This window comes from Physcomitrium patens, chromosome 11 (genome assembly GCF_059467195.1).
Source record: "Physcomitrium patens ecotype Gransden chromosome 11, ASM5946719v1, whole genome shotgun sequence".
Classification (NCBI taxonomy): domain Eukaryota; kingdom Viridiplantae; phylum Streptophyta; class Bryopsida; order Funariales; family Funariaceae; genus Physcomitrium; species Physcomitrium patens.
Genome location: NC_143420.1, coordinates 14,584,808 through 14,640,536, shown reverse-complemented (window position 1 = coordinate 14,640,536; position 55,729 = coordinate 14,584,808). Strand labels below are relative to the sequence as shown.

General features: G+C 34.9%; 5 protein-coding genes and 4 long non-coding RNA genes across 25 annotated transcripts; 4 read left to right on the top strand and 5 right to left on the bottom strand.

Moving 5' to 3' along the window:
- Positions 1–10,763: 10,763 nt before the first annotated feature.
- On the bottom strand, positions 10,764–11,783 carry LOC149988163 (uncharacterized). Its single transcript, XR_016505595.1, has one exon. It is a non-coding gene; the product is annotated as an uncharacterized LOC149988163 (long non-coding RNA).
- Positions 10,764–16,010, bottom strand: LOC112288848 (uncharacterized). Of its 4 annotated transcripts, none has more exons than XR_016505594.1 (11): positions 15,771–16,010; positions 14,722–14,800; positions 14,485–14,564; positions 14,239–14,305; positions 13,970–14,044; positions 13,376–13,663; positions 13,086–13,265; positions 12,659–12,843; positions 12,362–12,412; positions 12,060–12,203; positions 10,764–11,730 (listed from the first exon to the last, which is right to left on the bottom strand). XR_016505594.1 is itself a non-coding variant. In XM_024533498.3 (9 exons), the coding sequence occupies exons 1-8, from the start codon at positions 15,844–15,846 to the stop codon at positions 12,666–12,668; spliced, it is 1,023 nt and encodes a 340-aa protein (XP_024389266.1). In that variant the 5' UTR covers positions 15,847–16,010; the 3' UTR covers positions 10,764–12,203; positions 12,659–12,665. The 4 variants fall into 4 exon arrangements, 1 of the variants encoding a protein (XP_024389266.1); XR_016505593.1 differs by lacking the exon at positions 12,362–12,412 and having other exon boundaries at positions 10,764–11,168; positions 11,346–11,730; XR_016505592.1 differs by lacking the exon at positions 12,362–12,412.
- On the top strand, positions 14,863–15,667 carry LOC141045929 (uncharacterized). The gene is made up of 3 exons (XR_012218524.1): positions 14,863–15,004; positions 15,263–15,375; positions 15,528–15,667. It is a non-coding gene; the product is annotated as an uncharacterized LOC141045929 (long non-coding RNA).
- Positions 16,011–18,187: 2,177 nt separating the features above from the next.
- Positions 18,188–22,411, top strand: LOC112288880 (putative AC9 transposase). 3 transcript variants are annotated; one of them, XM_024533574.3, is made up of 4 exons: positions 18,188–18,314; positions 19,192–20,474; positions 20,727–21,933; positions 22,041–22,411. In XM_024533574.3, exons 2-3 carry the CDS (start codon positions 19,350–19,352, stop codon positions 21,927–21,929), a joined length of 2,328 nt encoding a protein of 775 aa, XP_024389342.1. In that variant the 5' UTR covers positions 18,188–18,314; positions 19,192–19,349; the 3' UTR covers positions 21,930–21,933; positions 22,041–22,411. The 3 variants fall into 3 exon arrangements, with proteins under 3 accessions (XP_024389342.1, XP_090110504.1, XP_090110503.1); XM_090254378.1 differs by lacking the exon at positions 18,188–18,314 and adding an exon at positions 18,341–18,463; XM_090254377.1 differs by lacking the exon at positions 18,188–18,314 and adding an exon at positions 18,384–19,044.
- A 3,682-nt stretch (positions 22,412–26,093) lies between these two features.
- LOC112288470 (uncharacterized) lies at positions 26,094–29,546 on the top strand. Of its 8 annotated transcripts, none has more exons than XM_024532667.3 (7): positions 26,094–27,536; positions 27,732–27,844; positions 27,984–28,035; positions 28,318–28,360; positions 28,478–28,620; positions 28,948–29,069; positions 29,302–29,546. In XM_024532667.3, the coding sequence occupies exons 2-7, from the start codon at positions 27,777–27,779 to the stop codon at positions 29,423–29,425; spliced, it is 552 nt and encodes a 183-aa protein (XP_024388435.1). In that variant the 5' UTR covers positions 26,094–27,536; positions 27,732–27,776; the 3' UTR covers positions 29,426–29,546. The 8 variants fall into 8 exon arrangements, with proteins under 8 accessions (XP_024388435.1, XP_024388434.1, XP_024388433.1 ...); XM_024532666.3 differs by having other exon boundaries at positions 28,472–28,620; XM_024532665.3 differs by having other exon boundaries at positions 27,975–28,035.
- A 2,652-nt stretch (positions 29,547–32,198) lies between these two features.
- On the top strand, positions 32,199–34,531 carry LOC112288448 (ubiquitin carboxyl-terminal hydrolase 6). 2 transcript variants are annotated; one of them, XM_073537248.2, is made up of 2 exons: positions 32,199–32,841; positions 34,283–34,531. In XM_073537248.2, the coding sequence occupies exons 1-2, from the start codon at positions 32,591–32,593 to the stop codon at positions 34,320–34,322; spliced, it is 291 nt and encodes a 96-aa protein (XP_073393349.1). In that variant the 5' UTR covers positions 32,199–32,590; the 3' UTR covers positions 34,323–34,531. The 2 variants fall into 2 exon arrangements, with proteins under 2 accessions (XP_073393349.1, XP_024388384.1); XM_024532616.3 differs by lacking the exon at positions 34,283–34,531 and adding an exon at positions 33,165–33,439.
- LOC149988162 (uncharacterized) lies at positions 33,464–34,617 on the bottom strand. The gene is made up of 2 exons (XR_016505591.1): positions 34,429–34,617; positions 33,464–34,094 (listed from the first exon to the last, which is right to left on the bottom strand). It is a non-coding gene; the product is annotated as an uncharacterized LOC149988162 (long non-coding RNA).
- A 2,569-nt stretch (positions 34,618–37,186) lies between these two features.
- On the bottom strand, positions 37,187–41,825 carry LOC112288615 (uncharacterized). 2 transcript variants are annotated; one of them, XM_024532990.3, is made up of 6 exons: positions 41,488–41,825; positions 40,318–41,004; positions 39,532–39,641; positions 39,170–39,247; positions 38,867–39,034; positions 37,187–38,424 (listed from the first exon to the last, which is right to left on the bottom strand). In XM_024532990.3, exons 2-6 carry the CDS (start codon positions 40,388–40,390, stop codon positions 38,023–38,025), a joined length of 831 nt encoding a protein of 276 aa, XP_024388758.1. In that variant the 5' UTR covers positions 40,391–41,004; positions 41,488–41,825; the 3' UTR covers positions 37,187–38,022. The 2 variants fall into 2 exon arrangements, with proteins under 2 accessions (XP_024388758.1, XP_024388759.1); XM_024532991.3 differs by having other exon boundaries at positions 39,170–39,241.
- A 6,954-nt stretch (positions 41,826–48,779) lies between these two features.
- On the bottom strand, positions 48,780–50,709 carry LOC141045910 (uncharacterized). Of its 3 annotated transcripts, none has more exons than XR_016505588.1 (3): positions 50,149–50,707; positions 49,769–49,982; positions 48,780–49,250 (listed from the first exon to the last, which is right to left on the bottom strand). It is a non-coding gene; the product is annotated as an uncharacterized LOC141045910 (long non-coding RNA). The 3 variants fall into 3 exon arrangements; XR_016505589.1 differs by having other exon boundaries at positions 50,509–50,707; XR_016505590.1 differs by having other exon boundaries at positions 49,769–50,709.
- Between the last annotated feature and the right edge of the window lie 5,020 nt (positions 50,710–55,729).

The window sequence follows — 55,729 nt, the reverse complement described above, 5'->3', positions numbered from 1 at the left end:
TGTTAATGATTTTCTGTAAAGCCTGGTAGGCCGTAACTGGGTTAATGGTGGCATCTCATTTTCAGCAGAGGGTGTCAGGTTCGATTCTTGTCCCTTCGACAACAGAGTTCAGTATGTCTTGTAGCGTCTCTGAAGTGGTCTGATCCAACAGACTCATCAACTCCCAACCATCCAAGTTTGTCAGTCTTCTTAAGGATTATTGCCAAGGTTACTGAACTTAAGCATCCAGGTTTCAAGTCGCTGTGGTTGCGGAATGGTGTCAGCTTTTGGATGGTTGCATCAAGGAAACTTATAGTTATGAACTTATTTCTTCTTTTGATCAGTCCCCTGCTTATCCCTCGGGCATGTGAATAGTTGGGTAAAAAGAATTAATTGAAAATTGGGTTTTTTTTTTTTTTTTTTTTTTTTTTTGACATGTAGTAACTCCATTGCTTGTATTAATGTAAATAATGTAAAATGCATTCTATCATTGTCTTGCAACTGATTCTGTAGGTAGAAAATAGAGTACTAGGATGCATTATGTTATTTACTTTATGTTGGTTACTTCATGCATTATATTGGTTACTTCACTATGGATTATGAATGTAGGTTAGGTATAGAGTGCATTATCATGCTTTTTAGAGTGAATTTATCTTGTTTAATTATATTATCTTTCTTATATTTTAGTGTATTTTTTGTCATTCATGTTCTATTTCATTTATTTAAAAAATTGGAATTAAATTCTAGTTGTTATTTCGTTTTATTTTGTATAGTTCTTTATAGAATTTTTTATATTCAATAGTATTTGTGTATATCATCTTTGTAACTTGAAACTCATTTTATATTTCATTTTGAGATATTTGTGCATTCTGTTGAATAAAGATATGTCACATACAGTCTTGTTAGAAGGGGCCAAATCAAATTGAGCTATTTAAATTGAATCAAAAGAGAAGTTGCAAAAAACAAATTAGGCTTTTAAAAAAGATTTCTATTGCTTGTAACTTCTATATTCAAAGACCATCTTACATGTAAAAGAAGTTGTCTAGTTGCAAATTCTATCAATATATCTTAATTGATAGATTTAATAAAAGAAAATTTTAATGTTATTAAAATAAGAAAATATTAAGTTATAGAATTTATTACATTTTTTTAGTATAAAGAATAATTTAGAAGGTTTTGTAAGTAACAAGACTCTTGTTAAATAAATAAATATATATATATATATATATATATATATATATTAGAACTTAGTAATTTTTTGAAGCACTTTTTATGATTGGTTTGATATATTTATATTTAGTACTTCAAAATAATATCTAAAATAGTCTTTTATTTATAAATATTATTTATTAAAAATTTACAAATAATAATTAGTAGGTAGAAGAAGCATAAAAAAGAAAACTTATTTTTTTAATAAATTATGTAAAAAATAGAATTTATATCAGATTTGAATTAAAATTTACTATAAATAATTACCATGGTGTGGTAAAGTAGTCCTAATTTTAATTTTAAAATATTATAAAATTATAAAGATTTTATTTAGAATGTATTAATAACTTTTAGAATATATCTTAAAAAATTCACAAAAACAATGAATCACTTTGAAGACCATTATGAAGAACTAGAATAAGATTTGAAATCCAAATTAGGTTTTGGGATTATTTGGATATATATAATCACCATGGTAAAGTCAAAAAATTTCAAAACATTCTTTTATTAAAAAAAAAATAGGTTAAGAGGTTAATGTTAAGAAAGTGAGTATATATGTTCAAAATGGATTGTGGCACTTTGGAATTAATTAGGAGGATAAAATTAAGGACTTGGGGCTCCTTTAGGACATTCTATACAATATTTATGAGCTTCAATGAGTTTCAAACTCTTAATCACATAATTGAATTTTCTTTGAAGTAAATCCTCATTGCTTACCTTGCCTATTTTTTACTTTCCATCTTCAATTTTATATAGTGATTCTAATTTTTTAAACATCAAAACCATAAAAAAATTAACTATCTATTTTTATTTTTACCATTTATTAAGTAAAAATCTAATAAATATATCATACTTAATTTTAGACCATATGAATTCTTTTATTATTTTTTTACTTATTTTTATTTATTTATCTTTTTTTTTATTGTGCTAATTAAATCTCATAATTAATTTAAATTAAATCTTAATTAAATCTACCTTGTAATTTATATTGAAAGATGGATTTTACCTTCATACCAATCTAATTCAATTCTAGCTTGATAATAATCTTAAAAACTATGCATTATAGATTTGGAGATTAATTGCTTATATTATAGATTTAGGAATTTATATCCTTATATTTAAATTTTCTAAAAAAAATATTGGCAATTATTTTTAATATTAAAAATAAGAAGGTTTATAAGTATATTTGAACAAATTTTATAGAGAAAAGTAGTATCAAATACAATTGTTGACTAAATGGCTAAAAGATGTAGTTATTGTGTTTTTTTAAAAAATACTCTATTATTGATTAGATGCAGTATCTCCTTCTTTTGGTACAAAATACGAACACCCTAATAAGACAATTGATCAATGTTTTTATTTTTTCACATGATATGTAATATCAAATACAAATTGTAGCAATATTATGCTCTAATAAAAATAAGCTTAGTAACATATTAAAATACAAGTTGATGCAAAATATTGAAGATTATTTTTATTAATATAAACTATAATTTGATTAATAACACCTTATAGAAAATATTGTCATTTTAAGAATAAAACTATGATACAAAGAAATTCTTTGTCATATATCTTTACAAAAGTATAATTTATCCCAATCTAAATCCCAATTACTATGAATAAATTATAATAATTTAAAAATAGAAAAAATTAGATAATTAAATTTTATTTCAAAGATAGCTTAATTAAGTGGTCAAAGGTTTGAACCTCACAAAGATTCATAAATGGTGTGTAGGATGTCTTAAAAGAGCCACAAGGCCTAATTCTTATCCTTCTACTTACATCCAAGATGCAACAACATATATGGAACATATGCATCTCTCTTCTTATAATTATTATTCTTATTATTGATCATCTTATTATCTATTAATAATATGTGTGTATATATATATATATATATATATATATATATATATATATATGTATTTTTTTAATTTTTAATTTATAATTGGTACTTGAAAAAATCCTCAATTAACTCAAGAATCTTGTGGTTCTTGAATTATAATGGCCTTCTAATGTTGTAAAATCATTTTTATCAAGATCTTTAAAATATGTTCTAAAATTTTCTAAAATATTTTGAATAAATTCTAAATAAATTCTAATAATATCCTACTAATTCTAAAATACTAACATTATTTTTTTTCTAATTTATTAAACTTTATTAATTTTTTATAGTAGTAAAATAAATTTAAATCTACTAAAAATATTATTTTAAAAAATAATTAAGCAAACAATCTGTTTTTTTTTTAATTTCTTGTATCTATTAATAAATATTTATAATTTAAAAAATATATATTATTTATGGATAGAAGACCAATTTAGACATTGATCTTAGTAACTAGACATAAATTATTAAAATTATAAGAAAACAATTAAGATAATAGACTCCAAAATTTATTAAAATTTTATTTTTATAATTTTTTTATTAAAGATATTATTGTAACTCATAAGAATTTTAAATTTCCAATGAATACTTGAATAATCAAATTAAATTTCAAATCTTAAGATTTTCTTATCTAAACATCATTAAAAAAAAATGATAATAATTAACATGAACAGGTGGAACTTACAATCTCATAGTTAATATTAGCTATTGAGAATTTTCTTTAATAAAGAGCAATAAGATGAAGCCTATTATTTGTGTCCATTCATGAGAATTTTTTTTAAAAAATATTATTTTTTTAAATAAATTAGTTCAGCAATTATTGAATGAAGATAGATTACAATATTCAGATTTTACAATGTAATTTTTTTTTGAATGAATTATTTGATTTAATAGACTTATTGAAAGAAAGATCAATAGATAGAAAGTAAAATTAATATAAACAAGAAAAATTGATTAAATAAACTCTAATCAAAAAAATTACTATTCTAATTTTAAAAATTGATATTCTAATTTTAAAAATTGATAATTATTGTGAATGTTTTAGAGAATGAGAGACAATAGTAGCTAGAAGTAATATGCACATATGTGTAAACACACACACACACACACACATACATACACACAAGAAGTGAGTTTATTGATAGGATTATCTCCTCTATATAAAGAGAAGGGAAGAAGATAAATAATGTCTCTCCACTACATTCCAAACAATGTAGCTACAGTAAATGCTATAGACTATAGTAAATAGCATGGAGAGTGCTGGCTATATTTAATGCTCTTAATACTCTTCTTCACTCGTCATAATATTTATATGTATAGAATTGTGATCTATACTTTTTTGTAATCTCGTAATATCAATAACTATTGTCTTATTAAAACCTTATCTAGAAAAACCTTATTATAATTAACAATAAAACCATAGATGAAAGAAAAAGAGTACAATATTATCTCAAGAATTCATTAACTTTCTTGCTCTGGAAAAGCAAGTCTCCACATGCCAATATTATAAGTAAGTTGGCAATGGTTGCACAAAGGGAGAGCTTTGGTGAAGAGATCAGCAATGTTATTTGCAAATTCAATTTTCTTGATCTTAAGTACTTGATCAGTAATCAAGTCATGGATATAATTAAAATACTTTGGATCAATATGCTTTGTCCTGTCCCCTTTAATGAAACCAATTTGTAATTGTACAACACAAGTGCTATTATCTTTATACAAGATAGTTGGAGAATCATCATTTGAAAATCAATATGTTGTTTGAATGAATTTATCAATTCATTGCAACCAAATACATTCTCGAGGTACTTCATATAAGGCAATAATTTTTGCATGGTTGGATGAAGTTGTAATTATATTTTGTTTCACTGATTTCTATGATATTGCAGGTCCATATCTTAAGAATATATAGCTTGTGTGAGATTTAGTTGTTGCAATATCAGATTTATATCTTATATTAGAATATCTAACTAATTTTAGATTTACAGATCATGTATAGTATAATCTCAAATCTTTAGTGTCTTTTAAATAATGTAGTAAATATTTGATGCTATTCCAATGTCATAAAGTTAGACATGCACTATGTCTTGTAAGAACACTAACTCCAAATGTAATATTTGATTTGGTAGATGTGGCTAAATATAAAAATGCTCCAATTGTTGCGAGGTATGAATATTGCTCTTCTAATATTTTTTTATCTTCCTTGTACAAACGGTATAAATCATGACCATCACGACCACATCCAATCATTGGTGTAGACAATAGATAAGCATCAATCATATTGAATCTCTATAAGTTTTGTCTAATATACGTTAGTTGGTAGAAAAAAATGCTACCATCTATGACATACATAATCTGAAGACCAATGCAGAAAGTTTTTTTTTTTTTTATATTTTAATTTCAAATTCACATATAAGTAGGTTAGTAGCTACAATGCATATAGATCTAGTATCCACTAGGTTAAGATCATTAACATATACAACGATGATCACAAAACTAATTTTATCTCGTTTGATAAATAAACAAAGAATTAGCGGATCACTTACAAACTTATTTATAATTAAATAATCTTGAAGATATTGATACCACATGTATTTAGATTTTTTTAGACTATATAAGGCCTTGTATAATTTAATACCATGATATTATCTTGGAGTAGGTATATTTGGAGTTCTTGTTTTCAAACTAGGTGGAACTTTCATGTAAATATCTACATCGAGTAAACCATACAAATACGTAGTTACTATATCTATGAGATACATCTCAAGGGTAGCATAAACTGCCATTCCAATAATATATCGGAATGTAATTGGATCCATGACTAGAAAATATATAGATTTATAATTTATGCCAAATCGTTGAGTAAATCCTTTAGCAACAAGACAAGCTTTATAGCGAAATAATTTGATCTTTAGCATCTTGCTTGCATATTAATATCATCTTATATTTCACAAGGCGAGAAGTAAGACTATCCACAATTGGACCAAAGACTTTCTTCTTATGCAAAGAAATATCACAATCACCTTATGTTATAGCTTTTTTCTTTCATAGTTGCTTATATGGTCCATGACTCCTTTCAATTGTTGATGTTTTAACTTGAAGTATATTTGTTAGTGGTATTGCAATACAAGCACGCTCATTTTGAGCCTCATTAATTGAAATTCTTGTAATCTGAGGCACATCATTGAAGTCATGTGGTGTTTCATTTGCAATCCGTTTTAAATACAAAATCTTGGTAACTTTACTTTCAACCAAAGATGTTTTAGGATCATGATTTATTGTAAATGCTTCTAGTGCTCCAAATGCAAGTATTATATTTTTTTATTGACTAAATACTCCTCTTAGAAGAGATGGAAATATGTTCTCTTCAAAATGGCAATTATGAAAATATGCATGTAATAATGTGCCAGTTAATGGGTCAATTATACGAATAATATCTAGTGAATCAAAACCAACATATATGCCTTCTCGTCGATGTGCTTCAATGGTATGCCATTGATGTTTTGGTATTGGAATCCAAGTATGGCAATCAAATATCCGTAGGTAAGATACATTTGGAACACCACCTAAAATGAGTTCTTATGGTGTAATAATTTCAAGAGAAGAAAGACAGTGGCATGTTAATGTTGCAACATGTAAAACTACATGACTCCACATAGATGCAGGTAAAATTGCATGAAGAAGGAGTGGCTAGGTAATGAATTACATATGCTTTATAAATGACTCTGCAAGTCCATTTTGAGCATATTCATATGGAATACAATATGTCAATTCAATCCCTATTATAGTACAATAGTCTTCAAAGGACTTTGATGCAAATTCTTTTGCATTATCCATATATAACATTTTGATAGGATAATCAAGATAATGTACTCAAAAATAAATAAGCATAGATATAATATTAGAAAATATCATATTTTGAGATGTTAATAATGAAACATGTGATTGTTTGCTTGATGCAAAAGATCAAAAAATAACAAAATGGTCTAAATATTGGATTAATAGGACCACAAATATTACCATGCAACCTTTTAAGCATTGGTGGTAATTCTTGTGGAAGTTTCCAAATTGAAAGCCGAACAATCATCTTGCCTTGCACACATGCATGACATAATTCTGTAGAATTTGCATTTGCATATCGTAAATTATGTTCAATTATATATGAAATTATCTTCTAAAATAATGTAGATCTTAGATGTCCTAATAGTCCATGCCAAAGAAAAATGTAACTCTCTATTATAGATGATACAAAATTAAATATAATAGGAAGTTGGATTGCAATCCGATATAAATCATTTGTCTCAGTTAAGACTTTTTTTACAACTTTATGGTTCTATTCAAGAACCAAAACCTCTTGCTTATCTAGAATTAGAGTTGAGAGGTGATAACCATTGGCATACACATCTCAATAGCTGATGAAACTTCAAGGTGCTGAGGGTGCAAAAATTACATGTTTACATTTTATGATAGAGCCTGCATGCAATTTTATCATTATTATTCCCTCTTGGAAATGAAACGCATTTGTTCCAGCCATAGTCATCAAATTTCTAGTTTGCCAAGTTGAAGATTTTTCAATTAAAAATATCTATGTCATAGGATAGTATGTGTTGTTATAGAATCAATGAGCGTATCATTTGATTCATAATTAGAGGTTTTCTCATTCATATAAGTTTCCAAATCATCAACACCAATTGAATCCATTGATGCATCTATAGTATAAACTTCACAAGCCTTAGCTTGAAGTTTCTTATTTTCTTGGAACATTTTAACAAAGCATTTTGAAGTATGACATGCATGTGTCAAATGTCCAATCATTTGAGATTTATGGCAAGAACGCATCTCCAATTTTTATTTTCTAGTATAATTAGTTGTAGAATATTTATTCTTTCTATATGGATGGAAATGGTCACGAACATGATTGACCTGGTGTTTATGAGCATTTTTTTCATGTTTATGTAATTGTTTCTTAGACTTTAGAATATTAAGTGCATGAGATTTTGGAACCACGGTTCCAATTGGATGAGCTTCTGTATTACATAAAAGTAGCTCGTTTTGTTTCTCTACAAGAAGTAGATAGGACATGAGATCAGGATGACTTTGAAATTTCATATTCCTATATTGTTGTGCAAACACATCACATACGGGAAGAAATGTAGAGAGATTTTTCTCAATCATATCTTCTTCAAAGATGCTTTATCCACATAATTGTAGTTGTGAGACAATACAATACATTTTACTATTCAAAGCATATAAATTTGGAAAATCCAAGACAAATAAATGTGTCCAATCATAACATACACGTGGAAGGAAAATAGTCTTTTGATGTTTAAATTTAGATTTAAGATTTTCCAAGAGCTTGGTTGAATCTTCTATTTCTAAATACTGATGTTGTAATGCAAGTACAAGATGTTGACAAAGGAGAAGAAGTGCTTTCCAACGGATAGCAATAGGAATTGAAGTACTTATAGTAGAAGATTCTTCAAATGAGATTCATCAAATAGTTGTTATGCAAATAAATTTGCTTTTGCCATTTTTGCCCATAATAGGTAATTGTTTCCATCAATAGCGAATCGTGGAAATAAAAGAGTTTGAAAATGTTGGGATGCAATGGTGATAGTTGAAAACATAGCAGAGATAGTTGAGGATGTTGAAGCATTCATTATAAATAAATCTGTGAACAAAAAAATATCAATTCAAGTAGAAAAAGTTTTAGTAAAATATATCTTAGAATGTAAAGCCAAATAGAATGATAAAGTTAAAACTTGAAATCAAAAATGTTAAAAAAATTAAGATTTTTTTTTTTTTTTTTTGTTTTTCACAAAAATAAAGATTTGTGGTGGATTGCAAAAAGATGCGTCAAAGCACGGCAGTTTAGTGGCAAGGTGCGGCAATTTGGCGGCAATCAATGATAGTTGGTGGCAACAACAGTGACACAAGACAACAATAGCAATAGCAGCACAATAACAACAGCAGCAACAGAGGACAGCAACAATAGTAATAGAGGACAACAACAACAGTACAAGGAGGGAAAAAAACAATTAAGAAAAAATGAAAGAAAAATGCACATAAGTTTTTAAGAACTAAGAACCAAGACTAGAGTATAAAAGCAATTGTGTTGATAAGGTATTGTGAATGTTTTAGAAAAAGAGAGACAAAAGTAGCTAGAAGTAATATATTTACATATATAAACACACACACAAGAAGTGAGTTTATTGATAGGATTATCTCCTTTATACAAAGAGAAGGAGAGAAATTAAACAATGTCTCTCCACTACATTCCAAACATTGTAGCTACAGTAAATATTATAGACTATAGTAAATAGCATGGAGAGCAACGGCTACATTTAATGCTCTCAATAGTAACAATCAATAAGCTCAAGGACTTTTACCAATATAAAAAAAATAAAAAAAATAAAAAAAAAAAATAAAAAAACAAGTATAAAGATTTTTTAATATGTATAAATTTGGCTATGGATAGATAGATGGATATATTTGTTAAGAAAAACATTTCTTTAAATGGTTAAAAGTGGAAAGAAAAATATTAACTAAAAGTCAAAAATAAGTTATAACCATATTTCTAAAGTATTATATTGTTTTCATAAGAGACTATAAATATGAAATACAAAAATTAACCAAAAAGAATCATTTTAGTTTTTTTTTTTTTAAATTATAGGAGATTCAAATTCAAATACTATGTTATAAAGTTTACAAATAATAATAAAGATTGTCTTGAAATAGAATAAAACTTCTTAATATTAGCCCAAATTATAATTCACAATACAAAAAGCATCACTAGGATACAAAACATAATGACACAAAAAGAATTAATGAGGGTGATTAAGAGAATAAACAATTCCATGATTGTAAAGTAATTTACATGGAAAGGTCTAGAAATGGCAGAAAACTAGAAATGCTTGAAAAGTGATTTGACCATTTGGTTCATTCTTTCCGACCATTCTAGTGGCTACAAGTGCACACTAGATTCATGGCACGGTTGGAGAGGACTCCGAAGTTTCCAGTGCATCCTTCCTTTTTTGAAATGGCGTCGAAGTGAAATTCAAGGATCAGGGATTGAGCACAAGAACACATGCTTACAACTTGCACGTTCACTGCAAGCTTGAGTTGAGAATGCACCAAAATACTCATGCACGCAGTTGTTACTGCTGACAAAATCTGAATACACTCACCTTGACTTCATATCCTTAGCATCAATTTCCCCCTTCTTACATGGCTTAGGTTTCTTTGTGGTAAAGGCCGAATCATGTAGTCCTGCTTATGCTGCTCGTGCAACTCCAGCTTTACATAGGCACTAGTGCACTATGAAGTTATGAGGTTAGTTAATCTAGACGAGTAGCATAGATTAACACTACATGAACACACTTAATAGGTTGATTTTGATGTTTTGTCAGTGAAGCCATTCGATAATGAAAGATAGAATAGGGCCCAGGAGAATTTTTATAGATAGACATTGCAGTGGGTTGCAGTTTGGCATTGAGATTCAACCTCACCTGACTTATTGGAGCATGAACATCAACACATAAAAAATGGAATGACTGATTGTCCTTCGATTGAAACATGATCAGTCATTGTCATTAACCATGCTAACACTTAACACTAAAACCTCCTTCAAAAAGTTCGCTACACAAATATCACACGACATCCAATTATATTGACAGAGTTGGAGGTAGAGGTATACTTAACAGCATAAATATTTATAACGCATAAGAAAATAACATCTATTTAAATTTAATCTATAAGCAAATGTGTAACCATGTAATTTACAAATTTCTCATTAGGAAGCCTAAATACATTGCTAAATCATACCAACGTAGACTAATAACTCACTCGGATGCGCACCGGACGGCAGCAACTCGCCTTCCAAGATAAGGTAAAATCGTCAGATTTTAGACTGCGCAAAGCTCTTACCATAGGATCTGATGTGGTCACTCCACACATGAATCAAAACGGTACTCTTGGCACTGCCCATGACTGCAAATGAATACCTTCCCGTTTCTTCAAGTATAATATCCAGAGATCCTCGCCCATTCCCTACTCTTACAGGTCGAAACGCCATAGCCGGCCGTTTACAAAGATAAACCTGTAACAAACAGCATTCTAAAAGCCTCTATATAGCGATTATACCAAAAAAGTTGTCTCTAGGAAGTTCCTAGATTAACACTAAAGCAATCCAGAACCAAACTGTGCAACAGCCTTGGGTAGATATTCTTTACGCAAAAGGGTTAAGCAAAGCAAACAACTAAAACAAAGTGCATACCTCCAAAAAACTGCTCCATCCCTCCATTGTTCCAGTAAGATATGATTCCCACGACAATCGGTCAGATACATTCACGTACTATACTTACTGAAACGAATCGGTAAGGCTGCACAGAACCGCTTAATGATGCCCCACTTTACTCCTGCGGCTGCGTCCCACCTAGGAGGGAAAAATAGGACGGGAACTTCCAGCGAATTGGCACAATAATAGAAGAAGCTGACCAGCATTATGAGCAAAGATCAACTTTACTGCAAATTCACCGCCCCAAGTAACTCCCAAAAAACCAGCAGCAGGCAGCGCAGCAGTCCCAAGATCAGCAGCCACCAGCCAACACAGCTCAGGTGCCACACCAGAAATATGGCGTAATCCCACGACCCCACTCGCACTACCACAGTATCGAGAGAATGTGAACAAATCAAACCTTACCGCGTCAGACATTGTATCACGGAATCTGCCGATATTCCTGACCTTGATGTCTCTTATAAATTTAGTCGCCTAAACTTTCTTTAGAATAGAAAAATAGAAGCTAGTTTCACTCTAACATCACTTCCAAGTCTTTGAAACACAAGTGAAAATGTTGCCATAATTTGATGCTGGAAATGTAAGTTTGTCTAATTTATGTCCAACAATGCCAGATTCCTATCCAAAACACTCTTTTACTATGTTCACTAGTGCATACTGAGAAAAGCATATGAACCAGGTCGACAAACTAACCAGCCAAACAAATCCACAACGGCGAAACTTAAAGTTGCTACTCCCTCTCACAGTCTGCACTCCTCAGTCAGCTGCTTGTCATGCATAGCCAACTCTAATCACTCCATCACTTCCCAAGTGCTTGACCTCTGTATACCACTGTAACTGCAGTTCAACACACGAGCAAACGTCAATACAAGTGTCATATACTTCGAATTTCCCCAAGATGAATTTCCACAGAAGTACAAGAAGACTTCAAAACCTTAATACCGGACTGAAAAAAATAGGGTTCAGTGCTAAACACGAGCATGTTCAATGCACACCTTTAAATTAAACTCAGGTAATCCGAAACCAATGCAGCAGCGCTCAACGATCTGATTAAGCAAGAGTTCCAGTTACTTACTAAATTGCTCATCCTACGTGATCTAGGACACACATATGTATGCCTAAGGGCCATAATCTACATCTCTTACGGTGGAAAAGCCTCTGCAACTCTATTCTACCGTGCATAGTATAAATCCCTCACCACAAACATTCTCTATGTATGTATGTAAGAGAACCGACAAGGAACAACACTGCAGCACACGGGGAAAAAGAAAATTAGTCCATGGACGGAGTACCTTGTCATCAAGCTCCATCAGACTGAACTGGCGAAACACTGCGAGGAACATCAGGTGAACGACTGGGGCGACGCTGCTCCGGAGACATGCTACCCTGAATTGGTGATGGTGAGCGACTTCGAACTCCTGGTGAAGCCGACACTTGGCGAGGAGGAGAAGCTTTGTGATCAGGAGATTCACTACCCCTGATTATGACACAATATAATAATGACTCTGAGATTCTTATATACGTTTTACGAAAGCAGCCTAGCTTCCGTAACACAGGATTACCGATAATAACAGAATCAGAGCCTGACCAGCAACCGCGTTACGTCTTTTGATGTAATCGTTTGAAGAAAGATAGCCAGAATTGAACAACTCTGCACTGAGATGGCGTAAAAAAGCTAAGAATATATCGGCTCGGCAATGAACTGGAGAGAAAATTCACCTGGAAGGATCCATGGAAGACATATTCTGAGTCCTTGCATCCGCTTCCTTCATAGGCTCTTCGATTTCTGACCGCTTTTGAGGGCTGCGACTCAAGCTTCGGCTGGGACTGCGACTAACAGACCTGTTCCTTTCAGGACTCCTACGCTGTATCCTTCCTGAACCACGTCCTCTGCTTGGGCTGTAGTAGAATGACTCACATCAGTTTACCCTGATCGGAATTGATGCTCAAAGACAAAACCTGTTCAATTAAGACAATTTAAAACGTAGAGTTTCGCACTTCATTCATACCTGTCACTAGCACCAGGTGAATCGTTCGGTTTATCAGATTCGCTGCGAGACGATCGCTTTACGTCCCTATCCGCGCGACCTCGACTGTGGCTACGACTGCGACTAATGCTACGAGAAGCGCTGCGACGCCTACTGTCACGACCCCTTTCTCTATCCCGCTCTTCGCCCCGGTACCTATCATCACGATCGCCACCTCTATAACTCTCCCTTTCATTACGATCTCGGCTGTGACTATGATGGTGTGTGTCCTTCATATGCCGATCATCCTGTCTGTATCTCCGATCTCGACTGCGAAAACATCGAGAGACGAGTATGTTTAATCGGAAATGAGCCCACCATAGGGAAACTTCGACAAAGCAAAATGAAACAAAAAAAATTAGACGATTAACTCTTTAAAAGATACAATGATCACGGCATGTGATCTGAGAGAAAAAATCACTAGAAAGTACAACAAACATGATAGATTAATGAACCCAAAACACAACAGTACGTAAATGGGTATAGAGTGACCGGATAAGTACAGTCGAACATGTGCAAATATGAATGAGTACCATTGGCTGGAAAGTCATTGTAAAACAAACATTGGTTGCATACCTTGAGCGTCTTGGGCTATGACTTCTGGATCTGTTACCCTTCTTCACAGTGGTGTCTGTGATCCTTCCTCGATGACTGGAACCCCACCACATCAACAACACCTCCAAATGATCACGCATACCTTTAATAAAAGCCGTTCATTGAGTAACATGAACTACATGACAAGAAGTCACGCAAAAATACGACATAATTCAATGGAATCTTCTATGTTCAAAGAGCAACTCGCCAACTAGGGTTTCATTTTCGGAACACGACCACTGGAGACTCACATTGGCTCATCATTTCGACCGTACTTGGCACTCTGCACCACAATGTTTCTTCCATCGACGGCCCGGCCTGTGTCAAAATAAATCCAACGTACAGGGAATTGGAAACCTGCTTCGGAGGTGCATTAACTGTTCCAATGCGGGAACGTGCTAGCAATAGCTCCCAAGGAAATTACCACAATATCCTTACGTTGTAGGAAAGATTCAAAACCAAGAACTAGTTCATGAGAAGTGAAACAGAAGGATAACCATCCAAACGCTCAATCGCTTTTTGTGCCTCGTCCGAATATTTGTACCGCACAAACGCAAAACCACGAGATTCTCCAGTACTACAAAAAGAAACATGTCAGTTGCCTTTACACGACTAAATACTAAAGCCAGAGATACAGATAGGCAGACCAAATTGACTCCAAACGTTGCCAAGCTAAAGCACCCAATACTTTACAACCTACAGAAGTCCTCTGAATGGTTACGTAAAGTCCTTACCGACGATCTCTGGGAATAAAAATGTCCACCACCTTGCCATAGCGGTCAAATAATGGATAGAGATCATCAGCGCTAGTTCCTGACATATAACAGAGTAACATGTCCACCATAATCAAGATTCTGTTCTACAACTTACATGAGCATGTTAAAAACCAAATTGTAATGTAACCTCATACTTTATGAATTGAAAAAGAAGCAAACTGAGAAATAAGCACGAGAAAGGACACGAGGTTGAAGACAGATTCGAACAAATTAAACATGAGTAACTTCGCATCAGAGCTGGGTAAGCCTAGTGATTAACAATATAATCTATATTGAGTCCAGTTGGAAATTGGAAACAGAAATTGATTGAAAACGACAACCTCAGAACTCGGCTATGGCTATTCAATCTATAGTGTAGAAAATTGCTTGACAAGAATTCAGGGCAACAGTAATTGAGAAATTCGCAGAATACGTAATCCAACAGCACCTTAAAACACTTGAAATTTCTCGAAAGCATTCAAGATTCAAAAAAATAACGCAACGATAGATACTATTACAGGGATTTACCGTAGAAAAACACTACCGAGGAGCCAATCGCTCTAGTTCTGAACCTAAAAAATAAGCTGGAATATGATACAAAAGCCTCACCAATGAGTGACACTGAAAATAAACGTAAGCAATGGCCTAAAACCTACACGGCTTGCATGAGAATTGTGCTTCGTACCTAACTTGAACCATGACGAAAGTAAAGACATATATATATATATATACACACACATATACACGCACCATCAAAGTTGATGATAATATAACCAACGCTGCAGAAGCAGCTCGTGCACGAGACTCGAACGAGCAACACACAGCGAGCACAAAGCTCGTTATACGGATTTTTGCGAGAGAGCATGGCAAAAACCTAGCGTGATAACGACATACGAAACTCACCTCCGACTACTGAAGAGCACACAAACCTAAACCCGCCACTTCAACTCGACAACCCCGCAAGCAACAGAGAGAAAACCACGAGATCCAACGGAATGCAACACACGCGAAAAGAAGAGACCACATACGAAATGTGATGTTGAGCACGAGCAACGAGTACGTGTCTCTAATATCGGGCGGGCCAGCTCTGCCAAAGTGAGACATGGTGACTACCCCCGGAAGCGGCTCCTCTCGCTCCGACAGCAATGCCAACTATAAGAGATGAAAAAACGAACAGTCGGTGGGGCGCCGCAGCAGCAGCACACACAGCGTCTGCGTGAAGGAGAGCACGGCGGCTGAATCGAGAGAACGGGGGAGGAGCACGCAAGGAAGAACGGGCAGGTTGAAGAGGATGAGGGGGGGCCATAGCCATTGCCACCAGGTCCGCCACAGCCCGCCTTCCTCCCACGTCCGCAAATCTCCTTGCGGAAGGTCAGGATCTGGACAAGGACCTGTGTCCATGAGCTCTGCACCCACTCCATTTCCACCCACCCCTCCCATGCCCGTTATGCCAACACGGTACAGGGAATGAGCGGTGCAGATCTCTGCATCCCTTTAATTTACAGCATCACCATCCCGTGCCCGTTATGTGAGCGCGGTACAGGAAATGAGCTGTAAAATTTACTTGTATTTTTTTCTATTTATCACTCACATACACACACAAAACATGTAAATAAAAAAAATTGTTTAGAAATTTTTATTACTTCTTTTCCTTCTCATTTCAATCTTTGTGCATTAGTTGTTTTAAAGCTTGGTAATTCTCTAGGGCTTTACGTAATTAGTCTACTGGAGATTACTTTAGAAGAGTTTATGATTTCAAAATTATGAGAGTGATTTTGGAAGTTGTCTGACTTGGTACAAGGAGAAAAGAGCAAAAGTGGGTCAATTTAAGATCTATCTAGGTTGATATAATATTCCTCACTATTTAATTTATTATTGATAATAATACAAAAATGTACTAAACAATTTGTTTATTGTATAAGGATTATCTAAAAAGTACATAAATATGTAAATATAGTATTATAACTATAAGGTAATTCTAATTTTTCCTTTTCACATCAAACATGGACAAAATTTAGATGTCTAAAATATTTAAAGTTTTAATAACTTGGTCTTAACCAAAATGTTTTACATATTATATTTCTTTTCTTTATTTTTTTTAGTTTCAAGGTTTAAAAATAAATAAATAAATAACATGAATGAGAATAATCCTTGCTTTGATTTAAAATATCTTATATATATTTTTTTATTGAAAGCAAAAGAATTAAATGATAGTAATATTTTTGTTTTTATTCAAATTCCATTTTTTTATTTCGTGATTAGGTAATTATTAACTGTAACAATGTCAAAGTTTTGGATTTGAGAAATTTATGAAAAGCATTGAAAAAAGATACACACAAGATTCAAGCTGATATAAACAATCAATTAATATTTCTTATCAAAGTAGTTTTAATTTATTTTATTTTATTGGAGAGTAAAAAGTAAAAGAACAGATTAGAAAATGCATCCATACAATAATAGTACTCTGAATAGTTGTCATTTGTTCATTATATCATGTAAAATTTCTGTTATATTGAAAATCTCAAAATGTAATTTAAAATTATAATTCTACATATGGTTGAACATGACTTTATTGTTAAGTAAACTTGAAACATGCCTTTTACATGTTTCTTAATTATTCTGAATATGGCAAACCAACAATTTTGATCACTACACTATTAGAAAAATAATTCATACAAGATAAAATCATACATGAACACACAATTGTATATACATTTTTTTGAATTTTTTCCTTAACAAATAAATAAAAGTAAATCGTTACATACATACATACATACATACATACATATGGCCATAAAACATATATTGATTAGTTCAAGAAAATAAATTTAAATACCATGTTTTTCAAATAAACATTTATGATGTATTTAAAAGCAAAGAGAGCAAGAAAACCACCACATATTGCATGATCACTAACAAGATTTATTATTATTATTATTATTATTATTATTATTTAATTTATTGAAAAAATCAAAAGCTAATATGCTCATCACATATATATATATATATATATATATACATGGAAATGTTAAATAGACCCACACATTCTATCCATCACGAAGAAAAAAAAAAAAAAAAAAAAAAAAAAAATCCTGTTAGTAAGTCTGCAAGCGTTAAAAACCAACCACAGTTAAAAACCAACCACATTCTTCATCGAAAGTGGATCTATTTTATTGTCCATGGGAGTGGTTCTCCTTAATGTCCCTGGTTTCGAACAAAGTAATGTCAAAATGCCCTTCCAGACATTCATTCCACCACAAAGCATAATGTCCCGGGGTCCGGGCCTTTCGAGAGGTATCAACCCGGGCGCAGCAAAGCCGTCAAGATGCGAGAGGGGAAAGGACGGCAGGGATAGCACGTGGGACGGGCACTTCATCTCGCAGATACCCACCAGGCCAAGGGAGGGGGCGAAGGGGGGGGAGGGGGGGAAAGGGGGGGAACAGAACAGGGGTTTGAGGGGCAGGGAGGGCAGGCAGCCAGGCATAACGTCGCCGGGCTTTGCACCGCACCACAAACCCCAGGGTCTTGCGAGCAGCGCGTCTGGACGCTCACTGGAGCCGGGCCAGTCAAGGGTATGAACATCTTCTTCGTCGTCGTCGTCGTCACTTTCTGTTTATTTATTTTTTCTTTTTTGTTTCCGAATCGAGTGAAGTTCCTATGAATTCGTTGCTTCGTCTGCGCGCGATGCGCCTGGAAGTCTCCATGAATCAAGTTCTCGGTGGTTGGTTGCTCCCATCATCCCTGCAAATTTTCGTGCAGCCTAGTCGGCCGTTTAAGTCTTTACGATCGAGTCACTGCAGGTTGCGAGGTTTATGTTTCGGCCCATTGGAAACTACATTGAAAAATCAGTGACGACATGTCCGCGCGGGTGTCTATGTGCTGATTGTTTTGAAAGCTTGGGGGTGGTGTTTAGCACGATTGTTGTGGTAGAGCAGGGTTAGGGTTAGGGCGCGATGTGTTCCGGTAGTTGGCAAGATAGGTGGTGTTACGGTAGCTCAGTCTCGTTTCAAACTTCGGTTCGTGAATCCGGTTTGAGGTGATAGAGAGTGAGTTTTGAAGAGTGCTGGAACGAGTTGTTTTTATGGACAACGTTTTTCATTGTGTGACCCGAGGGTCGTGTCCGACATCAGCTAGTTTAGCTGTAAGATGCCATAGTCGCTTCTCTCCATCTTTGGACATGGTTGAGTGCTTTGTTGAAAACGTGTCTCACTTATGAGGGACAAGTTCAGTGCAGAAGCAGCCACATTCAAGTGTAATTTGAAACTTGAGGAGTATAGCTTACATGTCGTCACTGATTTTGAGGTGGACATGTTACGGACTTATCATGTTCTTTTCTTTTTCTTTTCTTCGTTTTTTTCTTTTCCACTTCATCATTGTGCTTTCGAATACTGCACGGACTACTTTAAGCTCTCACTTTGTGAAGGGACTCGTTATTCATCCATACTACAGGTTTTGGCAGGCGCAGGTGCTTGTCCTCTCAAGTCTGAAATTCCTTCCGTGCAAGCGTCAACTGTGTCTGGGATGTTCTCGGCAGCTTTTACTGGACACGGTGCTGCACCGAGTAATTGGATTGCTGTGTACTCCTTACACTGTCTAGTTTCTGCATTATGGCCGCTCTCAATTCAAACTCCATGACTGAAGGACATGCGTTAGCGCCCGGTGATGGAAGTAATGCTGTTGTGATTTCCTCTAGGAGTGCAGAAGATTCTGAAGAGGGGATGATGGAGCAGCTTACTGCTTTGGAAAATCAGCAGGCATTCTGGAGGGTGTACCACCGAAATTCCCCCACATGGGCATTCTTCACAACGAATGATAGCTGTGCTGTAGACCTCGTCAAGCCTCAGCTTATGAGATGCATCGTTTGCCATCCTAGCAGAAGGGAAACACTGGGTCTCCGCAGTACACGTTGTCGGAAAGGCGTGGTGCTGTACAACAAAGAACATGGCACGTCCGCCATGAAAAGACATGTACATGCTGAGCACCCACAGGCTTTCAGCCGGTACAAAGCATTACGAAGTTCTTCTGAACCTTCTCAGGTTGCACCTCGTCAGCCTTCTAAGAAGAGACCTGGTCCTTTTCCAAGCCCATTAGCCTATGGATATCCAGGCACATTAGCTAATGTATATGCAGGCACCAACCCACAAAAGGAGGACGAGCAACATCAACAATTCCTTGAAGACTTGGCTTTGTACATTTTGAAAGCGTATCAACCACTCTCCAGTGTGGAGAATATTTGGCTGAGAAGGTTGTTGCTGAGTCAATGCCCTCGCCTTCTGTTTCCTTCACGCCTTGAGTTGTTGGATGCCGTGATTCCGAAGTTAGAGGCGAAGACATTGGAGAAATACGTCATTCCTGCTCTCACAGGTTGCACCACGGCTACGATGTCTTTTGATTTGTGGATGTCGTGTTCAGAGTGGAGCACCTACGCCGTAGTTGTCAACTTCCTTAACGATGCGTGGGTTCCTTGCAACGTCACTATTGGTCTCCTGGAGACATCTAGCATGGCAGAGGTGCCGTTAGAAGTGCAGCTGCAGGATATTCTGAGCCGCTTCAATCTCTCGACGCGTATAATTGCATACGTTAAAGATGAAGGCGGCAGCCTGGATATCATAACCTCAGCATTGGCTTCTGTGGCTTCTTGTGAGGTCTTGGAAATGGATGTACCTTACGCGGGCGCTTGCTTCGGCCATGCGTTTTCAAAATGTTGCGAGCATGCAACTGACAACTCTAAGGTCAGCTTAGAGCTAAACAAACCTTAACCAAGTATATACGTAATTGCTTTTTACTTCGTGCAACATGTTTTGAATAGATTAGTTTTATCGAATAACTGGTTTAAGCATTCTGCAATAGTCATGAGTTAGCTATTTTTTGATTTCCTGTTATCGTTGTAATAGTTATATTTGTACGGTCTTTTTCTGCCGAAGTTCACAAAAATGAGATTATAACACACTGCTTTAATTTGACTGGTGTGTGTTGTTTTCAAGGTTTGTGCTGGGTTTAGGGCGGTCAGTTTGAAGGATGTTCAAGGTTCTCTACAAAAATCCATTACGTGGATTCAACAAACTCGAAAAGGAAGGCAAGAATGGGAAAAGGTTTGTGCGGAGAAGCAGTTGCTACCGCGGACGTTGAAACCTCCTGTCAAGAAGAGATTTGCATCAAGGGCATTGTTTTTCCAGGAGTCCCTGCATTACGCTGAAGCCATCACCTCGTTCTTTACTAGACAAAGCCCTGAGCTGCAGTTCCCAATTCCAAGTTCACAAACATGGGCCGTTGCAAGAGCTGCTACTGAAACCCTTGTCCCTGTTGTTAAGCAGAGTGTTCTGAAGCAAAAGACAGGTTTCTGGTTCTTGTCCGAGGCTCTTGCAGCAGCTCTGTCTTTGTTTATTCACTTTCGACAAACTCGCTTTCTTGCCAGTGAAGTAGCCGCGTCCAATGGTGACGACTTTGATAGTGAGCTCTTGGATCTTAAGTCAAGAATGGAAGATGAGGTATTGGCTGTGCTTGAGCCTTTATTATCTTTTGCTTCAAACTTTTCGCGGCAGAACGCGCACAACATGCTGGCACTCATGTTGGACCCACGCTTTAAGGGGTTAGGTCTTGTGCGCGACTACGTCGGAGCAGATAAGGTTGTGGTTATCGTGTTAGAGTATGATAATATGGTCCTGCTACCCTTATTGATGCAGTGCTACAAGCGCTTACATCCAACAGCTCAAAGTCAGGAACCTGTTACCCCCATTTCTGAGAATTCCATCTTTGGAGCTCAAGCATCAGCGGAGGAAGTGATCTTAGAACAGTTGAAATCTGAGCTATCTTTGTTCAGAAGGCTGCATGTTGCTGATGGGGAGTACGACAGCCCCCTTGCCTGGTGGCGAAAGCATGAGAAAGAATTTCGAAATGTTGCCTTCTTGGCTCGACAAATCCTGGGAATCGTCGGATCTCAAGTTGAAATCGAAAACATTTTCAGCATAGCAGGTGTGATTCTTTCTCAACAGCGGCGCAGACTAGGCATAAATCATTTAGAAAAGTTGGCGTTTATTTCCAAAAACTGGCCAGATGAGCGAAATAATGCTGGGAAGTCAGAGGTTGAATCTATCGAGCATTTTCTGGAAATCGAGGACAGGATCATCGAGGACAATATCCACCTTGTTGAAGAAGCTGATCTGTTTGAGAAATCAGGCCCTCATTAGCAAGGTATGTTATTTCTGGTTCCTTTTGCTGACATTGTTCAGAATATGCCCGGGGTACTCAGCCGTGTTAATATCCTTGTTAAATTTAACACCTCTATTGTTCTGATGCAGGTTTCTTGTGCAATTACAATTACTTTTCCCGGCCAAACTTGTATTTATTTTATTCCGTTAGATTGAAGCCGTGAGTGTCGGAAATAATCACAGTACATGTTCCGAAGCGTGCGATCACTGCAAGAATGTCCGAACTGGTATAACTGCAGTAATGCCCTTTGTTGCATCCAATCATCACGTTTTTCAGGAGGTTGCTGATGATCAACCTCTTCAAGACATAAGCAGTAACGTAGAAGTTCTCTGTTCTGTATAAATTTTTGTTCTTCGCTCAATGGCATGTATTTCAAACCATCATGACCTGTAAAGATGTGCTTTCTGGTTCAGTTCAAGGACTGAAATGAGCAATACAAATCCAATTATTTCTTGTGGAATCCACTAAGTTCTTCACAAGTACCATGTAGCGAAAGTGAATATGAGCACCCCTTCAGAATATTTTGCAGTTTGTATTTGGTTCTTCTTGGTAAAACTCTCAAGCCAATGGAAGCTTGTCTAGGTGTTTAACCCCCTAAACCCTTCTCTCTAGGTTCTCAGTTTTCAGAACCAGGGTGTAGCAATTTGGCCCTCGAATCATGCATGTGTGGAAGAGGAATTATTCAGGTGCTGCAGGCAATATCAAAATCAAATTTCCTTTGCTAAGGAAGGAGAGCACCTAATAACAGGACGTTGCAGGCAGCAACACGTGAAGGCGGATTAGCGAAGGATGAGAACACCAATCTGTTCAGAAGGTCCTGCTGAGATCATTCAAGTTTGTCCGTGAAAGTTTGTTCTTAGCGTCTCTTCAGACACATTGGCCACCGACAGCGCTTTGTACTTCACCCTGGTAAGCTTCACCCTGCCTACACCCTGATTTTCTTCAGTCGAATGCCCACTCAGTCAATTTTGCAGAGAAACAACGTCGTGCTGAAGAGGTTTTGGTTGAAGTCAAGTGGCAGTCGCTGGAAAGGCCGCACTAGCACTCATTTGAGGATGATCTCATGTCCGGATCTCCAGTTTTATAGAAGAATTCTCAGGTCCTTAATAGCATCTACGATGCAGCTTCCAGGCCTGAAATGGTTAGCTTGCATGCGAAAACTCAGCAAGAGTAGCAGCAAGAAGGGTAGAGAAAAGCTTCGTGTCGTTGCGTTGTGTGCATGCTTATCTGTTGCACTGGCTTAAAACAGCTGAATCTTGTTTGTTCTGATAATACTACCGACAATGGCAATCAAATATAGTGTTGGACATGCACTGTGTCTTGTAAGAACACTAACTCCAAATGTAATATTTGATCTGGTAGATGTGGCTAAATATAAAAATGCTCCAATTGTTGCGAGGTATGAATATTGCTCTTCTAATATTTTTTTATCTTCCTTGTACAAAAGGTATAAATCATGACCATCACATCCAATCATTGGTGTAGACAATAGATAAGCATCAATCATATTGAATCTCTATAAGTTTTGTCTAATATACGTTAGTTGGTAGAAAAAAATGCTACCATCTATGACATACATAATCTGAAGACCAATGCAGAAAGTTTTTTTTTTTTATATTTTAATTTCAAATTCACATATAAGTAGGTTAGTAACTACAATGCATATAGATCTAGTATCCACTAGGTTAAGATCATTAACATATACAACGATGATCACAAAACTAATTTTATCTCGTTTGATAAATAAACAAAGAATTAGCGGATCACTTACAAACTTATTTATAATTAAATAATCTTGAAGATATTGATACCACATGTATTTAGATTTTTTTAGACTATATAAGGCCTTGTATAATTTAATACCATGATATTATCTTGGAGTAGGTATATTTGGAGTTCTTGTTTTCAAACTAGGTGGAACTTTCATGTAAATATCTACATCGAGTAAACCATACAAATACGTAGTTACTATATCTATGAGATACATCTCAAGGGTAGCATAAACTGCCATTCCAATAATATATCGGAATGTAATTGGATCCATGACTAGAAAATATATAGATTTATAATTTATGCCAAATCGTTGAGTAAATCCTTTAGCAACAAGACAAGCTTTATAGCGAAATAATTTGATCTTTAGCATCTTGCTTGCATATTAATATCATCTTATATTTCACAAGGCGAGAAGTAAGACTGTCCACAATTGGACCAAAGACTTTCTTCTTATGCAAAGAAATATCACAATCACCTTATGTTATAGCTTTTTTCTTTCATAGTTGCTTATATGGTCCATGACTCCTTTCAATTGTTGATGTTTTAACTTGAAGTATATTTGTTAGTGGTATTGCAATACAAGCACGCTCATTTTGAGCCTCATTAATTGAAATTCTTGTAATCTGAGGCACATCATTGAAGTCATGTGGTGTTTCATTTGCAATCCGTTTTAAATACAAAATCTTGGCAACTTTACTTTCAACCAAAGATGTTTTAGGATCATGATTTATTGTAAATGCTTCTAGTGCTCCAAATGCAAGTATTATATTTTTTTATTGACTAAATACTCCTCTTAGAAGAGATGGAAATATGTTCTCTTCAAAATGGCAATTATGAAAATATGCATGTAATAATGTGCCAGTTAATGGGTCAATTATACGAATAATATCTAGTGAATCAAAACCAACATATATGCCTTCTCGTCGATGTGCTTCAATGGTATGCCATTGATGTTTTGGTATTGGAATCCAAGTATGGCAATCAAATATCCGTAGGTAAGATACATTTGGAACACCACCTAAAATGAGTTCTTATGGTGTAATAATTTCAAGAGAAGAAAGACAGTGGCATGTTAATGTTGCAACATGTAAAACTACATGACTCCACATAGATGCAGGTAAAATTGCATGAAGAAGGAGTGGCTAGGTAATGAATTACATATGCTTTATAAATGACTCTGCAAGTCCATTTTGAGCATATTCATATGGAATACAATATGTCAATTCAATCCCTATTATAGTACAATAGTCTTCAAAGGACTTTGATGCAAATTCTTTTGCATTATCCATATATAACATTTTGATAGGATAATCAAGATAATGTACTCAAAAATAAATAAGCATAGATATAATATTAGAAAATATCATATTTTGAGATGTTAATAATGAAACATGTGATTGTTTGCTTGATGCAAAAGATCAAAAAATAACAAAATGGTCTAAATATTGGATTAATAGGACCACAAATATTACCATGCAACCTTTTAAGCATTGGTGGTAATTCTTGTGGAAGTTTCCAAATTGAAAGCCGAACAATCATCTTGCCTTGCACACATGCATGACATAATTCTGTAGAATTTGCATTTGCATATCGTAAATTATGTTCAATTATATATGAAATTATCTTCTAAAATAATGTAGATCTTAGATGTCCTAATCGTCCATGCCAAAGAAAAATGTAACTCTCTATTATAGATGATACAAAATTAAATATAATAGGAAGTTGGATTGCAATCCGATATAAATCATTTGTCTCAGTTAAGACTTTTTTTACAACTTTATGGTTCTATTCAAGAACCAAAACCTCTTGCTTATCTAGAATTAGAGTTGAGAGGTGATAACCATTGGCATACACATCTCAATAGCTGATGAAACTTCAAGGTGCTGAGGGTGCAAAAATTACATGTTTACATTTTATGATAGAGCCTGCATGCAATTTTATCATTATTATTCCCTCTTGGAAATGAAACGCATTTGTTCCAGCCATAGTCATCAAATTTCTAGTTTGCCAAGTTGAAGATTTTTCAATTAAAAATATCTATGTCATAGGATAGTATGTGTTGTTATAGAATCAATGAGCGTATCATTTGATTCATAATTAGAGGTTTTCTCATTCATATAAGTTTCCAAATCATCAACACCAATTGAATCCATTGATGCATCTATAGTATAAACTTCACAAGCCTTAGCTTGAAGTTTCTTATTTTCTTGGAACATTTTAACAAAGCATTTTGAAGTATGACATGCATGTGTCAAATATCCAATCATTTGAGATTTATGGCAAGAACGCATCTCCAATTTTTATTTTCTAGTATAATTAGTTGTAGAATATTTATTCTTTCTATATGGATGGAAATGGTCACGAACATGATTGACCTGGTGTTTATGAGCATTTTTTTATGTTTATGTAATTGTTTCAATATATTTCAATTCAAAGTTTTACGATTGTATATAAGATTTAATCTAATTTAATACTTTTAAAGTTTTTATTACATTTACGTTACTCGAAGGGAATTCTTTGGATTACAACATTTAAAAAGAAGATGTATCTTACAGAGGTAAAATTAAAAGGGATTAGACAACAAGTAAGACATTTAATAAGACATTTTAAAGACTTTTTATTGTTCTTTAGAATTGACTAACCATTATCAAAATTTTAATAATCAACCCTCTTGCCAACAAATTACGAAATTGACTGACTTTGTGCTCTATATCAAACATTATTGTCATTTTATACTATTACTAACCATGTGACAAAATGTTCTTTTGATAAGGAACTAATATATATTTTTTTTGTTATTTTATGAGATAAAAACATAATTAATCCTCGTCAATTTTTTTTTTTATTTATTGCTAGGTTTTTTAAAAATCTTTATATGACTTGAATAAATCATGGATGTGAAATGGTTGTAACAGTTTATGGTGTTGAATATAAAACTTTATAACCATTTTGAGAAACACAAATTTCATGGTTTAGATATAGTGTTTTGGTAAAAAAGAATAAAATGTAACATTAATAGAAGGATGAAATTAGTAATTTTAAAACATTAGGTCAATTTAACTTAATTACATTATTTGAGAGCAAAACCCAAAGTATCAAGCAATATTGTGTTTTGTATATAAAAATGCTAACCTAAGCATAATTAGCCAGCACATCAAACAGTATGCATAAACTTGACATGCTGTGTTTAACACATGTGAATTTTTTATAAGTTTTTAGTTTATAGTACATAAGTAACTTGATGTAAGTATATATGATACAAAAACAAATATTTATGAATAAAAAACACTTTAGTTTTCTGGGTATAGATGTACTGAATATAAATAAAATGTTTATTGCCAATTGGCAATTATATACAACATCACATGCCATTCAAACACTTACTATGCATTCCAACATATTCAAAATTATTTTACTGTTATAGAGAAGAATGAGGCATACAAAATTTAGTAATTTGTAAACTTTCAAAAAATTTAAAACATAATTTCGAATAACAACTTGCTTATTATTAAAAATAAATAAAATTAATTGTAACCTTTTTTCATTTAATAAGTGAAATAAATAAAAAACTAAGTATTCCATGTTCTTTTCTCATTTCATTTTAAATCCTATGTACTGATTATTAAAAAATAATAATAAATTAGAATCAAATACGAAAAACATTGAGGTTCTGTTTTCAAACAATGTAAATACAATAGTTGGTGGGCACACTTGATTTAATCAAGCTAATTTTTCTTGTCTTTCCAACATAATTTTATGTTCCATCAATAAATTCAGAAGTGAATCAATACAAATCAAATCTGCAATTTTAGGTTTGTGTTCAAAATCTCAAGTGTATTTAGGTCAACATTACAACAAATATTTGAGACTATTTTATACCAATAAATTAAGATGAAATGCATTTCATCCAATGCCATATTTCTATAATGAAAAGGAAAGTTATGAAAAAATTGTTATATCTTATTGTTACAACAATAAGACTTAATTTTGATTTGAAACATTTGTAGAGATGTATTAAAGACCAGCTTTTCTTCATTGGCAATACAATAGACATGGCTGTAATATTGTCATGCACACATGGTACACTTGAAATTGTGTTGTTTGTGAAAGATTCACCAAGGTTGGTACTTATTGTATGTCAATACATTCATATGAAAATATATAAAAATATGTAAATATATATTAGTTAATTAATAACATAATACTCATAGCCACTTTTACCAAATATCTCATTCAACTTGGATGTATAGAACATGCAGGAATTTTCTTGAATTGTGCAAGGCAGGTTATTATGATGGCACTACATTTCATGTACAAAGTCCTTTTGTGTAGCTCTGATATCTTGTACTTAAGAATAATCTGCATAATCTAATTTATTACTTAAAGAAATAGAGTTTAAAATCATGTTAAATTTCACTCTTTTATTGTATTTATATATACATACATATATATATATATATATGTTTGTGTGTGTGTGTGTGTATTGCAACAACATGTATCTATCTATTAATTTCATTTTATCAAATAAATATTTTTCTATATTTTATTTGATCCAACCACTTTTTAATTGTAAACCATGCTTTCGTAGTGTAGAAAGTTATTCCAGGCTTCATGTGTCAAGGTGGTGATCCATCAGGTGAGACATCCAAGCAATCTCAAAATAATAAATACAATTATAGATGTTTTTTAAAGTTTAGTATCCAAATGAATTTATTTTTTTCTTGAACAAAATTAGGAATCTATGTAGGTACAGGAAGAGGTGGTGAATCCATCTATGGCCCCAAATTTGCAGATGAGATGACGGCAAAGCATAGCCATGACCGAAAAGGGATTGTGTCAATGGCAAATAGTGGACGCAATACAAATACTTCACAATTCTTCATATTGTTTGAACCGGTGAGGAATATGTTGTCTACTTTGTTGTATTGGGTTCTTTGGCAAGTTACTTGGTTTCCCCTTTGGAAGTTTTAAATTATTTTGTATGCACAATGTAACAACTTGACTTTACAATTATCATCAATTAATGAATATTTTGTATTCTTTAGGTTTTTTGCAATTTGGTAATCAACTCCAACACAATTATCATTCTTCACTGTTTTGCTTTGTTTTGTCACATTCAGTTGACTGTGCTTTGCTTCATGTTCATGCCAAAATGGTTACCATTGATAACATGATCATTGTGAGTATTTAAGAATAAATGTTGCAATGATTTTTTGATGTTAGAGTCCCCATCTTGATGGAAAACACACTATATTTGGCCAAGTGAAGGAGTATGGTTTTCCAGTGTTGAATGCAATGCAAAATGTGAAAGTGAAGGCATTTAAACCTAATATTCCTATCAAGTTGTAAGATTTCTCTTTTAACTACAATTCAATAATTCATTTTTCAATCAAATCCAATATTAGTTTTTCAAGTGATTTCAGAACAAGTAATTGTGATAGCAAATACAAAATGAAATTTTTATGACTTATATTCAACATAAAATACATTGGAAACCGTCATGATATGCATATTAAATTTTTATACAATATCCACACTTGCACAAAGTGTAAAATTTTGAAACAAGTTTTATCATAGATTTGTGGCAGAAGTCATAGAAGATCCATGGGAAGGCCAAGAATTGCCTCTAGGAACAAGAATCCCCACCAAACCATTGGTTGGAGTTGATCAATTCTCCTTGTCAAGATGTTCGATTATGTAAAAAACCAACAAAAATGTACATTTTTTGTTTTTTGAATAAAAAATGAAAATTCATTGAATTTCAAAAGTTATTAAAAAAATAAAGTGGTTCAAAGTTTTTGAAGTTTTAAATCAATCAAGAATTAATTTCATTTGTACAATTAGTCATATACAAGAAATGTTAAGAAAGTATACAAAAATTAACAACAATATACTTCAGCTTCTTGTGAATGAATATGTTCTCATCCTTACTTTCGAATTTTTATTGATTATAAATCATTTGAATAAAATGAGATCCATGTTAATTGATTTGATGGAGGTATAGTTGTACACAAACGATCTTATGCCTTAAATCTCTTGTATGCTATGAATAGGAAAAAAGAAAAAAGAAAGACAAAAAATGAAAAAAACTTCATGTGCTCATAACTTTGTTTTGTTAATTTATTTTCAAGTATGAAGTTTTATAAACATGATTTCATTGCCACAGTAAAACATTGCATTCAAATAATAACACTTGATTGTATATTTTTATGTCCATGAGCTATGAAAAGTTTTGTTGAAAATATTTTGTAAAACTTTAAGCACAATATAAACTATTCCCATTGAAACATATAAAGATTACAAATGTCAATATTGATAAATAATATTTATGTTTTTGTAAAGTTGTAGTTTAAATCAAGTAAATTATCTTGGATAAATCTTTTTCGTTGAGAGATAATATTAATAGATATAAAGCTCCAAATTTTTTTAAAAATATTTAAAAAACGTTTAATTTAATTAAAACCATGATGTTTAAAATTTTGATTTCTAGTGAATGATTTTAATTCATTACTTGAATTATTTCAATATGTAAAACGAATAGGATATTTACAATTATACTTATAACCACGTAACAACCAGTGGTAAACTCTATCATAGTTTATAGTAATATGAACATTACAAATATAGGCAAAACGAGTAATCAATACAATTATTAACTTATTTTATTTTTAGAGTGTATATAATTGTTTTTTAGGTAAAGTGCAGCATAATTTTGACTCATTAAGATATTTCTTTAAAATAATTAACTCAAATTCCATTTACAATGTGTGAACTAGAAAAAATTCATTCAAAATAGAGCTTAATGCAAAGATATTTAAGGAAATTTCGAGTTCAATAGTAGAGATTTTAAAAATACAGACATACATTTCTTTTAAATTTTTTAAATTTGTTAAATGTTAAAGTATCCTATGAAGCTTAAGTGAAGTTCAGGTGTTCTTATTTTGGATTACTTTTATGAATTCAACATAACAACAATTTTTGTTATATATTTATATTTTATAATAAATTTACAATTTATATATAGGCCAATGTCACCATAATTTTTGCTATTGCAACAACTTATTCTTATTAATTTTTAATTGTTTTTTATTGAAATTAGATTGAGTTTTTTTATTAATTTCAAAAAAACCTGATTGGATCTAATAATAGTTTTTTATTGGAACAAAAAAGACAAATAATATGTCAAGTGGGTGGCAGGTTGTGGTGGCAAAAAAAGAAAACCCTATATATATATATATATATATATATATCCTCATGCAATATAATTTCAAGTCATAGTGGTTTTATACTTTTTAATTAAATTATATATTTTTATTGAAATTTATAATTTTTTATTAGGATGTGATGTGCAAAATTTAGGCTTTTTTTGTAAAGATTTTATTAACAATGCTTAATACTGTCTAAAACAAAGTAAAAAATAGCTCTTGTGTTTAAATTTTGTTTAAGAATAATTCTTCATGTTAATAATAAATTCATTATAAATAGTTGATTAAAGTTACTTTCACACTTGATTCTATAAATTTTGTATTGTATTTTTTTTAATAATATGTTTAAAAAGTGAATAAAATTTTTAAATTTTAATCTACAAGTGTTGTAAAAAATTAAAATTTTAAATAACATATATAATTAGAATTATATAATTCTAATTATATAATATATAATTCTAATTATATACAATCCAATATATGCATGTATTTATATATATTTATATTGATATAATAAGTACACTTACGTCTATACATTCAATCAACTATTAACTTACAAAATCCTAAAAAATACATTAATCATCTTCTATCATATGTATACCAACAATTGTGATATTTATGTTAATGTTTTTATGTTACAATGCACCCCTTTATTTGCTAAAACACTATTGTTGATAATTGCGTCTCTATCTTACTTCCACTTTTATCAATGTTTTTCATGCACAAACCATGATTTATCAATTGTCACATTCATATTTTCACCATATATAATATTCATCACAAATATCTACATCCATTTTTCCAAATTAAACCTCAACATGTTGCCACTCTTATCACAAATTATTTTTGTTGTGTATACATGAAGAGTTGCATAAAAGACACAAATACATACATACATATACACATATTACTTGTTCCTTTACTAAATATTAAATAATGGCTACAAGTCTACACCAACCGAAAACTAAGGTGTGAACGCAAATTGTGATTCGATCACCACTATCGGAGGAGGATACCAGCCGGGCATACATGACTTCATTTACCCGTCAATACACCGGAATCTTTATAACCGGGAACGCAATAGAAATCGATCCTATGAGGGTATAAGGCGGGCATAAATGAACTCAAGTACCCGCTTTTCCACTGGTACTGGAATTTCAGGGGACGTTAGAAACCAGCCTCCGATATACCCTGGATGGCGGGTATGTTCAGCCGTTCCCTCAAGAAGAATGGAGACTCTCCGAGCGTCATGAGCTTCCATATTTTTGGGGTTAGGTCATGTGTGATGTGGCCTTTGCTCGTGATCGGTGTTGTTGTTATTGTTGTTGAAGGAATTGGTGTTTGGAAGGAGTGGTAAGGCTATGCTTACGGTGAGCGCCAAATGGCAGAAAGAGATTTTTTTTTCCTGCTGTGGAAATTGACCTCGACCAGCCAGGGTACTTGTTTTAAGTGTCCCGTTGTATGCTCTGACGGGCGTGCACCCGGAGCGGCAGAAGGTCATGGTTAGAACTCGGATTGCTGAGAAATGATGCGGACCTGCACAAGCTAGGGTTGAAGGAGGGCCAGCGGTTGATGCTGATGGGCACTGCCGATGAGATTTTTCCAATGCACCTGTGGAGGTGCCTATCCTCGCTGAGGATTTGCCAGAGAAGCAGCAGGGCATGGCTAAGCTTGGCCACACCGCAGGGCTTGTTAATTTGGGGAATACTTGCTATATGAACTCCACGGTGCAGTGCTTGCACTCAGTGCCGGAGCTCAGGGATGCATTGCGGGGCTATACCGCCGTGGGTGCCAGTGTTTTTGATTCCTTGTCGCATACCCTAACCGTGGCGACACATGATTTGTTTAATGAGCTTGATAACAGCGCTCGACCGGTGGCATCATACCGTTTCCTTTCGGTGCTGCGAGACAAGTGCGATCCTCCGTCCTTCTCTTGATTGGATTCGCAGTTTGCTGTTGTGGGCTTTCTGAATCGATTCTCATTCTCGAGTGACTTCTTTCGATTGATCACAATCCTAAGGGTTAGACAAACGATATGACACAGTATCAATTGATGGCTATATTGTTTTTTTTTTTTTTTTTTTTTTTTTCTTCTTATTGTTCTCAATCCGTATCTTCAAGTGATGCCTTTTTTTTTTTCTTTTTTTTTTCTTTTTTCTTTTTTCCCGAACCTAGCTGAATCTCTGTTTTAATCATCGATTACACTATAATTTGTTTCGCTCCCTGTGTTGACAGTTGCAGGCCCCTCAAGGCCTGTGTTTTATGGGAGGTATGGTGGATTTGGGACTTTTCGAAAAGTAGATCATCGGGAGCGTGTTCTCTTAGAGTATCGTAAATCTTAGCTCCCACAACAATTGTGATCACTACTTGTGCTTCAGGTCCCGATCAAGCACCGCTTTTTTCGATGAGAGTGCTTGAATTGGTTGGATACTGGCCCCCAATTCCTCGTTGAAAATCAATAATTGCAATGATCTATCCCCATCACTATGAAATTTCAAAAGATTACCCAAACCTACCAAACCTATCGGTCCAGGTTATAAACTCGTTGAATTCATTAGTGTAGCGTGCGGCCCATAACATCTAAGGGCATCACAGACCTGTTATTGCCTCAAACTTCCATCGGCTAGACGCCGATAGTCCCTGTAAGCAGTTGGCCGCAAAGGAAAAAATCCTTTGCTTAACTGGTTAGCAGCTCTGCCTCGTTCGTTAACTGAATTAACCAGACAAATCACTCCACCAACTAAGAACGGCCATGCACCACCCACAGAATCAAGAAAGAGCTCTCAATCTGTCAATCCGTACTATGTCTGGACCTGGTAAGTTTCCCAGTGTTGAGTCAGATCAGTTGTCATTTTCTTGCTTAACCCAAGAAACATAGTGACCTGAATCAGCCCTTCGCCATTTGTGTGTCAAAACCGCAACAAGATTATAAATTCAGGTGATATCCGATGCAACTTCGATGCGAGTCTTCTTCGCAGTTGAAGACCCAGTTGCAGACCTGGTAACATCAATGTCCATTACATCATTTTCTGTTCGTTCGCCGACAGTTGAAACCTGCAGCGCCTTCACCCTTCCTGCCCGTTTCAGCTCTCTTAAGCCCAGCTTTGACTTCTTCCACAGCGAATAGCTTTTTCCGAGGTTCCACGAGTTTCTCTTTAAGCTCCTCTGTGCAGAAATCCAAAACATCCAGAAAATAGGATGAGTTGAGTGAAACAGGCCATCTGAATATATTTTATAAGATTGGGTTGGCTGAAATAGAGGCGAAAATTCGACCGGCTAGGTAACACAGTCCGCTATCAAGTGATCCAAGCTTGCCTTGGAATTATTTTGAGTGTGTGATTTGTGTCCCCTAGGTTTGGATCCCAAAGAAGGTCCTTCTCTTCTCTTGTTTGAAAAGACTAGAGGAAGAGGAAGAAAAACGTCCCACATCAGACCTCTGATCAAGAAAGACTACCCGCTGAGTTTAAGCATAGAATGAAGCGGAGGAGAAGAAACTAACCAGGATTTTCCGAGTAACTGCGAGCGAACCGGGAAGAGCCTAGCTTAAAAATTGAGGACCTTCGCACCCCGAATTGTAGTCTGGAGAAGCGTCCTCTGCAGCATACGGGCACCAAGTTCCCTAGAATGGGATGCCCAAGTGGGTGACAGCCCCGTCAAGGCCGATTTTTGTTGCTTCACAAGGTGTGATCTGCGAGTTGGGCGAGTCAGGTGAGTTGGGCTATTTGAAAATGCAGCCCTAAGTGGGAGGTAAATTCCTTCTAAGGCTAAATATTGGCAAGATATCGATCGCAAACAAGTACCACAAGGAAAAGATGAAAGGGACTTTGAAAGAAAGAGTTAAACAATGCTTGAAATTGCTGGGAGAGAAGCGAATGGAAGCTGCGGGTGTGCCTTGGTGGGATGTGGAACGGCTTCGGTTGGTCTGTCGCTCAACGCGAGGCATTGGTCAGCATGGGCTACTTAGGCGAGACAAGAGCATGATGTAGTTTCTTGCCTATGCCGCTGAGATGGCCAAAGAACGAAGCATACGACACTCGAGTCGTGTGACTTTTCTCAACTGCATGCTTCGGACGCTAGCGTATTGAACTCTTCATCCGACCCATCTTAAAACACGGATCAAGGAGTATATGTATGTAAGTAGGTGAGTAGCAAACCCATTGACGCGCAAGTAAACTGGCAGGTGGGACCTCTCTCAAAAGGGTGCACTATCGATCGACCGTGATCTTCTGTAAAAGATTCGAGTGTGAGCATAGAATAGCCTTACTGCTAGGATCTACTGAGATTTTGCCTCACCATCCCAATGATTTGTTACCTCCTTTCTAACTTCCAGCTCTCGAGTGAACTCTAAAAATCCAGCCTATGTGTCTCTAACACTTAGTCAAATTGGACCGATCCTACTATTGGGTGACTTCTGCAACCTTCCATCCCACTTCACTTCGGGGTGGCTTTTTCAACCTTCCTGTGACACAGCCTCTAGTCCAGAGTGACTTTCTTTGCGTTTTTGCAGCTCTTCTGTCCTACTGTCTTCATGTTTGTTTTGTTTTGTTTTTTCTTTTTTGCAATTGTGCTAGTTCTAGGTGGTTGATGGGAGCTTGTTGGCATTGGGATTAGCATATTGAAATGCAAGGTGGCAACTTTGGGTATGAAGTTAGGAGTTCAGACTTTAGTCATGAAACTTAGGATTCAAGACTTAGGATACAAAACACAAGGTTTAGGATTTGATGTTGAGTTTTTAGAATTCAAATGTAAATACATTTTTTTGTATTGCATTGTGATAATAAACAAAAAATAATAATCAAATAAGAGCGTGGCAGAGTCCATGTGGCACAATCTATTTGGCATAAGTTTAGGACCTAGGATTGAAACAAAGAGTTCAAACATAAACACAAACCTAAACAAGCAAGCATGAAAATGTGAAGAACAATGGATTTCAGATTTGTAAAGGAAAAATAAATGCAAGAACCATTCATCCATCTAACAAGCAATTACGAGAACATGGGAAGGAATAAAGAGATAACAATAAAGGGCTATTGATGTGATGTGGTCATACCAAGGCTATTTCACCAAATCCTATCAAAACTTTGAAGTTTAGCACCTTGGGCCGGAATAGTATTAGGATGGGTGACCTTCAGGGAAGTCCCGGTGCTGCATCCATTTTGCATTCACCTGAACCTTTCTCCGACATGGCATCTTCTTCTCCGACTTAGGAGTCCACTTAGCATTGTCATATGACGTGGCAGGCATCTTGTTAACATTGCGTAGTCCACGTGGTATTTCAAAAATAAAAATAAATCAGGAATGTTTGAAATATATAAAGATTATAGATTAAATTCTAATATTATTTTTTTTTCTTATTTTTTTTCTTTTTCCACTTAGGCGGAAGACTGGGCGGCCAGCGAGGAGTCGGGACTTGGGCGGGGGATCGGGACAAGAGGTCGGGACTCGCGACGGGACTGGGATTCGCGCCGCGACTAGGGATTCGGGGAGGAAGTCCAGGACTCGCGCTGGGACGAGGAGTCGCAGCGGGACTGTCAACCTCTTCTGCAGAGAGAGAACATTACAAATTTATCAGGGGGGGTGTTGATTGGCATATGGCATATGTTTGTACGAAGCTCGGGCTGTCACCTCGCTTTTAGATACTCAATTCACAAAGCACATTAGCTGAATCTCTGCACACGGGGATCAGTACGATACGATAAAAGTATAGGAATGTAGATGCAGTACATACCATTAGCATACAGTGAATGAAGGAAGAAACATTATCGCAACAAACATTTACTTTCTTCCGCCTTTGTTTCCTGGTCTAATTATTGATCAGTGAAAAGTTCATGTTCTATGTCGGCTGTTTATGAAATTGGAAAGTCGCAAGGCCTGTTCCAAAAGAAACTCTTCACAGTTCGCAACGAATATCTTTGGTGCGGAATGAAACAATCGCCATTCCATTTCTTCTGGGCGACTGTTGTCACAACAACTGCACTGTGATAACATTCTACAGTCTGCAAGTTTGCTCCAACTTTTCTACATTCTTGTTAATAGATCTTAGTTGCGTTCAGTGGTTAGAACTGATTAGTACACTCCTATGGCCCTTCAGAGGTCCATTCAATGAAAGGGCTTATAAAGGATATCATGTGGGGATTGTACAACCTCATATCATTTGCATTAGTCTAAAAGAATTACCTTCCGGTGCTAATTGTAACCAAATAAGAAATTGAAAATCACTCAGGATTCAACTTGGAGGCGAGACTCATGGACGTTGCTGACTTAAACTGGAAACAGGTGCATGCAGAAAATCTGCAAACCAAATTTGCATGCCAAAACACAGCGATTACACTTCAAAAAAAAATGACGACTGGATAAGTGCTCCATGCGACCTTCGAAGTCCATACCTATGCACATAACCAGTTTCACTGACCAGATAGGATTTCAGAGAATTGCTAGTGTACGATGGCCGTGAAAGGCACCTGCAACAGGTTGAATAAAAGCAGCCAGCTGCAATCAAGAAGAAGCAATATACACATCCTATTGAACTCTAAGTTTCTATCTAAAACATAACACACGCATATCACTCAGTTATGATGAAAAAATCCAATCAACCAGAAGACCTCACTATTGACGACCCGGAAGACTAAGAGTTGAAAATATCGTCCCACCACCCTAGTGCTTTAGAATTCTAAAATCCATTCTTCAAAGGCCTGGCTGGAAATTGCACTGGTATCAATACTCCGTTGTCCAATCAGCAGACCTTGCATGTGCGGGAGTGATGAAGCTTGAGATATCATCATCGCTCTTCTGCTGCACCAACTACTTCGGTCAACTTACGTAGCTCAGGGTCCGCCGAGGTCTTGGAGGCGAGACTCATGGACGGAGTGCTTGGTTATAAAAGGCTACGTCTCCGTCCTAGCCAGGAATTTCACACAGGTCCACAAACCAAAATTCCTGAATCCTTGCCACAGGCTGGCGAAAAAAACTTCGACTTCCAAAAGTCACTTGTCTCAGCGTTCTTCGTCGACAATCGAGTAAGCACACAAATATCTTCATCCAAATTGTAAGTTTGAAGGCCCAATAGTCGAGCAATCCCAACTGCAACTCGACGTCAGGTGGCAACTGCAGTATGTTCAGACCCACTGACCACTAAGTTGTTGCCATTCGAACCACCATCTTCAGATTCACTTCCACCAGGCAGTGTGTGAAATGCAGACGAGTGAAAAGATTGTGGCGGATGAAGATTAAGATAAGCATTGTTCTGACCATGTTGCATCATGGATGTGTGATAATTTACATTGTCTCCTTGTCCACCTAGCATGCCCATTCCTGAATGTGATGCTCGAGTGCTAGAAACATTTGCCGCTTGTGAAGACTGCCCCTCATGAGATCCATGGCTTCCATCAGAATTTGCTTTCGATTCTCCATCTTTTGTTTTGGTATTTAAAAATCGACCTCCGTTACCCCTTGCTCTTCGCAAAGCGTGCTGATGCCGGGATTCATGTAGATACGGCTGAAGATAGCAGATAATCAAGACACAAATTAAGAACTCCGAGCTTTCAGTTAAAAATATCAGAGGGCTAACCAAGTGACATTCGAAACCTAACTATATCACCAAGTCAAAGGAGTCATGTGGTGACTTCTTAGAAACCGATTTTTAGAAGTGCCTACAGAACTAAACAGGTGATTGATAGATCATGGCAGAGATGCACAGTGGAGCCTGTAACTTCTTTTGTTCCATGAATGTGTCTATCTAATCCTCACAAAGGAAAAATAATTTGAAGTGAAGAAGGAGAAGAATCCCGGAAAACCAAGGGATGACTACAAGAAAAGAATGACTACATCTAACAACGCAAATCGCTAAAAACTGAGAATACATAATCGAATTCAGAAAAAAATAATGCAATCAAGGGATCAACAAGAGAGTCTGCACTCATCAAAAACTGAGAGTGTACCTTACGAGACTTTATAAGTTTATTTTCCGATTCTGCTTTAGCTCGCGACTGCCTACGTCGCAAGATCCCGTGATATTGCTTGGCATTTACATACACAGGCTCTTCCTCCATCATCTCTGACGGGAGAGGCATTCGTGCTTGTTGAACTCCCAGCATATGGGGATGAATCTGTATCCGCCCACGATAGAAACAACCTTAAAACTCGGACGCCAAACACTCATACCGGTAAGAGAAGAAATATGTAAGATAACTGGAATTTTGCCAAGGAAATTGGTGTAAAATGAAAAAGTGAAAGTTGCTCACCACTGCTTGAGCGCCATAGGCGGCAACAATACCTCCAAAATATGGGTCTGCAAATGGATATGCCGCACGTGCCTGCGCCTAACATGACAGTCGTTGGTAACACTATTTCCACCGAAAAGCGAATAGTATACTGATCGCAACATGTTGACTATCGAACCTAGTCAGCGTCTATTAAAATCAGACCAAACGGCAATAAGGTAACAATTGATCTGCCCAGTTATTCGACAGCATTCGAAACTGTATATACAAACCGCCTTTCTTAAATCGACTACACTTGTTAACAAGTAAAATGGAAGCCTTGCACCGCGCAAGTTCCAACGAACTTGCAACCACTATACAGAACTACAGGTCCGGGTGCTCACCATGGAGTGACCAAGCTCAAGCTGCGTGTGCGGTAGAAGATAGTCCCCCGTTGCAGGTACGCCAGTAGGAGGACGCGGCGGCTGGTCATCCGCTCCAGAAGTTGCGTAACCTATAAATCAACACGACCGTACACAACTTCGAGTTAACACCAATTGTGTGTCCGCAATGAAAAATTTGCTCTTTGGCATGAAAAACTGGACTTTTATACGCAAGAGAACCTTGTGAAAAGGCAGTTTGACAATTTCTATGTGCCTATTACCTATTGGTAGACTGGGTAGTTAAGATAAGTAATTTACCCTAACTATCTTGGATGACAGAATAATCCGACAAGGAGTAGCCTACCATGACACTCTCGGATTTGCCCACACCACCATATCCACACCAGCACATCCACAAAGCGTGATCACAGACCCTGATACTAGATGGCTGACGATCAAGTCACGTACATTTTAGTTCCCTATCTTCTGGAAAGCATACGCCAATTGAATGGCCGATGACTACCTCACAGGAAAAGCTCATAGACAAGCGAAAGAGACGACGGAAACTCGGTTCAGAACGAGGGACAACGTGCACATAAAATAGATACTAGATTCAAACAAAAAAAAATCAAAACGAACAACAAACAACAAAGACTAGAAGCTAAACATATTCGACATGTTAAAGGCAGCCACAAATCAAATCTACCGACCAAGCGCAGATTATTCATAACGCCGTAACCCATATATTACTGGCCGAATCGTTTGATGGGTTCACACCGTTGGGTTCTGCAAGGCAAAGGAACGCACCAGGTTGAGGCAAGGCCTGCATCGTTGGAAGCGCAGACTCAGTGACAGCTGGGGCTGACGAGGGCGCCTGCATAAAGATTATAACAAAGCTACTTTAGAGCTGGTCGCTCGATCCAAAGCCCCACTCTCACACCGTAGCTCCGTTTTCCTGCGGTGTGCTCGTCGGCGAATCTGATTCGCAAATTACATTCAGAAAACCCTACATTGATTTCCTTCTCTGACCACTGCAAGCTGGTTCAGAATGTTCAAACACAAGAAAAACTGGTGTTTCTTAGCGCGAAAACAGCCTGGCCTCGCAGATTCGGCAAACCTCCGACAGTGCACAATCATCCAGCTTCGCAGCAGCTGATGACCGCCTCCACGACATTGTAAACCCCTATCTTTTCTCCACTACACCAGGTCGGCCAGTGCCACCGACTCAGAAACGGTATCTTCTTGTCAGAGAACGCACTCCAAATCCTCCCACTGATATATTCTAAGTACAATGCATGATTGTGGCCGACACAGCACCATCAACGCGATTCCACAATCTAAACGACGTGTCCAGCCTCAATACAACATCCCACTTCGTGAGTCCGCAACCGCACAGCCGTCCTCGGCCAACTTCAAAATCACAACCGCACCACCACCTTTCAAGGTCATCGATCGAACTCCAAGACAGGAGCGGACGTCGCCCGCCCGGCCGACCTAAAGTACAAACACAACCCAAACACAATCAATCGTCACAAACCGTGTGCACGAAGACACGCACTAAAACCAACACAACTCACTGCAGTCGAGCCATCCTCCTCCACCACCACAACCGGCCAACCTAACACGACTAATCTCGCAGAATTCAACCCCAAGCACGCGGGAGTCACTGGACAGGAATATCATCCCAACCCTGGCACGGGCACGAGAAAGGATAGTGGCCCTCGCTCTCCCTGACGCCCTCCCCTCCTGTTCCCACACGGAAAAGGTGCATGCCGGACTTCGAAGAGGCACCACGGGCTTCGAAGCGGAAACTAGGAACGTCATGAAACCTCCAACTAACACGCGATGCAGAGACCAAAGGCCACAAGCAACAGAGCATCTCTTCTTCTTCTTCCCTATCCCCTTCCCCTTCCCCTTCCCCTCCCCGTCCCATCACCTCTCCCCTAAAGAAAGACAACAAACAAACGAAGCGCTCACCTCAACGCAGCGACTGGTTCGCAGAGATGCCTACGACAAGATATGCTCTCTTGTCGAGAAATAGTGAGGTAGAGACAGATAGGCAGACAGACAGTTAGATAAATAGATAGATGCTGGATGATGATACCAAAGAGGATGGTGATGCAAAGAAAGACGATGAAGAGATAGCCGCAGAAGAAGTAGTAGTAGTAGTAGTAGTAGAAGAACAACAACAACAAGCGGGACAGGCTTCTGCTTCTGCTTCAGCAACACCAGGCGGCAGAAAAGCAGACAGTGCAGTGCAGTGCGGAACCAGGGCAGGGCCAGGGGCAGGGCGACGAGGGCAAGCGCCCAACAACAACAACAACAACAGAGGAAGGAAGGAAGGAAGAAAGGGCTACTCACTCTCACTGACACACATCCACGGCAGGAAACACACAGAAGCTCTACAACGGGTTAACGCGGACCGGCACGGGCGGGGTGGCTGGGGGGGGGGGGGGGGGGGGGGAGAGAAGAGAACGGGTCGGGCACGGGCCGGGCCGGGAGGGGGTGGGGGTGGGGGTGGGTGCCTCGTAGGATTGGCTAAACAGATAAGACCTTACGCACCCGGCCCTGCCCTACTTTATTGGCCCGCTGCAGCTACTCGACCCCACCCAGCCTACCCCGCTGGACTGTATAGGGGGCATCTGTCGAAAATCCAGCCAATTGATTGAGCCCATCCCCGGCCCATATTCCCATCGTCCTCGTCCTACTTTCGTCTTTCTTCCGTCCGTTCGATCGCCCATTCGTTCGTTCGTCCCCATTTTTTCGTTCGGCTTCTTCGTCCCATTCGGTTAGCCATCTTGCCATGCCTTGGGCTCCGAACCTCCCGCGCCGAGCCTGGGCCATGGGCTTAGCTGTGGGAGCTCTTTCACAACCCTAAGGGGGGCCTCTATCGTTCTATATTTATACTAATAAAAGGTATAAGTTAGTATAGATAGATAAATAGATTTTTATATATTAATGTGTGTGTGTGTGTGTGTGTGTGGATATATCTATTTCTTTTTTTACTTTCTTTCTTTTTTTCCCTTCTTTTTGGAGTTTCAAATAATGCATTACAACTGAGTGTACTGGAGAATGCATTGATTTAAATATAATTTCATGCAAATTTTTGGAGAGAAAATTTTAAGAAATTAAAATGTATTATATCCATCATAATATATAATTTAGTATTTTGGTTTTTTTTTTTTTTTTAATCTGCTTTTCATTGGTTGCCGCTCTTGTTGACTAGTTCAAGTTTATTGAAAATTATTTCAATGCAATGATTGTTTGTTTACTCACATGAAAAAACTCCATTTGGAGGCTATTCATGAACCAGAATTTTTATTTTCTTTTTTTCATGCACAATAATCTTTTTATCTATGTTTTTTTTTTTTTTATTGTGATTTGTGAATTTTCTTTGACGATTAGTTCTATTGGTTTTTGCTAATGCTGCTTCGGATGATTATAAGTTTATATTTGTGTGTTTTGGAAAGGCCATGCACACACTTAGTTAGCATCCAATAAAATTATAGATTCTATTAATGTAAATTTATAAATACCTTTTTTATTTTTTTATTTTAACAATGTTAGCTAAGTAACATAAGATGGAGTACAAAATTGTACAATCGTATTTTGCAATCTAACCACGTATGGTGGTGTAACATCTCTAGTATATACCATCCTAGAAAACACAGCCTATTTATAGCACATACTAATATATGTATAGTCTTTAATGTACCTTACTAATGATTGAGCCACATGGCATTCTAATTTATATATAATCATTTCATAAACTTACTTCTATATAATAATAATTGGCACCGAAATTCCAATACTACATATTTATTTGTAATGTCTACATGTGGTGCCTTACAAGACTACAAAAAAGTAAAATAAATAATAAATCATTGTCTAATCATTCTTAAATTTGTTAATTGACTTCCAAACTACAAAAAAACAAAAAAAAAAATTAATAAATAACTGTGTGTTTTTTAAAAAATGCCTCATTTGAATATGATGCACTATCTGTACAATTTTTTGAGGTCATACCCAAAAATATTCATTTTGATATTGTTATGTTATACTAGTTTGTGTATGCCATGTTGATGCTAACAATTTTTTGGGATTTATATTATTTTCTAACCTCATGATACCAAACTTACCTCAAAATACTTGGCTAATCAAAGTATAAGAACGGACGTCATACTTCAGTTTTTAAAATTCAACAATCCAGAAAAAAAGATGATTACAAAGTCATGTTTAGATTAGATTTTCTTATGTAACATGAAAATTAAGGGCGTTGTCAAAAGGTCTTTAAAAATTAGATCTTAAATTGAATGGTAACTCCTATTCTATGATGCCATTATAAAGTAGCAATATATATATATATATATATATATATATATCAACTTAGCATCATCATCATTATTATTATTATTATACTCCAGTAGCTTAGCTACCATTAAGTGTGACGACCAATAATAATAATAGTAATGCATAAAGATGGTAAATTAAAATAGTACAAACTCTTATGGCACAGTACAAGCCATGGGTATTAGTATACTATCCAAATTCGTGAATATAAAGGAATATTGTAACAAGCTTGTAAAAAAAATGTTTGTCTCTGTGTTGAAAATTTTAATTAATGTGGTACAAAAATTAAGTAAAATTCGGAAAGAAGAATAAAAAAATGGATGGATGTATGAGCAAAGCTATGAACTTGCATTTATTGCTATTTGGTATAAATGCAAGTTGCCAGTATTATAATGGCACTAATGTTGTCCAAATCGAGAAAAGAAAATAAATAAAAGAATAAATCTACAAAAGTAGTTGACAAAGTCTTTGCAACTTGGAGAGCTCAATATTAATAGGGTCTACAAAAATAGTTACTTTGTGCTCCATGAAACTTGAAGGCCATACAATCTTTAAACTTTGCTTTGGAGTATTTGCATTTTCTATGTTACAATTTAAAAACAAGGAGGGGGTATTATGTGTAGGAGAAGAGGTTTTATTAAGCTATTATTGGATCTTTTCCAAAAATAATATAAACTAGGAACTAAGAAAGAAATGTTGAAATATAGATGTTAAACTAACTATGTGTGTGTGTGTGTATATATATATATACATACATATACAACTATACAGCTTCTTTGAAACTGTTTAATTGTCTTTTTACAAGTTCCAAAACGCAAAATAAATTTTTATGTGAATACCATCAAGTTGTTTAAATACAAATATGTAATTTGTCTTACTATTCATGTCGGTATTTATTAAACTAAAGGTTATAATGGAACGCATGGATGCAATGCAGTGACACTATTTTAGTTTATAAAAACATGAAATAAGATAGATTATTTTTAAAACGTTTCAAACTGTTTTCAAATGCTATTCTGTGAACATTTCACTCAAATAGAATACAACTTTTCTATAAAGAATGGATGTAGTGTTGAAAAACCATCTATACATAGAAATGCACACTATATACAGGTTAACATCCTTAGCAACCTTTGTGGAGTCTACATTTTATTTCCAACACACACATATATATATATATATATATATATATATAATCAACAAAGCCATTAACAAGTTCAAGTGTATGAAAGTTTTTCTTTAACATATTAAAACAATGATCAAAATTATGTTTTTGGAACTTTATATATATATATATATATATATATTTGAAGTAGCTTATGTTGAAGTCAACTATATTACCAGTTCTCATTGAAAATTTGTCTTGCACATTATCCATATAAACTGCTCAAATTTCAAGACATGTCTTTCATCATGTACATGATTTATAACATGCAATTATTTTTCTTTTAATCCAATTGTCTTTAATGTTGCAACTGTAACTTCATGTGGCACTATTAAATTGGCTTTCTAGGCAAGCAGATCATGTAAAGTCATTATGGAACCCTCATTACACTTGATTTTGTTTTCACAACTCATAAAATTGCACACTTATTTATTGAAACTCAATATTTTTTAAATAAGCATGAGAACTTTTCTATGCAGAAGTCTGGTGTTGGCATTTGGGAAACAATTCAGCACTACTACAAACTCATAACCATACTTAAAAAGTAGTTCATGCTACTAGACATATTCATTCTTTTTTCATTTTAGTATTTGCATGATTTTAAGTTTGTATCGGAGGATAATATATTATAATTATAGTATATATCTCTCTCTCTCTCTCTCTCTCTCTCTCTCTCTATATATATATATATATATATATATGTGCTTTGTTTGCCACCATGGTACCCAAGGAATTTCATAAATATTTGGTGAACTAATACAAATATCACGCATATGCAAACAACATTCATTTTCACAGATAAATTATTTAATCATGGTTGTGTACCATTCAACCACTTATATGATAAAATGATAAAATCAACTAGGATACAAACAACATACTGGGAAAATAAAATTATATGCTATATATATATATATATATATATATATATATATATTTGTATATAAAACCTTGTATGATTATAATACCCAAATTTTAATACACATAGTGATGTTTGTAAGACTATTTCTATAAATAAGAAAACATAATTAAAAAAAATCTTTAATTGTAAAATCCTAATCTGTGAAATATGCAGTAACTGAAGCTTCTCATAATACTTGTAAAAAGTTAAAGTTTTAATCTTTTTCATAATAAATCTGTATTTTTTCTCTAGAATTTAAAATTGGTTTTGGTAATATTCAAAAAGAGACGTATCAATGGATGTTTTACACAATCTTATCAAATTATGTAACAATAATATAATTATTCCATTTGAATAGATTAATTTTTCTAATAAATATCTATTTTTTCTACTATTGTGGATAAAATTCAAATTATATTAAATTGAAGAATGCAAAATCAAGCTCAACAATAGTTTTAGGATCACTGTTAAACTTTCAAAAAGGTACAACAATTCCATGTTGTTCAAATGTAGAGGATTAAAATTTGTTCCCAAAATAAATCAAATTTGATCACATAATCATTTACTAATAAAAGCATAGTAGTTATCAATTATAAGTAACATGTTTTTTTTGTTTTAACAACAACACGTGTGTAAGTGCTAATTTCAATTTTTTTTCTTAATATGACTTTTATTGTGCAATGAGGTACAATTTAATACTATGTAGACATCTCCACTCTTGTAATTTTACAACAGTCATTGGTACTAACAATCTGTTACATTCCATTGCCCCATGATTATCTCAAATCCATGTAGTAACTTTTAAAATTAAGTAACAAAAGTGAGAATGATTATATATATAGATATATAATCATTATTCATTTACATACATACATACATACATACATACACATTTAAAAAGATTTGACCTAAATATTTAAATATAATCTTTTAATAAATTTTCATTTCAAAAGCCACAAGTTTCTAATTGAATATGAAATATACTACCTGAAAAGGTTATTTAAGTGGAAAAATTAAAAAGTTTTAATCTAGTTGCAACAGTTTGAATTAGTTTGAGGTAGTGCATACAAAACTATATATATTTTCATAGATTTGTTGACAGTACCCAGAAGATAAACATCTTCATAGTGCAAATAAAATCCCAAGTAAAAGACCCAATCAGAAAGTTCAGGCAGTTCAAGAGAATTAGAGAACCGAGATTTGACATGATGGTCATTGCGTCAGTCAGGTTGTTGATATGAAGAAAAATAAATTAAAAAAAATTAAAAAAATAAATTGAGTCATGAATCCAGCTACACAAAGACCTGGCGACACAAAGTACAATTTGTCAAACATCAAATAATAGGTGTGATTGAGAACAGCGTCAGATCTCTCACTTCACGTTATCCAATATTGAAGGACCGAGTCTGGTCGGATGCAGCAGGTTGGATGAGGATTATTAACATAATAAATACTGCATTGTTTATCCACTTCTTCTAATTTCATACTGTTTAGATAATCCCATCATTCCGTAGACGAGTTAAGGATATGTGTGTAGTATGTGTGTATAAATGGAGGTGCAGAAATAGTTGTCAACCTCCACCTGTATACAGTGATCCACATGCTGCATGTCTTTCTATTGCCCAGCAGCAGCACCCACCTGCGAACTGTGGAAGACGTTCTCTGTAGTGGGCAAGACAAGTTTCCACTTGCATGACCTTGCACATTAATGAAGATGCTAATTCGTTGCAAACTTCCTGTGAAATGATCAGGAAAGCAAACCTTCCACCAAGATATGTTCACTGCAACAATGTTCCAAGGGGAATGGCATCCCATCGTTATCTACAGCAGCTAGCAATCTTGACAATATTATCATGAGCTACAGTAAGAGAGAATGCTTTCCTTATCATCATACGTTGATGGTATTCGTGCAGCTTTGGAATTGGATGGTAGGAGATAAACGATAACTATACAACTTCATGGTTTCCAGGCATTACATGTCAACGGTTGATAGTAAAATGACAGCAAATTGCAATGGGATATAGCCCACATACGTTCACGACGTTCGTTACAACGTCATTACAAGGTCGTTCATTAAGAAATTCCTTCCATGTTTCTATCACACTCACTCCTCTGCATATACGTCTGAGTTTGTGAAGTTTAACATACTACCTCCTAAGATCACTACGCCGAAAATTAGCAGTGATTTCATCACAAGCAAAAGTGTAGACGTAACAATATTGACAAGAAGAATACAGAACCTACAAGGATTACGTGATCGCAAATAAGTGAACAAAACAACAGAATTCCAACGACTCAAACAGAACATTCAAACACGGCTATCAGTCAAAATTCCGTTACGAAAGCAGGAACACTAAGATCACGGAAGAGAAGAGATTTACATACCTCGGGGGTGGGGATCCTTTGATGGGTTTATGACCGTACTTGCGCCATAAGTGATCATCGGCAATAGTTGTCAGGAGGTTAGCTGCTGGTTGCTGAGAAGCGAATAGTCATCTCTACCTACGATTCCCTATGTTTCCAAAGAACATGTAATAGTATTCAGTGCATAGCCAGTCCCATGTATAAATGCACCGGACTTCTTGTATGCCTCAAGGATCATTCAAGTTAGAATCACCAAGATGTCATACAGAACTCTGGAGAAGACGGTTGCGTCACCAAGGATTGTTCATCTCTTCCACAAGTTCCATGTTCAGAGACTTTTATTCATACTATCCGTCATTTTCACATCCAGCACTAGGGAATAGTCAGATTTTAGCCTCGCTTTCGAAATCATGTTTTCCAGATGAAAGAAAATCACTGGAATTAATACAGAATTGACGCACCACACTCAGATAGTCGCACGAAAGCAAGTTGAAGTGCACTAGAGACGGACGCTCAAAACTGGAGATAAATTTTGTTACTGGACTCGTACATGCATGTTACCCACGCTCGTGAGTGTGTAGTTTTTTTCTACCATAGCAGGTTATGTTGAGGACACATGAACAAATTGACTAAACTACTTTTCGAGCAATGGCATCGGCCAGCTTATCTGAAGCCACACTATCGGTAGTCCAAGCCGACGGAGGTAAACGATTCAATAATCGTAGTTTCAGAGCTCTTCTCTAATAATCGGCCCAAATCTGACCTCCCGAGCAAGGTGTCCGGAAACATTGTATGATACTCTTGCTGGTTGCCCTGCGGCAAAGATGACCAGAGCTGTAGTTGCAAATTAAAATATTGGAGCTGGTGGTGATTCCGCTGAAGATGATTGATACGTGATGCTCCAGAGCTTAAGCTAGCGCCTGATAAGGCTGAGACTTGTAGAGGAAGAAGTTGCCTCGCCTGTTCACAACATCCACCGATAGCAGAGAAAGCATTCGAATTCAGAAAATAGTATAAACGCAGCTCACAAGGGGCATTTTTATTTAGTGAATGAATGCGAACTGCCGATTTCAGAGGTTGACAAGAAAGTAGAGGAGCTATACCGAGCCAGGCATGATTCTGCTAGACACTGAGAACATCGGTAGAGATTGAAAATATAGTGTGAAGCATGAAGCAATCAAAGCATGTGTCACCCAGGAGGACCCACAATTTTGGATCCTCTGAAATCTGACGGAAAATCTCAAGGCCACGAAGAATTACACCTATGCTTACAAGTGTCAATGCTGATGGTCACGATGTTGTAGCAACACAAAAATTTCAAACGAAACGTCGGGGTGTTCAGATAGGGTGATTCTGGGAAGCGATAAAGGTCACTTTCGTTTCGAAATCTCTTGTTTTCAAAAAACAAACAAATTGCTAAGAGAATCCGGACCTAGAGGGAAGAAGGCGTGACGAGTCTTTGAGAGCAAGCTTACAACCTTCTGAAATCTGATTATTGCAGCTCCAGCGGCCATGCTGGCCTGCATGTCTAATGTAGTTTGACTCCTCCTCTGGGAACCGCTTTGCGCGAGCGACTGCAGGAGCTTCTTCACGTTTTTCTAACCCCATGCACGTCGATTGCTCCACGTCGTGATCGCGCTCTTCAATCATGCAACTGGCGTTTTCCATTAGCACCACCATCATGAATATCCCCTGCTAAAATTAAAAAAAAAAACAATTACTAGTCTAAACCAAAACCAAAACTACACTCGTCCTTGCGTCCCACTCCTTCCCTCGCCCTACAAAAGGACCCACTTCTTTGATAAATAAACCCTCGGTCTCCTTGAACATAGTCTCTTCTTCAACACTTTGCGAGTACCTCTCTTCCATGACCCACATCACTTGTTCACCGTTAAAATGAACCCCGTCATTCTCGATCCTGATCCATCACACCCCCAAAGGTTTCTCTGCTGTAACCATCACCGCAATTCGGTGCCAGACATCGAAAAAACCTTCCACGGATCGCACACCCTCCTCCAGCGACCTCTTTCCCTTTCTCACAGACCACTACACCACTCACGATCCCCGCATACTCGTGAACAGCCAGCACTCAAAAAACAACGCCATGGTGGTCGTGAATTGTAACTTTGAGTGCCACAATACAGTGTTGGTTATCAACTCCCGCGAGCTGCAACCCTACCGCAGATGGGGCGAAGTGAATTGAGATGTTTGGACCCACCTACTGACATCGCAAAGCTCTCGACTTCTCATGAAAATAAATACTCTCTGTCTGTCAAGCTCGTTGACAGATTCAGAGCCCCGAGTGAGCGAGCTAGGGCAGGTGCCATGTAAAACCAATTTCGCTGATTCCATGAACCCCATATCCGTTTCGCAACTTGAGAATAAACATGGTGCGAAGAATCATCGAATATGGCCTGGATTAGGGTTTTGAAAGAGAGAGAAAGCTCTTGTGGGTTGTCATAGAGCATTGACTAGAGGTTGAGCCCACTAAAAGTGGTTGAGTGGTTTTTGTTTTGTTTTGTTTTGTTTTTTTTTTTAAATTTTTTATAACTGTTTGTCCAACATTTTCTTATATAGCACAAAGAATATATATATATATATATATATATATATATTTGGAAAATGTTAAATAGACCTAAGTTTTTACAAAATTGGCCCACCCATCCTAACCATCATAAAAAAAAATAAAATAATGATATCTAGATTCATTTCCATACTATTGGATTTGTAACCAATAAAAACCAACTATATTCATCATGATTACCATATATATATATATATATATATATATATTTATCAAAATGGGTCCATTTTGTAAAAGCATAAGTCTATTTAATATTTCTATATATATATATATATATATATCTAGTGAGCGAAAGAATAAATATAAAATCATCTGTGTATGAGTGCAGCAAATGAATATCTATTAATTGAATTGAAGATTTGTGATATTAAATTTAATATAATTATGTATTTTAAGCTTCATATACATATAAAGAATATTATATTATTTTTAAAATATATAAAATATACACCAAATAATATAATATCATCAAATATAGTGTAAATAAAACATATGATGTAATTATTTTTTAGAAATAGTATCAAATAATATAATGAAAGTAAAAACAATCTAATATTGTAAAATCTAATATGAGAAGTTTGTAAAATGTATTTAAAAAAACCATCAATGAAATACAAATAGAATAAATTTTTATTCCAATAGTAAAAAAAACAAATAATATATTATAATAAAAACAAAAAGTTACATTTGTATAATTATATGTGTATATATATATATAAAAATAAATTACGTGATTATTCCATTGCATTAAAGATGTTAAGTTATATATATATATATATATATATACATATATATTAATATACTTTTATACAATATTTTTTTGTTTTTGTAGGTCCAAAAATAATCATTTTTTTAGTCCTACCTACCTTATTGCTCCAAGCAAGGTTTGAAGTATTTTTAGGCCTTTGTTAGTCTTCATAGGCAAGCTCCTAAAGATGATGCTTGTAGTGGTGGCAATAAATTGTAAAATATGGAAAATCAAAAAATAATTACTAAACTAAATTGAGTTGTAAAAGACTAAAAAAAAAAAAAAACTAAGATACTACTATAATGCTAGAAATCCTTCTAAAAAAGTTCTATTCTTAAAGTGAGAGTTTTAAATTGTATACTAAAATACCTATTGTTGTTTTAAAGTTTAAAAATAAAATAAAAAAATAAAAATTATTAAAGTGTATTATTATTTTTATTAAAAAAATCATATTTTAAAAAAATCTTTGTTTAAAAATTTTATTCACTCTAGATTAATTTCTTTTGTGCATGAAATTCTTAAAATATCTATGTAAATATTCCTATCAACTATACGTATTAAAATTTTTAATTTAAAATATAATTTAATTTTTAACAAATTAAAAAATATTTTTTCTTCTACTAATATAAAAAAAGAGATATATTTAGATTAGAGATATATATATTTTTTGTACACAATGCCATTTAAACTTCACATTGTTAATTAAAGAAATAAGTGATATATCTAATAGTGTCATTAATTGTAACATTGGGAGTGGTGCACATTGTAGTACTTCTTATTAAAGAAACATCATCCACATTGCTAGGAATAAGTTGATATTCTTTTTTAAAATGCAATTGATTGCAACAACCTTTAGTATGGCTTGAAATTTGAAAGAAAAAGAAGAAGAAGAAGAAAAAAGAAAGATGTTAAAAATAAAATAATTAAATTAAATCTAGATCTAGATAGAAGAAAAAGAAAACTTGTTCACCTTTATGAATTCAATGCAAAGAAGTTGCCATAGGCATATCAATTTACTTAGATAAGAAGTGCTAGGTAGATGGTAAATATAAATAGATTTGATATTATCTTGTGGCATAGCTTCTTAAAAGCTTCATAGATGCATATTTGACTTATTACATGTTTATAGTTGATTGATAGATTAGAAATTTGGCCAACAAGTTAGCCATGTGTCATACAAATAGGTAGCTTGTGGTATAAGCTAACAATATAGTGCACATATAGGAAACTTGCCTTATAAGTTAAGACACATGTTTCATAAATTAAACATGTGTTGGAGGTACTATACGACGTTGCTACATAACTCTTAGTTAGATAGTATATATGGAGATAAGAGTGAAGCCTTCTTCATCCTTGTCAACGCCTTTGTAGTTCTTAGTCTTTTTGTCTTTAGAAATAACCATTCTAGTTCAAAATATTACTATCTTTGAGTAATTTTTTAATCTTTTTGAGTGACATAAGAGTGTATTGAGATTTTCTTTTTTTGAGATTCATATCTTTGATAGTTTGACAAGAATGTTAATTCATTGTCCTTGTTTTGTGTTAGAAGTGAGTAAATTATTCCACTTTTATTATTATATTTTAAAAGTTATAGACTATTCACCTTTAAATTCACTTTTAATTTTCTACCATTAATTATTTTTTTTAAAATAGTGGACATCTATCTTTATAAAAACTTTCATTTGATATTAGAAGTTACAAATTACCTTCCTTTAATTTGACTTGTTTGTAGAAGGAAAAATTATGGATGCTACTCTTAGTAGAAATAAAAATAGATTTGTAGCTATTAAAAATCTTCATGAACTTGTTAATATTTTGAAGGTGAAAATCTTATATATTTTTAACATCAACCATGAAGTATTATTTTGACGCCTATGGAAGAAATTAACAACAAAGTTTAAAGTCTACACCAAAAAGTTGTATAATTGAAAGAAGCAAGTAAATCAAGCTCACAACTAAATTCAAGAAGTCTTACTATTCCAAATATGAGAGATACAAGGCTAAGTATGTCCAAGAGGTTTGATGGAATAAGATCAAAATTTTGAAGATTTCTACAATAAGTAAATAATGTATTAAAAAATGAATTTTACCAATTATACTAGAGACCATGCGTGAAAGGAGATTAGATTCTTTTTAATATCTAAAATCCTTCCAATTTATAATAATATAAATTCCATCACAAACTTTGACAAAGCACATCAAAACAAGATAGAATGAAATAATTAAAGGCATAATAGAATAAAAGAGAATAAAACAAAACAAAATAAAAAAATATATACCAAATTTTACTAGGCAAAAGGAATCAAAGCCATATTTGACCAAATATCCAAATGACCTCGATCAGTTCTATTTATACTTTATTCAACCATCTTAGAACTTTCTAAAAATATTTTTAATAATAGACTTTATCTACATAACTGCCCTAAGCCCTTCTAAAATGTTTCATGGTGGATCCAACATATGCCACCATCCTAGCTCTAATTCCAGAAACTACTAGAAATTTCTCAAAAATAGTTCCAATTACTTATCTCTATATATCAATAATATAAATCCTCCATTATAGTTTATCTCCTTCTATTAATGCAAAATATCATTATTTCACTTATGATGGTATTTCCAAATTGTCTCTTAATAATGGATGAGATTGTATGTAGGTTCCTATGTAGCAACTTGGATGGAATAACCTTTTTAGAGGACTTTTTATTGAAGTTGCAGACGTCCATTGCCATGGCAAAGATAATAGTATTTCAAAATGTTGTCTATTTTATACTCTTTTTGGTCATCAATCACAATCAATGATAATGGTGATTAGTATCGGTCCAAGAAGCATCTTAGTTTAGTATAAATTTTTTGAGCTACAAAATATGAAAGATCAAATGGACCCAAATATGTGGCAAAAGTTCAAGACGGTATGCAATATCAAAAATCACTGCAAAAATATAGAAATGTCCAAGCTACGAAGGTGCCAAGTTACAAAATTGAATTGATGTAGTAAGTAGAAAATTGGCATTGGAGAATAACACTTGGTGACTCCCTAGAAGATCTTATATTACTAGTAGTTATCCACATATTGCTTCTATTAATTTTGTGCACTAAGGAGGCAATGCCATGCTTCCTATAAGGTTATTTTAAGCCATTGTATAAACTCTTTTGTTATCAAATTATTAGTATCAATAAAATAATAGAGAATTATTCGTATAATCAAATATTAATTGGTATTAAAAAAGAATAATAAATGATTAGTACTTGATTGAATACTATTATTATAAGCAAACTCCAAAGACATCAAATATTCATGCCAATTATTATAGTGAACTATTGCAAATGCTTGTAGTATATCTTCACAGGTCTAATTTTCATGCTTTATTTGTTCATTTATTTGAAGATAAAAAAGCTTAGATATAGCAAGTCGTATGCCTAGTAGTTTGAATAAAGCATACTAGAAACTCCATATGAAGCATAGATCTTGATCTAAAAAGATGACATGAAGTAATCCATGGTGACAAAAAAATAATGTCAAAGAAACTTTTTGCAAGTACTGCGGCATCAATATTAAAGTACTGTCACGGACACAGAAATATAGACTCGAGATCTAACAAGAAGTTCAAGAAGAACTGGCAAGAAGTAGATTAATCAGATGAGAACAATACCAAAGAGGTGAGCTAGAGCTCCAAGAGATGTGTTGTCGAGACTGAAGAACTCTTCAACCTCGATTCCAATATATACTTCTATTTAGGAAGCTTCTCAAGTAACTTCTATCAACTAGGAAGCTTCTAGAAGATTCCAGAGACTTGCTTCTAGAAGGTTCTAAGGACTATGTCTCTAATATCTTCTGCCAACTAAGAAGCTTCTAGAAGGTTCCAGAGACTTGCTTCTAGAAGGTTCTAGAAACTTATCTCTAGAAGGTTCTAAGGATTATGTCCCTAACATCACCCCTTCCTTTAGCTTCGAGGTCTCTAAGAAGCAATGTTGTTGATCAATACCAATGCAAGAAAATGAAGATCTATCGCATAACGTCTGCTATGAACTCCAACTGTTGTTCACAAGGTAAGTGGTTCATCGGCCCTTGAAGCCAACGGTAGTGGCCCACTCCTTCAACTTCTGACC

Excerpts from the sequence above, each read along its gene's own strand:
- LOC112288848 (XM_024533498.3), bottom strand. The coding sequence starts at position 15,846 with ATGTCTCACTTTGGCAGAGCTGGCCCGCCCGATATTAGAGACACGTAC. Across the intron at positions 13,664-13,969 it reads CATAGCCCAAGACGCTCAAG|TCGAGATCGGAGATACAGAC; the intron begins GTATGCAACCAA and ends ATGTTTTCGCAG. Across the intron at positions 13,266-13,375 it reads TCACCTGGTGCTAGTGACAG|CCCAAGCAGAGGACGTGGTT; the intron begins GTATGAATGAAG and ends ATTCTACTACAG.
- LOC112288880 (XM_024533574.3), top strand. The coding sequence starts at position 19,350 with ATGGCCGCTCTCAATTCAAACTCCATGACTGAAGGACATGCGTTAGCG. Across the intron at positions 20,475-20,726 it reads ATGCAACTGACAACTCTAAG|GTTTGTGCTGGGTTTAGGGC; the intron begins GTCAGCTTAGAG and ends GTTGTTTTCAAG.
- LOC112288470 (XM_024532664.3), top strand. The coding sequence starts at position 27,777 with ATGGCTGTAATATTGTCATGCACACATGGTACACTTGAAATTGTGTTG. Across the intron at positions 27,845-27,974 it reads TTTGTGAAAGATTCACCAAG|AACATGCAGGAATTTTCTTG; the intron begins GTTGGTACTTAT and ends TTGGATGTATAG. Across the intron at positions 28,621-28,947 it reads TCTTCATATTGTTTGAACCG|AGTCCCCATCTTGATGGAAA; the intron begins GTGAGGAATATG and ends TTTTGATGTTAG.
- LOC112288448 (XM_024532616.3), top strand. The coding sequence starts at position 32,591 with ATGGCTAAGCTTGGCCACACCGCAGGGCTTGTTAATTTGGGGAATACT. Across the intron at positions 32,842-33,164 it reads CTTTCGGTGCTGCGAGACAA|TTGCAGGCCCCTCAAGGCCT; the intron begins GTGCGATCCTCC and ends CTGTGTTGACAG.
- LOC112288615 (XM_024532990.3), bottom strand. The coding sequence starts at position 40,390 with ATGCAGGCGCCCTCGTCAGCCCCAGCTGTCACTGAGTCTGCGCTTCCA. Across the intron at positions 39,248-39,531 it reads TTGAGCTTGGTCACTCCATG|GCGCAGGCACGTGCGGCATA; the intron begins GTGAGCACCCGG and ends CTGTCATGTTAG. Across the intron at positions 39,035-39,169 it reads CCTATGGCGCTCAAGCAGTG|ATTCATCCCCATATGCTGGG; the intron begins GTGAGCAACTTT and ends GGGCGGATACAG.